Source organism: Silurus meridionalis, chromosome 13 (genome assembly GCF_014805685.1).
Source record: "Silurus meridionalis isolate SWU-2019-XX chromosome 13, ASM1480568v1, whole genome shotgun sequence".
Classification (NCBI taxonomy): Eukaryota; Metazoa; Chordata; class Actinopteri; order Siluriformes; family Siluridae; genus Silurus; species Silurus meridionalis.
The window spans coordinates 6,915,421-6,971,925 of NC_060896.1; the positions used below are offsets into that span (position 1 = coordinate 6,915,421).

At 37.0% G+C, this 56,505-nt stretch overlaps 4 protein-coding genes across 5 annotated transcripts; 3 read left to right on the forward strand and 1 right to left on the reverse strand.

Annotated features, from left to right (window-relative positions):
• Positions 1-3,694: 3,694 nt before the first annotated feature.
• Positions 3,695-9,485, forward strand: arsa (arylsulfatase A). Its single transcript, XM_046863837.1, has 8 exons — positions 3,695-4,092; positions 5,070-5,310; positions 5,424-5,642; positions 7,186-7,355; positions 7,473-7,597; positions 8,106-8,233; positions 8,321-8,423; positions 8,528-9,485. The coding sequence occupies exons 1-8, from the start codon at positions 3,875-3,877 to the stop codon at positions 8,833-8,835; spliced, it is 1,512 nt and encodes a 503-aa protein (XP_046719793.1). The 5' UTR covers positions 3,695-3,874; the 3' UTR covers positions 8,836-9,485.
• A 420-nt stretch (positions 9,486-9,905) lies between these two features.
• On the reverse strand, positions 9,906-52,839 carry mapk8ip2 (mitogen-activated protein kinase 8 interacting protein 2). Of its 2 annotated transcripts, none has more exons than XM_046863835.1 (13): positions 52,147-52,839; positions 29,657-29,762; positions 19,711-19,944; positions 19,512-19,590; positions 18,075-18,269; positions 15,389-17,722; positions 15,036-15,111; positions 14,733-14,905; positions 14,515-14,624; positions 14,298-14,420; positions 14,090-14,160; positions 13,878-13,976; positions 9,906-13,055 (listed from the first exon to the last, which is right to left on the reverse strand). In XM_046863835.1, the coding sequence occupies exons 1-13, from the start codon at positions 52,215-52,217 to the stop codon at positions 12,983-12,985; spliced, it is 3,744 nt and encodes a 1,247-aa protein (XP_046719791.1). In that variant the 5' UTR covers positions 52,218-52,839; the 3' UTR covers positions 9,906-12,982. The 2 variants fall into 2 exon arrangements, with proteins under 2 accessions (XP_046719791.1, XP_046719792.1); XM_046863836.1 differs by having other exon boundaries at positions 18,177-18,269; positions 52,147-52,813.
• LOC124395392 (gastricsin-like) lies at positions 33,272-36,088 on the forward strand. The gene is made up of 9 exons (XM_046863841.1): positions 33,272-33,339; positions 33,488-33,632; positions 33,707-33,824; positions 33,955-34,073; positions 34,214-34,413; positions 34,568-34,684; positions 34,864-35,017; positions 35,603-35,698; positions 35,806-36,088. The coding sequence occupies exons 1-9, from the start codon at positions 33,284-33,286 to the stop codon at positions 35,962-35,964; spliced, it is 1,164 nt and encodes a 387-aa protein (XP_046719797.1). The 5' UTR covers positions 33,272-33,283; the 3' UTR covers positions 35,965-36,088.
• On the forward strand, positions 41,450-44,376 carry LOC124395393 (gastricsin-like). Its single transcript, XM_046863842.1, has 9 exons — positions 41,450-41,530; positions 41,657-41,795; positions 41,870-41,987; positions 42,113-42,231; positions 42,645-42,844; positions 42,939-43,055; positions 43,203-43,356; positions 43,751-43,846; positions 43,969-44,376. Exons 1-9 carry the CDS (start codon positions 41,475-41,477, stop codon positions 44,122-44,124), a joined length of 1,155 nt encoding a protein of 384 aa, XP_046719798.1. The 5' UTR covers positions 41,450-41,474; the 3' UTR covers positions 44,125-44,376.
• Positions 52,840-56,505: the final 3,666 nt, after the last annotated feature.

The following is a 56,505-nucleotide window of genomic DNA, read 5'->3' on the forward strand; positions in this document are numbered from 1 at the left end:
ATTAGAAATGGAAAGCATATGTCTATTTTTTTAAGGTGACAAAAAAGAAGAATTTAATAAGACAGTGTTTTAAATACATTAAATATATCTCCTAATAAATCTTGAATTTCATTTTGTAATAATAGTACATTGAAGAGAAATGATATACAAATTATTTCCAATGGTTCCTTCTCATATAAATGGGTAAGAAATAATCTCTATTAAGCACTGATTTAAAGCTTTGGAGAATATAATCAATCCTTTTGTCTGTCAATAGACTGGAAATGCTGACATTTTATTTTTTTTTTAAAAACATGTTTGTATGTAGGTATGTATGTTTTAAAAGTACTTGAACATCATAACTGCTATATAGTTTTATATAGTTCTTAATTATAAGTTGAAATGTTAACCTTTTTGCCCAAAATCGCATATTAAAACTGTATTCTCATAGGTTGTGCATTCAAGAGACTATAACGAGTTTTTAAATGTAGTTACAGTGCAAGAAATATGGCGTATATATTTATATGATTATGTGTTGTAGCTGTGAGACTTACTAGTCTGTTTGACTGAAATTAAATAGGTTTAATTCACCGTGTTATTGCCCTCAGTCATTTAAAAACATCAACACCGGCTTATTGTGTTTGGGGGTTGGAAGGTTAAAAAATTTAAGAAAGTCTTTCTGTTTAACAAAAATGGACAAACAATGTTACAAAACGATGTGCATGAAATAAATCTATAATGAGGGGGTTTATAAATCTATGAATCTGTAAAGGGTTACCTCAATGGTTAAAATGTTGGACCTTTGATCAGGAGTTTGTTTGATAAATTTTACATTTCAGCATTTATGCATGAAGTAGCAATAGTTTAAATGACCTAGTTTATATTTCAATACCACATTAGCAGAGCTCTAAGCATAAAACCCAGAGCGAACCCAGAGTGTTTCCCTGCTATCCCTTTATTTCTGTCTAAAGACACAGTCAGTTCCTTATGCATTTATGGCCAATTTAGACTCATGCTGTCCGATACACTCTTCAATTAATTAATTGCAGTAGCAGGAAGTAAGTGGCTTCTTGTGCTTTATTGCAATAATTACATTACAGACGGCATTGAACTTTTACTTAAGATTTAATAAACTCGTGAACTCTATTTCCTACTTTGCAGATGCACTTATTGAGTGGCGGGGTTAGTGAAGTCACAACAGTTTCTCCTCATATTTCAGAAATCAATTAATTATTTGGAATTGAGGAAATTCTGGACAAACCTGTGGTGTACTGTACCAAGAAACAAAATAATGATGAAGACCAGCCAGTCCATATTTTTTGATATCGTCTCATTTCAAGCACAGGCAGATATACGCAGCTAAAAAATGACTGGTTCACAGAACATTATAAAATAGCTTCCTAAAAGAATCAAAGGTATATTAAATGCAAATGTAGAAAAACAGTTTGTGTATGCAAAAGTAGGTAATCAGTATCGCTGAGACCCTTATTTCCTTGCTAACCCTTTCTGACTGAAGTAGAACAGAACATATAGTTCTTGAAGAATTGGTTTATTTCACGGATTATCATGTTGGATTACTAACACAGCAGTAAGATAGCATATACGAACTCCAGTCATAATTATACCATGATGCTTGTGGTGGCCCAGTGATTAAAGCTCTGGGTTATTAATCAGAAGGTCAGGGGTTGAAGCTAGCACTTTTGAGCTCTTAACCCTAATTGTTCCAGATTGCTGTAACTGTTGTATTGCATTTAGACCCTTAAAAAAGACCCAACATTTTATTGTACTTTAATTATACAGATTATTTAAAGTATATATATTTAAGGATATTTTTTGGTTTAATGATTAATGATTGATCCATTTCCTATTCCATGGGTCCAAGCACTGGTCTGACATTTTAATGTATTCTCCACACACACACACACACACACACACACACACACACACACACACACACACACACATTCATAACCCATTAGTTTAAAAGTGTGTGCAAGAGCAGGGAAAACACTGATAACGTGCAGGGCAGCTGGATTTTCAGGAGGGTTGTGAATCTGTTTTATAGGCTAATTTACAGTAGGAATCCTCAAAAATAATTTCTGCGTTCAGCTTTGTGTACTTATACTGCGCCACCATCAGGGAAACAGTGACCCACAGTGGCAGAGAAAATCTCTCTGTCCAAAACAATCAACCTTTTCTAATTTCTCTTTTGTATATTTTGTATATTGTATGTTCAATAGCTGTGAGCTGAAATATATGTTCAGCAGTGGTTTTGCAATCTAAGGGCCCATGAAACATAACCAGGGGTCCCTTTTTATTCTAGTTACAGAGGCAGACATCTAGCTTAAATGGTGATGTGTTGTAACTGGGAGACTTACTGGTCTGTTTGACTGAAATTGAATAGGTTTAATTAATTGTGTTATAAATCTCAGTAATTTAAACGGACTTCAGGATTAAAGGTCGCTCTGTTTCTAATAAGAAATTGACAAATGTTAAAACAATGTGCACAAAATAAATCTATACTGAAGGTGTCTAAGTTTATTAGTCTGTAAAAGGTTAGCTTAGTGGTTAAGATGTTGGACGTCTGATCAGAAGGTTGTAAGTTCAAATCCCATCACCACAAATCTGCCTTTGCTGGGTCCCTGAGCAAAACTCTTAACCCTCAAGTGCTTAGTTGTATAAATGAGATAATTGTTGATCTGGATAAGAAAATCTGCCAAATGCCATAAATGGAAATTATAGATAACAAACAAACAAATAAAACCCTTGACTTGTCTTTGTGGTATAGAACATATTCCAGCAAGTGTTTTCTTTCTTTCTTTCTTTTTCTTTCTTTCTTTCTTTCTTTCTTTCTTTCTTTCTTTCTTTCTTTACTGTATGCTAAATTAAAGACAAATTACAGAAACTTTAAATCCAGTAAACAAAATTTTTTAATATGTTTCATTTTTGTTTTATTTATAACCTTTGTTTGTTTGTTTACTTGCTTCTCTCTTTCATTCATTCTTTTATTCATTCATTCATTCTTTCTTTCTTTCTTTCTTTACTGTATGCTTAATTAAAGACAAATTACAGAAACTTTAAATCCAGTAAACAATTTTTTTGTAAATATATTTCATTTATAACCTTTGTTTGTTTATTTGCTTGCTTCTTTCTTTCTTTCTTTCTTTCTTTCTTTCTTTCTCTCTCTCTCTCTCTCTCTTATTCTTTCTATCTTTCTTTCTTTCTTTCTTTCTTTCTTTCTTTCTTTCTTTCTTTCTTTCTTTACTGTATGCTAAATTAAAGACAAATTACAGAAACTTGAAATCCAGTAAACAAAAAAATTGTAATATGTTTCATTTCTGTTTTATTTATACCCTTTGTTTGTTTGTTTACTTGCTTCTCTCTTTCATTCATTCATTCTTTCTTTCTTTCTTTCTTTCTTTCTTTCTTTCTTTCTTTACTGTATGCTAAAGACAAATTACAGAAACTTTAAATCAAACAAAAGTAAACAAAAAAAAATTGTAATATGTTTCATTTATAACCTTTGTTTGTTTATTTGCTTCTTTCTTTCTTCTCTCTCTCTCTCTCTCTCTCTCTCTCTCTCTCTCTCTTATTCTTTCTTTCTTTCTTTCTTACTTTCTTTCTTTCTTTCTTTCGCTAAATGTAAGTACAATTTCACCACTTCAAATCCCATAAGCGCTCTGTATGACGTAATGGTTAAGGTTGATCACGTGACTTTCACATGACTTCCACATGACTGCAGAGTGAAACACGGCGCTCTACACTGTTACTGAAGCGTGATTTTCGGACTGAATGAACACATGCTTTAGGATCTCAGTTGTGTGAAGTGTGATGGCGGCGCTGGAGGTGCTGCTGAAGGGTTCCCCTGTGGAATAATGTGAGCGGTGTGGAGGTCATGGAGAAGTTTACGGTTGTTGGATTAGTGCTGGTGTCCCTGTGCCAGGCTTCACCTCTGCCCAACTTCGTGCTGCTGTTTGCGGATGATTTGGGTTATGGAGATTTGGGTTTCTCGGGTCATCCTACATCACTCACGCCGAACCTGGACCGACTGGCGGCTGATGGGCTCCGGTTTACCGACTTCTACTCCACCAGCCCTGTGTGCAGCCCGTCCAGGTGTGCAGTGTCTTTATTTTCTGCTTACTATAATTACTCTGATCATTTACTTTGTCTGTTTTTGTATTGTACGGAAAACCTGAAAAACATGTAAAACATGATGAAAAATTATTGTTTAAGGCTTCAGCTCAAGTGTATGTATATGATTGGATGGTTTTCCTGTCAGTCATTGTATAGGTCCTGGGGGGCGGAGCTTCCTGTACACTTGAACATGGGCAAGAAAAAAAAGAAAGAAAAAAAGTGAGCTTCATACTTGTCACATGTACCTTACAGCAGAGTACAATTCTATCTTTGCATATACCAGCAATGTTAGAAAAGCTGGGATCAGAGCGCAGCCTTGTTACAGCACCCCTGAAGGGTCAAGGGCCTTGTTCAAGGGCCCCAAGTGTATCAGCCTGGACCCCCAACCTTTCAATCAGTAACCCACAGCCATCCAGTAGTGTGAAACATATAAAAATAAATATATAACTTAAATGTCAAACCCCATAATTAATTAAAGACATAGTCTTGGGGCTAAAATCCTACCTACAGTGTAGATTCAAACAATTTCTCTGCAAATACACACTGAAGAAGAAGAAGAAGAAGAAGAAGAAGAAAATATACAGAAGAACTAAGGGTTCGATTTCAGTTTTTAATATAACAACAGTCCAGTTTGTATTTCCAAATTCACCCTCTGTGTTCTCAGGATGAGCTTCAGATCCAAAACAACCCAGATCATGATAAAGCATTTTCAGAAGATAAATATATGAGATAAGATATGTCATATTTATTTAATGATACCAGATGAGTATTAGGATTGTCAGTATGCTGTTATTGCAAGGCAGTACAGTATTTGGATAATGTAAAGTTTGGGATGCTTGATGTTCTTTTTAATTATCAGTTAAACAACAATAAGCGAAAGTAAAACTTAGTCAGCGTTATTAGTTCAAAAAATGTACATACCATCATCTCAGTACTGTTTTCTTCTTCTTCGACAGAGCATCTTTGTTGACAGGACGCTACCAGACACGTTCTGGGATCTACCCCGGTGTGCTGTACCCGGGCTCAATAGGTGGGCTCCCTCTTAACGAGACCACTATTGCAGAAGTACTGAAGCCTCTAGGCTATGCCACAGCCATGATGGGGAAATGGCACCTGGGCTACGGAGCTAATGGTACTTACCTGCCTACACGACAAGGCTTTGACCACTACCTCGGCATCCCATACTCTCATGACATGGTAACATATTTGTCCCTGCCATCTGGTAAAGAATTTTTGGAATCGTTTTACCGATGTGGTAAATGTAGATTTCGATGTATAAAATACTCCATTCTTAATTATTTTCTGTACAGGGTCCTTGTCACAATCTGACCTGCTTCCCTCCGAATGTGAAGTGTTATGGCTTCTGTGATGTCGGTACGGTAACTGTGCCTCTGATGAAGGGGGAAACCATCACGCAGCAGCCTGTAGATTTTGTTAATCTGGAAGACGCCTACAGTGATTTTGCCACAGAATTCATCCGCAGTTCTGCTCAGAAACGCCAACCTTTCTTCCTCTATTATCCTTCTCATGTGAGTCAGCAGTCAAACATATCACTAATGTAATAGCAAGTCTTGGTGTCTTGGTGGGGAGGTGGTTATGTGAGTGATAATGGCTCTAGGTTACTGAGCAGAAGGTCGGGGGGTCAAGTCCCGGGATCAACAAGCTGCCACTCTTGGGGCCCTTGATCAAGGCTCAAAACCCTGTTTGCTTCAAGTGAAGCTTTTAGAGTCATATAGAGTTAATTTTCAGTGAAATAAGATGACGACATCACACAACATAGAGCGACAATCGACAAAATAGAGCGACATCACATCACACAACATAGAGCGACATAACACATCACACAACATAGAGCGACATAACACATCACACAACATAGAGCGACATAACACAACAGAGCGACAATCCACAACAGAGCGACATATCACATCACACAACATAGAGCGACATCACAACATAGAGCGACAATCCACAACAGAGCGACATCACATCACACAACACAGAGCGACATCACACAACACAGAGCGACATCACACAACACAGAGCAAAATCACATCACACAACACAGAGCGACATCACACAACACAGAGCGACATCACACAACACAGAGCGACATCACACAACACAGAGCGACATCACACAACACAGAGCGACATCACACAACACAGAGCGACATCACACAACACAGAGCGACATCACACAACATAGAGCTCACCACATAAAGTTGCATCGTGTGCAAACGAGTGCAAACATGTATTTAACATGGCTGTGCTCTGACCCCAGCTTCCTACATCGCTGCCAAGAAATTACAATTTCCCTGTGGGAACATACTGGCTACATTAAAGTTTTTTTTTTCCAATCACCAGTGCACATCTTTCAAATGTAACTCGTTCCAGATATGTATACTCAAAACAAATCATAAGAAATATAAAAAAAAAATTCGGATAACGCATTCCAGGACCCAGAAAATATTCATATAAAATGACATATATTAGTAATACAGTATACTACATTCATAAGTGATATTTGCTGTATTACTGTATATTGTTACAATAGTAATCTTAAATTAAAATAAAAACTGTTTAGACGAGGCGGAGTGGAGGATAAGGGTAACTGCTGTGGAGAAGCGGAATTATGTGGGAAGGCTTTTAATGTCTTCACTTATTTTTTATTTTTTAATCACTTTTAGTTCACTTTTACTAAAAACCGATCTAATGAAACTGTTGTCGCCGAGTTTGGAAGCGTGCGCAAAGACCCACCGTACCAGCGCGAGGTTCGTATAACAAAGCTTCGTACGTATAACCAGACAAAATTTCACGGATATTGTTGTTCGTATAACAAAACATACGTACACCAGGCCGTCCGTAAACCGAGGTTCCACTGTATTTCATAAAGTTTCATTTAAAGGATTAACTTGCTTTATTAATAGTAGCTACACAAATAATGACACTAGATACACAGTAAAAGGACTTCTGCTTAAATTGTATAAAATAGATTGGTATGGAAAAAATGGATACATATTTTTTTACTGTGCATGTTTTTTCTCTTTCATCTGGCCGTGTGTCCGTGTAGCACACTCACTACCCACAGTTTGCAGGGTGGAAATCTGTGGGCCGATCGCTCAGGGGGCCGTTTGGAGATGCACTGCTGGAGTTTGACTCCACCATAGGAAACATCCTGCAGACGCTGAAGGACACAGGGGTGCTAAACAACACACTCGTCTTCTTCACATCTGACAATGGGTAAGAGTGTTTGTGTGTGGTTCAAAATGAAAAACAACAACTTCCTGCAGTTCTTTGTTTATACTGTATTTTTATTGCTCTATTATAGGTTTTCTTTTTTTTTTTTTTCTTCTTTAGGCCAGAACTTATGCGAATGTCTCGTGGGGGAAATTCTGGGTTGTTAAAGTGCGGTAAAGGAACTACTTATGAAGGAGGAATGAGAGAACCTGCTATTGCCTACTGGTCTGGAGTCATCAAACCAGGTACAGTAGTCGTACATAAACATGTACATGTATAATGCAAATGTATATGACAGCTGTTGAATTTTTTACTCTGACACTAGTGCGGTCTACGTATTAATATAAATGAACATTATTGTTTCTATAGTAACAGCTCATTTCATATATTAAACATAGAGAGAATTAGTTTTCAGTGTTCGGGATTTGTAACATTCACAGAGCAATACAAACATTACAAGTGATATATTTTGTCTTATTAACTTTATGAGAAAGCAGCAGAGAGACTGGTTTGGGAAGAACTGTTTATAGCTGATACTGAATAACAGATAACATTCCACAGCATTAAATGTAACTCTAAATGGATAAACAAAAAATATATCCTTAAAAATGTATTCGTCAGAAATTGTAATGGCATGATGCTGACTTGTTCATTCACACCCCCAAGTATATTATTACTTACTTGAATTACACTCATTCGCTGTTGGATGAATTAGTTTTGTTTGTAATTTAATGATTTACTTACAATTCCCAGGTCTCACCCATAGTCTGTCTAGTACTCTGGACATCCTGCCAACCATTGCCAGATTGGCTGGAGCTCCATTTCCCAAGGTTCAGCTGGATGGCGTGGACATGATCGATATATTGTTCAACCATGGAGAAGTAAGAATCATGAGTCTAAATAAAGCTGTTTCCTTTGAGTGCTTTCATTACATGGGTTCATATAACTTGCTATGCCTCGGCTTTCAGGGTCAAAGAAAGGCTATCTTTTACTACCCAATCGACCCCACTGAGAAGTATGGTGTGTTTGCAGTGAGAATGGGACAATATAAAGCTCATTATTACACTAGGGGTGAGATCTGGCTTCACTCTTCTCATAACTAGTTCTATTCATGTATTCTTTAACATGCAATATATTCTTTACATCCCTTTGTCTGCTTTTTTTTTTTGTCTTAGGAGCGTCACACAGTGAAACAACTCCAGATCAGGACTGTCGGTTAATCTCCGTCCTGAAGTATCACGACCCTCCTCTGCTGTTTGACCTGGAGTCCGATCCATCTGAAAACTATAACCTGAGTGTGAAGGACCATCCCGAGCTGGTCAGTGTGCTGCAGGAGATCAAGGAACTCAAGGAGAATTTCGAGGCCTCGATGCAGTTTGGAGAAAGTGAGATTGGAAAAGGAACTGATCCGAACCTGGCACCCTGCTGTAACCCACAGTGTTCTCCTAAACCAGAATGCTGCCGCTGTGAGATTACATACTGACCAGTTCATTTCTACAGGTAGTCCCCGAGTTACGATGGTTCGACTTTTCCGATCTTATGATGACTAAGATGGAAACACGTAACACCACTCGTCCACACACCTGCTCCCAAATACATGTATACCGTAAAGTTTATACATTACGGTACTTTAAATTGCTCCGTTTTGCTAAATTATGTACTGTATTTTGTTAAATTATTACCAATTACAGTATACTACCTCATACTGATCATTCTTTAAGACTGCGGGGTAGGCTTGGCCATGTCTCGATATTTACAAGTTACGCTGATGTCATTATAACGCATCTCCATCGTAAGTCTGGGACTACCTGTATATACATAATTTTCCTTTTTCTTTAAAATCGTACACTGGCCAAAAACCAGTTTTATAATGCATTAATGTGTTAATTTTATAATGCATTAAAATCAGCCACTGCCACTCACACATCTGCTGTGTTCAAGAGAATAATTCCTATAAAACAGTGTGAAATGTGTGAAAGATCCTTTTGCTCTGCTGTTCTGTTATATTCTCATCTCATAAAACAGTCATGCAGCAGTAATCTGATTTCTATTGATTTGTGGGGTTTTTTCTGTTTTGATTCAAAAACAATAAAAACAAAAAGAATTGTGTCTAGAAGGCATTTTTGCTCGAGCTCTGACTATTAATTCATTAACAATGCTCATGAGAAAATGGTTTCCGTAAAAATGCACTAAAAAAAGGTCGCCTATTTCACCTCTGATTGCATTCGTGTGTTTTGTTTAATAGTATACATTTCTTTTGAAATGTTTCAAATATTCTTTTTTGTATTTATTTGCATTGAAGTGATTTAAAATCCTAATAAAATGTGCGTGTTCAAAAGAGCTAAATGTTTTTAATGTTATCGAGCTGTCCTTAAAAAAAAATTATTCTGAAAATGAAAAAATGGAATAAAAAATAATTTACTCTTTAAACTCTTGGCCTAAACTGGGTATAATTATGTTCCCTGGTTATTGAGATACATTGACTGATTAACATTAGCATAGCTGAACTTCACACTGTCCACACAGGCTTACAGAATGACAACCACACAGTGATGACATCAAGCATATGTTTTATTTTTAAGACCAAATCCATGACAAGGCAGGGAATTTTTTTTTCCATTTTGGTTTTTACAAGTTTGATTTTTAAAGATACAAGATAGCTAGTATGTCATACTGTTGCTGTTCATCTTGATATACAGTAAAGGCCTGCATTATGTAATTACAGTCCAGAGATTTGCAGTTATTGTAGTCATTCAGCTATCCAAGCTCACATGGTCCAGTTGCTCTGCTCCAATACATAAAGGGGTTTAATGACCAATCAATGATTGTAAAATGTTAATATGTAGACAAAACGTTCGGAGGAATCCATTTATTTTCTGGACAAACATTAACGAAGTAACATTTAGATGGGAAAACAGTCAAGACGTTTCGAATTCGGAGTCCAGAGCCATCTCTGCTAACCTCTGGGAGAAGTCAAACCAAATGATTGTACTGATAATGCTAATGCTAGCATGAAAACGTGGATGTTTGTATGAAAGACACACAGCCGATCGACAGACGTTCTGTTATTTAGCACAATGTAACAACATTCGACCTCAGGTACAGCAGTGTGTAGCAGCTGAAACAAAAAAAATCAGACACTAGCTGAAATCAATTTACAGTTTTGAACCCCATTTTAGCTGTGATAGTTTATCAATGTCTGCGTTATTGTTTATTTAAAATTGACATGTTTCGTTATTTTTATTCAGTAACACTCAATAGAAAAGACACAGCATGGTCATCTCAACTAGACTATTTACAGCAATCTAACTGACACCAAATCACATTTATAGTCTTAAGACTGCAGCTCCTTCCTACATGTGGCATCAGCACAAATGGACGATTAACAAAGGATTCAAACTGCAGGCTGCTGGTGTGTGTGTGTGTGTGTGTGTGTGTGTGTGTGTGTGTGTGTGTGTTTGATTCAGTGAGCAGAAAGTGAGTAGCCTACAACTGCAATTCCAGTCTAAATGTTGCACTGCTATGATCTACTGACACCGGGATGATGAAACCAGCCTGCAGGAGCCAAGAATCAGGTCCTAATTTACAATAATATGAGCTTTTAAGCATCAGCACACCGAGAAGCAAATTATTCATTTAACTGTAGGCCTCTTAGTACTTTTACTATTTAATTACCATTTAATCTATAGGTTATTTAGTTCCAAGCTGTCCATACAATGCTGGGAGAATTTCATTGTGGCAGATTATAACAGAACATTCCTGAAACTATACATGGCCAGGAGGGGGCTCTCTACTGTGAATACAGTCTAGCAACAAAGCAGTGAAGGTTAGGAAGAGGGATAGACATTTATATGATGGAAAAATTTTTTTAGTGTCTGTTACTTACAACTCAGGAGACCAAAGAAGAAAAATCTAACTGCATTAGCAGTCAGTAATATAAGATTTAGTTACATGGTTAAAGATAATATATATTATCTAATTGCCTATACACTGGCAGTCAAATGATTTTGAACACTTGAGCTAAATGTATGCAAGCGTTTATTAAATGATCAGCCTCTGACCCTGATAGGGCTCTTAATGAGTGCCATATTAGAGTCAAAGTGAAAGAAATTGAGTCTAAAATCAAAACGTGCTCGAGTGTATCAACTGTAACTGTAGAAATATATATGCTGGCAGGGACAAACGCCAAATCTCTGGCTTTTCCAATTCTATCGAATGTTTTTCCATTGAAATACAAAAATGCATTTCTAATCGACTCGAAAATAACTCAAATGTGGAGTGCTCAAAAACATTTGACTGACATCGTACAAGAATTCGACTTCAACGCTGGTCACATGTTCTATATGGCCAAGCCGGAAAAAAATGTATAAGGATATGAAAATATTATTTTAATGATTATTTATACAACGAGACTAGGTAATGTTATTATTACTCTGCTAAAAATGTAAAAATAAATAAAAACCACTATGCGAAATAATTTATCAGTTAACAATTTTACTTGTTTAACACTATCTTTTATAACTTCTTTTAGAATGGCTGTAACTTTTATTAAGGCCTTTTCCTAAGTAATCTAGGAGCTTTGACAATTTGCAAAGTGATCTGGCTGATGACTGCAGTACGCCAGCGGTTGGCTGTACATTTACCTGTTAGCCTTCAATGAACAAAGAGAGTGACTAAATAGACACTAAAGCACTAAAGCACAGTCTGAAAATTACACAAGATGGCCAACAAAGAGTCGCACGAAAGAGTCATTGGGAATAGGATGCGATAGCAGAGCTTGATTTAAGTAAGTGGTTAGTAATTTACAGGACCGTGCATGGCCAATGCTACCTGACTCTCCATTCTCAGGCTAACGAACATGCCTTCCTGGCCACCCGCAATCCTCTTCATTCTTCCATTTTGCGAATGGAGGTGCTACTTACATACCGTGATGTAACGAACGTCTGTAGTAGTCACCTACTGTTTTCTAAATATACAGTATTTACATGATGGTAATAATAAGAACGCACAAGGAACCTTCTACTACAGCGAGCAGATAGTCATATATTCCTAATCCAACACCTGTCCAGATGTTCATTTCAGTACAAACCACGTTCAGCATGTTTTGGAATAATCAAACGAGTACATATTTACAAACGAAACCCATCCTTCGAAATGAATTTCAAATATAGGTATTTCCTGTGTGTGTATACCTGCCTGTGAGCATAACCCTTGAAGCCATGCATTAGAGTGTGTGAAGTCATCGTTTTGTTGTTTCTGAACCAGGAGAAAGTGAAAGTATCTGTGCCACAATCCTAGGTACTTAATCATACAAAAGTTAAACAGGCAATCTGTTTTGAGGATGAGAATAAATAAAAGAGGAAACAAACAAATAGTGAAACAAATTGATGCATCGCTAAGATTGAACCTACATATTGAGCTCAGGTCATGTGAAACACAGAGAGACAGAGAGAGAGAGAGAGAGAGAGAGAGAGAGAGAGAGAGAGAGAGAGAGAGAGAGAGAGAGAGGGAGAAAGTTAGAAAAACTCAAGGCCTACATTAAACCCTTAAAGGCCACCTAGAGCCCCCAAGTGGCCAAAACCAGGAACAGACATTTCTTTTTGTTGACCATGGAAACCTTCTTTTTCCCTTTACTCCAGGTAGATATCCTCAGTAGGACAGGCGTACTCAAGATGCTCCTGATAATACTCCTGAAATGCACGTCTGCGCACACACACACACACACACACACACACACACACACACACACACACACACACACGCACACACCCACAAACAAATAAACAGTACTGATTAAGACAAGTTCTACGTACATTATCAAAAATACAGCTCTTACTTTTTTTTTTCTTTATATTAATGAATATTTCTTATCCAACATTGTTAATGTTTATTAATAAGCTGATTCACAGACTTCGGTAATAATATATAACTGTCAAAACATTTCAATAGTAGTAAAAATGAAGTCTGCAGCCTAACTGCAAATGAATATATTTATATGCCTGTGTGTGTGTGTGTGTGTGTGTGTGTGTGTGTGTGTGTGTGTGTGTGTGTGTGTGTGTGTGTGTCTTATCATTTTAAATGATGTCTTTCTACTCATTTTGGACTCAACTTTGTGTAGTCTACATAACAGATCCTCTCTTCTTCTCCTCCCTCTCTCTATGAGTAATTGATGACTCTTTTAATGAGGTCAGATTAATGTGATGAGGCCGGGTCTCTCACTGATGAGGGATCATAACTCTTCTTCTGTGTCTGTTCCTTATGCTCAGGATGATGCTGTAATGTTAAATTATGCACACAGTGAATAATTATTCAGTGGACTAGATGGGTTCTGTGATGGAAACACCATCATCCATTGCATCATCTCATCCAGGCCTACTGCCCTCACTCCTTTATCCCTCTAACTCCCTAAGCATTCTCTGTCATGTCCTTCATGTGTGTGTGTGTGTGTGTGTGTGTGTGTGTGTGAGTGTGTTTTTAAAAAGAGTCAGGACTGTTTAAATACTACATTCGAAGTGTCCAGCTTACCCCACACACTCAGCCACAGGACGCATGGACTCCTGAGAGACAAAGACATGGCACGCAAACCTGTTCAGGACTGGGTGCTTGGTAATAAAGCCAAAGTAACTGCAAAACAGAGACAAAAAAACAAAGAAGAGCACAGATGAGCTCAACCATTGAGCAAAATGTAATTTTTAATGTAGAATATTTGGACCATGCAGTGCTGAATGAGTTTCTACCAGTTGTTCTTTGGGTGGCATCCACAGAAAGAAATGTTCTTCATCTGGAAGAAGTGACTACATCTGTCAAACTGGAAGAAAAGCGGAGCAACTGTTAGTATTTTCAGTAATACACTGTTCATATTTCTATGTATATTTCTAAATATTATAAATAGTTCTCTCTCTCTCTCTCTCTTTTTCTCTCTCTCTCCCTCTCTCTCGCTCTCACCTCCTCCGAGAGGTCATACTCATCCTCCAGGCTCATGATCAACTTCACACCCTGTAGGCTGATCTCCAGCTCACACAAAGAAGGAGGATGGAGATGCACTGTCCTCTTCCTCGCCATGGCAATCTACAATGCGAGAACATAACAGCAGAGGCTTCAGCACTGATCTTACAGTATATTAATGATTCCTGATATTCATTGTGTCCAATTTTATCTTTACCTTCTGCATTGCAGCACAGAGAATGCCATTGCCTTGGTGGTAAGGCACTTCAACCGAACCCAAAAACTGCACAGTGAAACTTTCCATCCATGCTGGGTTTCTTTTCATTGCTAGAAAAATAATTATGCAGGTACTCCTTAATGCATGATATCATAACCCACAAATAATATAAAAACTAAAAAGGTTGTTTACTAACACAGACTCGTCTTTGTTCTTACCCATCAGGTCTTTGGTTTGGCCGATGACCTCATGGGCATAATAAGCAGGGAAGATCCCCCGAGCCCCTGTGCGCATATTGTAGCCACGGTACCAGTAGTCATCCTCCTCTTCCTCAACAAAAAGTGGGTCATCGACATCCAGCTCTAGTTCATCTGCATGACGTGGGATAAACCTGTAAAAATACCAGTCAGAGAGCTGATAGTTTGTATTGTGTTGATTTTACTGCTGGCCTGCATTTCTCCATTTATGAAAACAAATAATCACACCAAGTTTATGATTGTTACATAATATCATTCATTTACCTGAACACTGCTCTGTGAGTCTGGTCTCTCTCCTCTCCATTTATTGTGCAGGAGAACAACCCGAACGATTCTGTGCCTGAAGTACAAAACACATATGTATGAGAAGGTGCAGGAGTGTGTTCTGAAAATCCAAAGCAGTTTTTATTAAAAACCTTATAAATATTGAACCTCAAGTCAATGTATATGTATATATATGCATTCAGAATCAGAATCAGAATACATATACATAAAGTTATATTCAACATATAAAATATTAAGTTATATATCATTATATATGAGGTCATATTACTCTAGTTATATTCATCTTAATCTCTATCTATTTTTTTTAGAGGTTGAGAAGTTAGATCACTCACTGGAGGATCGCGACGTGGCATTGACAAACACGTTGAGGAATTTTTTGGAGAAAGGAAGGTCAGCCTCTGGTGAAGAATCTTCTGAGGAGGAGCTCAACAGTAGATCAGAGCGAATACCCCCCACGTTCTCTCTCTGCCCATAGATATCATCATCCTCATCAGCAACCTCTTCGTCGCAAACGGTGGAGAGTCCGTCGCTGTCGTCACTGAGAACAGAAGTGCATCGCTTCAAACTCACCAGCTCCAGAGTAGTATTCTCATCCACAACTAGAGTGTACTTTACTGAGTCATATGCCAGGGAGTCATCCACAGGTCTGACCCCCGCTGGATCAAAGGTATTTCGAAATTCCCGGACACTTTCATCGATAGGTGGGGAACTGTCTAGGTAAGTATCGTCACCGTAGGGTGAGGGTGGGTTGTGAATAGCCTCCAGGAAGGGTGATGCATCTTGCTCGTCTTCATCATTATCTGTGGAGTATGTGAGGCTGAAGCAGCGATTAGTCTGTGCTGTTGGGAGGTCAAGGGTCAGACTGTTTTTGACTTCTGTCATTTTTTCCAGAGAAAGTGGATCCACTCTTGTCTCTCGACCCTCATCCTTGTCACTGATGATGCTCTCGCTTAAGCTAGGGGAGTCCAGATCCTTCATCCTGTCCATCATCAAGTCATTATTTGGCTCCTCCTCAACGTCATTTTGTTGATTTTTGAGTGATCTCTCAGAGGTACAGTCCTGATTTGTGTTATTGGATTGGTATCTCTCCAAGCACACAGGAACAACTGTGTCATTTGAAGGATTGCTCATGTGTAGACAAGAGCTGACAGCCTTGCTTTCCTGCTCTTCTCCTGATCCAAAACTGTCTCTTCTGCCCTCTTTTTCTCCATCTGTCCGCATATCTGAGCCCATAGATGGCTGTTCCTGGAAGTCTTCTTTGCATTTCAGCATCTGTGTTCTGTATCCTTCGCTTTCATTAAAGGTTTCTGTCTCCAGGTCAGATGAAGGTGAGATTGTGTCAGAGATGGAGGCAGAGCGCCTGAGGCAATCTTCTGGACAGCTGATTGGAAAGGACCCTTCTGAAATCATCTTGTTCACTAAGTTGCTAAGAAGCCATGGTGAGTCTGAGTTCTCACTTAGTTCATCCTCTGATTCTGACTCTGAGTCTCCTTCAGTGGTTCCATCATAATCGTCCCCTGAGGGCATAAGTCTAGGTTCCACAGGAAGGTAAAAGGACCGTTTAAAGCTTTCCAGGCTGTGATCTGGTTCAATTTTCAGGAGCAGTTGCTGAGTTGCACTGTCATCACACGGCATAGCAGGAGGCAAAGTCTCATCTGGATCAGCTTGATGCTCGAAACTTTGCTCGTCATCCACATTTTGTAGCCCCATTAGGGCCTGACCATCATCAAAAGGATGAATATCTGGACTGGGCTTCAGATATAGTGAAATGTCTTTTTTAATAGGCTCAGGTTGACCTAAAAGAAGAGATGCCTTCAGACCCACAATACCACTGTCTTGCTCAACATCAAGCTCATGATCCAGTTCAGGGTCAGATGTTGGGGAGCTGGCTTCCTCAATGGAGTTTGTGAGATGCGAGGACCTTCCACTGCTGGACTCACTAGTCAGGTCTAACTCTGTCTCCGAGATTGATGAAATCATGTTACTAACCAGTGGACCACCACAGGCAAACTCTGCCTCCAACTCACCCTCAAGATCAGAGTCAGACCCAGGAGAGCTAAGGTCATCACTGTGGTGGTCAGACTCTGCATAGCGCTTGGCATTCATGTCAGCAATGCCAGGGTCAGAGGAAGGAGATGTTGTGTCATTTGATGCAGAAGCAGCAGCTAGATTCGAGTCATAAGACTCATCTCTGGGTTCAGATTGACTGGACAACGCATGGACAGACAGACAAGATGGTTCTGTCGGTTCAATGCAGGGAAACTCTACATAGGATGAGCCTTCTTCTTCCTTACAAGTTAGATTAAAGGTCTCGTGACTCATGAAGTCAATCTCAAATTCCTTATCTAACTCTTCGTCTGACAGAGGGGTCTCTGCATCATTCCCGAGTGGTGCTGTAGAAGATAGGCATTTACTGGTGCCATCCATTGTAAGGTCGGTCTCCAGCTCTGGGTCATCAGCAGTCTCTGTAGTAATGGTATACGTGTCATCAGGTCGAGGATGGCACTGTCTGCGTTTGGCATGGCTATTGAGGTCATGGTCAACTTCAGTATCAGAGCACTGGGAAGTGCAGTCATCACTTGAGGAGACACGTTCCTCGAGGGTTCCTTCAGCAGTAGGTTCAGTAACTTCTGGACCGCCTGATGAGTTGTGCTGTCCAAAGGAACCTGATTAGAAAAAGAACAGGTAGACAGTAGAAAAATAGAAGTGTAAACATTATAAAACAGAGAGGTATACAAAGAAGACAAACAGAAGAACTTATATATATATATATATATATATATATATATATATATATATATATATATATATATATATATATATATATATATAAATTTTTTTGTTTTTAAATGTAGGGTCTGGAAATTCTACTGTTACACATTTGAAATACTTTGCTGATGGACAAAGTGGATGTGATGGTGAGAAAACTAGGGAAAGCGTGTCGATAACTTCAGGCTCAGGGTTGTAAATGTTTGTTCATGTTGATGGGCTCCTAGCAAAGTCTGTTTTATTTTGTACCGTATTCAAGACGCTCGCGTTTGTTGCCCTCAAAGTCGTACAGCAGTGGCCTGCCAGGTGACTGATTGAGACCACAGTGGCCAGTTGGGTTTGGGGGAGTACCTTTGGCAGAGACGGTGGTGCCAGGAGCCCCTGTGCATGTATCAGTATCGTGGGAACCATCCTCAATGCAAGTGTGGCTTGGAGACATACGACCTGTCGTCATAGATATGAAGAACATAAATTATAAACATAAAGAGTAGTTAACAACAAAGCAAATGCCTGTTGTTAGTGTTAGACAATTTTTTTTTTTATTATTACAAGTCAACAACATAGTTGAAACCAGCAACAAAATCCAGGTCCTATGATCTTTTCTTCAGGTAATCAGCCAGTGGTTGACAAAGTCCCTAAAACATGTACGTGAGTTAAAGTGGAGATACAGTAGGTAAAATATGACTCAAATAAAAGTAAAAGTATCCCTTTAAACTTTCACTTGAGTAAAATTACAAAAGTATTTGCCTTCAAATGTACTTAAGTATCCAAAGTATTATGATTTATTATGGATATAATGTCCCTATTATAATTTTTGTCACAAGACTCTTTGCTTAATCAACTTAGTTTATGTGAACAGACTCTATTATTACTCTTAGCACAACATCTATTAATATAATGATATTAATGAGTCAAACACTGATTGATATCTATTATAATTATCATTAACTTAAAACCTTCTTTTTAACTACTTAAAGAAATCATGCAAATGAGGTCACAGGTGTTGTGGTGAGTTCGAGTCAGGAGTTTCTTCCATCATTCATTCCTCTCTAAATGTTCTGCTTGTTGTTGAACTGACACTGAACTGTAGGTTGGTGATAAGTAGATACCACTAAGCGGCAATTAAAAACAAGTTAAAAAAACAAGTGTGAGCTCTACCCTGATTGGTGGATTGCTGCCTGTTTAAACAGTATGTTTTTATCCACTCATAAATAAAAAGAAACGACTGATTTTCGCAAAATGTAGTTGAGTAAAAGATAGCATATTTGACTTTGAAATGTAGTGAAGTAAAAGAAAAAGTCTATCAAAAAAGAAATACTTTAGTACCGCGGATGAAAACTAGCCATTGGCTAAATTCAGTACAATGCATCAAATGGAAACATTTGTGTTAAAATTGTACATGGTCCCTTTTCAAATACATTTTAATAAAAAAAAAAAAAGTACAGACCCCCAAAAAATCTACTTAAGTACAGTAACGAATTACATTTGCTTTGTTACTGATCACTAATGAAATTATCTTTACTGCTAGGCAAATTGCATTTTAAAGTGTCTCCTGTATCTTTAAAACCGGAAAAAAGCCCAAAAACATAACAGCTAAAATATAAATGTTTACACCCCTGCAACTGTCTATATTCAGCTTCTGATTCAGTCTATCTAATCCATCTAAAAAGTGCTAGAGATAATTACCCTTTGAAGTGGAGTTGCGAAGAGATTCCTGCCAGCTTGACTTTCGTGGAGATACACTACTGTTGTTGTTCAAGGAATCCTATGATGACAAACAATGATTTATGTCTTACAGTTGTACAGTTACATATCCAAACATATACATATGTATACATATTTTAAGTTGTATCAGTGCATTGTAAAACAGTGTTCATGTGCATACCTGCGAAACTGTAGTGGTCAGGTTTAAGGATGTGGGTCGGCTCTTAAGTGACCCCAAAGTAGGGGAAGGAGGAGGAGAGGCAGAAGGAGAGGGTGGAGCATCAGGATCTCCCTCTGCATCCTCATCTTCCTCTTCATCCTCATCTTCATCATCAATCATCTCAAACTCCTGGAAGTCATCTTGAAATGAGCATACAGTATGGTGGACATCACTCTTCTCCAGTATAAGGCAGTCCTGTGAAACAAGACACAATCGGATTCTGTGCTCTTTGAAAAGCATTCTTAAATTTATCTGAAAATGTATTTTGTCTCAAGAGCTTGCACGACACCCAGAAAAAAAACAAAAAAACAAAAAAAAGATTCCTACAGTGTGTTGCCTATTCAGGAATACAACTAAGCACATGCTAAAATGAGTTAGAATGGATAGCAGATTTTTTTAAATGATGTGGTGTGTATTAGGGAACACAAATGTGGATTAAAGACAAAATTGCACTAGTAAGTGATGGATACTGACAAAACACATTTTCTGAATCATTTTACCATTTTAAACAAACAGAACAGTTATACTGTTTTTATTGTATGTTATGAACCTGTAATCCATCACATATATAAATCCTAAAATAAACATTTTAAATAAGCTAGTACATAAGTGAATTAGGTAAAATTTTTAATGGTAAAGACAACAAAAAGTAAATTCATATACAACAAAAACCAATGTAAAATATATAGACATGCAAATAAACAGATACACACATCCCCCACATGCTAATTTAAGATGCTAATCTTAACTGTGGTAGCTTAGTGGTTATGCCATTGTACTTTAGATTCAAAGGTCATGAGTTCAAATCTCAGCTATACCAAATGGCCACTCCTGGGCCCTTGAACAATGCCCTTAACCCCATAACTGCTCAATTAGATAAATGTAAGTGGCACCTGATAAGGGTGTCTGCCAAATGCTGTAAATGTCAACGGTTCTAGTAAGAACACAAGAAATCTCTTTTTCTTAAATCTGATTTGTTCTGGAACAAAATGATAAAGTTCAAGGCTCGAGTTAGAGAGACTTAAAAATGAGAAATCAATAAATAATCCACTCAGGTTTCTACAGAGATGATTTCCGGTACGGTAAAAGAACTATGATAGCCCTTATGTACGCCTGATGCTGAAACAGCACTTTGTTGTGTTTTGTTATTCTAAAGCCCCATTTAAAGGCTTGTGTGTGTAAAAGCATTGAAGCTGATATAATAGGAATATAATAAGAAGACACAGAATACTGTGTCTTAAAAATAGCTAAATGGCATGATTTTTGGGACTGAAGATTGCATGTGCAAATATTTGGCATTTTTGCCAATTTTTGAACCAGTTCTTAATAGAATTAAACAATTCATTAAACAAAAACCTCTTTTATATAGCATTAATATTGTTGCGTTAAAGATTTAATGACAAACTGACTTCTGGGAGTCTCCTAGAGATCTGAAACAGCCATTACTATTAAGGACAAATATGTAAAAACCTAATTCACATTAACTCCTAGGATGTTAGAAAAGCTGAGCCACCACTTAAATTCGTTCCAATTCATGAATGCGTAAAAATGTTTGTGGAGGTTGGGAATTTATTGACAGCATGTAATGTCAGATACTATAGTACCACGTAGGAATCGGTAGTGATTTTTTGGTTTGTTTTTCATGTCCAGTATTTAATTCATCACTGATATCATAGATGATAGATATAATAGATATTGCAAAGCCTATTCATTTTAAGTGGCATGTAGTTTCTCAAAAAAAGTAAAAAAAAAAAAAAAATGCTAATTTCCCCTCTGCAGTATCATAATGCAGCTATGTCCATGTGTATAAACAAGGTGCACACACCTCTTCCACAGACAGCACTGCAAGGACGCCAGTCAATAATCAATGGAGTTCTATGGGCTGATCAATAATGCTAACAACCAGCACTCCAGCAGTCCAATCACAGACCAAAGTTTATATTCATCTGCAACCAAGATGCCACAAATTGCCATTGTTCTCATATTCTAATAGATGCGTTCTCATCCTGACCGACTCGGGGAAGCCTTACATCAGCAAAAACTATTCTGCTGACACAATCAAACCTGCAGAGAACTTGTGAATGAACGATCTGTCTGTTCATGGACTGCATGTAAAACACGAAAGGGAAGGGGGTAAAAAACATGGCAGACCAACTCATATTCAATGCTTAAAAGAATAGAGAATTAAGGAATAAGGTGGAAAATAAGAGACGATAGAGAATATACTCTATGCACAATAAAAAAAATCACATATACAACTAGAGGTTCGGTCTGTAATATTGCCTGACCTGAAGCGGAGAGAAGGCGCAGGAGGTAAATCTGAGCTTTATCACATATATACACACACACACACACACACACACACACACACACACACACACACACACACACACACACACAAAGCTAAGGCAGTATCAGATGACAGCAGGATGCTGCAGTGGGGGCAGAGAGGACATACGGTAACTTTAGGACACAGCCCTGGAAGCAAGATGAACCAGCGTTCCTCACAAATCTGCCACATCCTGTCAGTGCTGCTGAATATTTCACTAAAAGACATGCTCAGATCCTTCTAACACCTTGATTATTTTCACAGGGAAGGAAATGTCTATTTTTTAAAAAGCAGTAAGAATTATTTTGGCCATTTGACAATGAACTCTTATATAATCAAAACTATTGAACAATAAAAAAAAAAACGTTTTGTTTGACTGAGTATTTCCAGCTAAATCTCATATTTTAGCCATGTTAACTTTCTGAATAATAGTAAGATAATTATAAGTCGTTCTGGATAAGGGCATATGCTAAATACTGTAAATGTTACTTATTATTAAATTACTTATATGAATGGAATGTAGGTGGGTTTTTTGTAGGTAGGTAGGACTAGATCTACCACACTGCTGCTGGTGAGGTAGTTTAAAGGCTACTCTGTTAAGCATGTTCAAACTTTAGAGATGCTAAGAGCCATGCTGCTACAAAAGGTAAAGTAAGATTAACCCCTATAGCAGATCTAGAGAGGGGTTGCCATTATGTTGTATGGTTTAGAGACAGTGGCATTGAGTAAAAGACAGGAGGTGGAGCTGGAGGTAGCAAAGCTGAAGATGTTGAGGTTTTCGTTGGGAGTGTCGACGATGGACAGGATTAGAAACGTGTTTATTAGAGGGACAGCGCATGTAGGACGTTTTGAAGACAAGGTGAGGGAGGCGCGATTGAGATGATTTGTAAATGTGCAGAGGAGGAACGTGGGGTATATCAGTAGGAGAATGCTGAGGATGAAGTCACCAGGAAGGAGGAAAAAAGGAAGACCAAGGAGGAGGTTTATGAATGTGGTGAGGGGAAGACATGCAGGTAGTGGGGTTGAAAGAGGCAGATGTAGAGGACAGAGGGGTATGGAGACGGATGATCCGCTGTGTCGACCCCTAATGGGGGAAGCCGAAAGGTGAAGGTGAAGGTGAAGAGTGGAACAGAAATAGATCTAGGATAGAGTTTCATGGCTTGACTTAACATATCTAGATCCTCAAATACAATGTTTTACATTTCCTCTCTAATTCGAAAATTTTTTGTCAAATCACGAGTCAACAAGTGTTAGTAACACTTTTATTCCTGAACCCATTTTAATTTCGGCCTGTTTTGAACACTGCATAACTTTATATAATATATAATCCCATTTTCCTGTTGTTACATCCAAGTCCACAGTCACACTTCACATTCCATTAACTCCTCCTAGTCCATACCTTTCATCATTCCCACTTACCTACCTACTAATCACACCTTCCTTTCATTTATGTTCATGGTGTTTAAATATACACAGTATATATCACTTACTTTTTGGTGACTATTTCATCGCACAATTACTCTGTGGTTTAACTGAATTTTTTCTTTGACTTTGAACTGATCAGATTCTGTTTTTTTTCCTCATTTCATAATTTTTCACTATAGATTGTATATTAAGGATTCAAATTTAAATGTGCTTTGTGACAAATTCTATTTTTAATCATGTCATGCATATACAATTGATTTGAAGAAAAGGAGACGCTAAGTAAGATGAAAGGCAAGCATTTAGTTTCTCTGATTGGGATGAAGCAGGAAACTGACATATAACCACATCCCTCATTTTGTTTATACTGTACATGCTATGTACATTTAAATAGGATAAAATTTACTTCCAATAAAATTATTTTTCAGCTTAAACCAACCAAAAGCAAACAACAGGAAAAATAGACGTATCACACACTAATTTTTTAATACCCCATAATTGAAATATGAATAATTTATTTGTTGACCAATAATTACATATTTATTTTCTATTACTACTATTACGACTAGCTGTCACACTGTCACTGTAAAATGGCACACCAAATTCAGTGCCAATACTGCAGTATACATGCTACAGTGCTTAAAATATATGTATGATGTTCTCTCTCTTTCTATTTCAGCATGGAGAGTTATGTGATAAGCAGCTTAGCATCAGATCTCTGATTAAGACTACAGCTTTGCTGGACTAATATCCTTGATTATACACTGCACATCTTAATACACACTTACTCACCAAAATGCACAGCTCTAAAGAAGATTAATTTGCTAGCATACATCACTCTGGCTGTAAAGCTGTTTGAAAATGACTGTCCAAATCTGTGCCTCATGCATTTTTAACAACTAACAACCAAATCAAACCTGAAGCTCCCTCTGAGTCCATAACCTCAGAACGCAGTCGCAGCAGGTCAGCATGGGTTTTAAACAACAATCTCGATGAATAATTAATGAATGCAGAGAATAACTTAAGTGTAAGAAAAAACCTAGAAACCTTTATTTTTCACTTAACGTTTACTACACATACAGTATATACAGTAGATACACAAGGAATCCTATGCTAAAAGAATGTTGGTATTTTTGACCATTAAAGGTTTTGACCTTTAAAAAATATAAATGAAAAAAACCCACACTCACATATGAGCAACTGCACTCAAAAAGAGTTCAAAAACATACAAACTGTCCAAGACATTCTTGCCTAAATATATTCATTGTGTTATAAGTCACCCAGAAATCCAGAAATGACAGAGATACATTGTGCACATTTGTCCTCAAAACTCTTATTGGTTTTATGTAGAACACAGGCTGATTAATGAGCCATCATACCTGCACTCATGAATGTTTAATGCCTAATAGCTCATTTCTTTTTTTTCTGCCTGCTACCTATAATGTAGTTATGCAGTATATCTTCTCTACTATTACTGTGTATATGCACATGTACTGTATGTTGCCATGTAGAATCTGACAAACCTACACTGCAATCAGATGATTTTGGAACGAAAGCTAGCTTTGGATTTTGGTATTAAAACACAGTTATGTAATACTGCCACTGAAATCAAGCTAAGATGTGATAAAGGCGGAGGTAAGCTGTGATTTGCGAAGATTAATAATCTACACAGCAGAGATGTGTGTGTGGGTGTGTATCTGGTGGGGCATTACTGTCTCTATCTTTAGTTACCTTTAATGTGATTTGATGCATTGCATAAAGCAAGCAAGAGACCTGCTAAGTGGTCAATCATCAGCCAGAGTCAAATGAACAATCACTGGGATTATGCAATTACAGAGAGGCTGCATGAACATGCACAAACGTATTACACTTAATCAGACATTTGGCAACATTAAGGGATGCGAAAAATGTGGAAGAGCAGAATCCTAAGGCGGTCAATGTCTCTTGAGGACAGAAGGAGAGAAGAAGAGCAGAGGAGAGGAGATTTCACTGGATTTCTCTTCCACTGCGGCAGCCATGGCACACAGCCACTGCAGTGAAATATTTAAACACCCCCTTGATTCAGTCAGCATACACATACACATCGTTATGTCGGCAATGAAACACTGTCGCAGGTACCTACAATATACAAATGAAAAACTAGGCAGGTTCATTGTTTCTTATATATAGAAAAGCAAAAAAGAGAGGAGAGGTGAGAAGAGGAGAGGAAAAAGGAGATCATCTACCACTTACCAATGAGGAGTGGGAACAAGCTGAAGGATCTGTTAAGGCTACTTAAGATTTGATGTTAACTGTTTTTATTTTTGTATAAAAACCTTTTTTTTGTGTGTGTGTAAAAATAAAAAGTACCAAGACAACACACATACAAAAACTCCAGACTGTGTTTGCTTATTGTGACAGCCAGCTTTATATCAAACCTCAGCTAATAAGTACGGTGTTGGTGTAACTAGCATAAACTTGCTAATTTCCTGCTTGCAACCAAGTTGGTCATTGGGACAATCTCATGCTAGCATTAGCAATGAAATAAACAAATTGATCATTCATATAAATAACTGAAAAACCTTTTTAGTTGGAGTTAACATTTAATGAAAAAATTGTAAGTGTAGCTACAACTGGGGTCCTCAGAGTTCTCTGTGTATTTCACATTATTTATTTATTTGTTTGTTTGTTGTGGTCATGAGTGTGGAAGTTATGACTGAAAGTTTTAGGTCATATTATTATTGGTTACACAGTAAATAAAAGAAGTGCTTTTCAATCATTTTTCCATGTATATCTAAAGCTCACAGATTTGTGCAAGGCTCAATTTGTAGTTGAGTCCCTAAAAATCTATTCAATTTTAATTCCATTCACTTTAATTCAATTTTATTTTTATTGCATTTTTAACAATGGACATTATCTCAAAGCAGCTATACAGAATGTAAGAATTATAAAAACAAAATTCACTTTATATATATATATATATATATATATATATATATATATATATATATATATATATATATATATATATATATATATATATTTATGTGTATTTAGGTTCCCTGGTGGTCTAGTGGTTGGGATGCGGCGCTCTCACTGCTGCAGCCCGGGTTCGATCCCCCGTCAGGGAACCAACCCTAGCCACTCTTAGTGCTGGTCCCAAGCCCGGATAAATGGGGAGGGTTGCGTTAGGAAGGGCATCTAGCCTAAAAACATGTGCCAAATCAAACATGCGGGGGATCCACTGTGGCGACCCCTAATGGGAGAAGCCGAAAGAAAGTTTATATATTTATGTGTATTTATCCCTTATAAGCAACTCTGGGTTGACTAACGCAAGGGAAAAAAATGCTTAGATGGCATGAATAAGGAACCTTGAGAGGGAGCCCATCCTCATTTGGGTAAAACCAAGATAAGATTATAAATCATTAAAACATTACAAGTAAGAAATTTCGTGAACATCGGAGTTTATGATTATGAGTAATGTCTTTCTACAGTACATACATTCCTTTATACATTCAAGCTCAGGTCTGTTTCTACTCAGGCTGACATACAGTATGTGCACATTTCAAACCCTCATGTAAAAAAGGTTTTACAGTTACATGCACCAAAAGAGATGCCCTCCTGTGGTGTACTTTGACAAACACACCTGGAAACAGTAAAGCATATAGACAGCAGACCTGCACAACTCATTCAGTACTCTGTAGTACAGCAGAGACTGTTGCTACTTATCTAAAGGTGACAAAGTAAATCAATTGGAGTATAAGAGATGGGTGTGAGTGCTTAGGTACCTCATTGTTTTTATCACTAAAATTCAAGGCACATAGCGAATAAATAAAATAACTTTTTAGATGAGATGTAAGTAGTTGCTGATCAGTTTTCAATAACAGCAGCTCTGACAGTAGCATAGCCTGTAATATTAAATCACCATTAAAATGTATGGTAACAGTTTAATGAGAATGCTGCACAAAAACTAAGCCTAATGGATTAAAAAGTATGCTGCTTCGAAACTAAGAAAAAAATCAGATTGTTGGTGTAGGAGCTTTGCCAGCAAGCCCTCAAAAGTTTTTTTTTCTGTATAACCTTTAATGCTTGGCCAGCAGACTCAAACACTATCCCAAAAATCAGCATTGAATGAAGCTTACTTAAAAATTATTAGCCAGATACCAGATCACAAGCCATCTGCAACCTTATGAATCTGCTTACACTGCATGGTTACTTGTTTCAAGGTGGTCAGCATTTTTTGTACCATTGCAAACCCTTCAGGCTACTCTGCCCTTTGTAAAGCCGTGCCAGGGCATAGCAAAGGGAGTTTATGAAACCTTGCACAATCAAGGAAATCAAACTAAATATTAATTTAATATCAGCAAAGCAATTTTTCATTTAAAAATGTGAATGTAGGAAATTGCTCAAATCATTTTCATGTTCTTTTTTTATAAGTACTGTGTTGTTTATATGAAAATTGCATGCTTAATTAAAAAAAGGGAACTCTATATATGCAATGTACACCGATTAGGCATAACATTATAACCACCTGCCTATTATTGACTTTGTCTGTGGCAACGCAGCCCCATATGAAACAAACTGCAATGCAGTGTATTCTGACACCTTTCTATCAGAACCAACATTTACTTCTTCACTAATTTAAGCTACAAAAGCTCATCTGTTGTATCGGAACACACAGGCCAGCCTTTGCTCCCCACATGCATTAGTCAGCCTTGGCTCCCCATGACGTTGGTTCACAACTGTTCCTTCCATGTACCACCGGTAACACCCCAGAAGAACAGTTTTGGAGATGCTCTGACCCAGTCATCTAGCCATTACAATTTGGTCCTTGTTGAACTCACTCAAATCCTTACGCTTGCCCATTTTTTCTTGCTTCTAACACGTCAACTTTGAGGTCAAAATGTTCACTAGCTGCCTAACATATCCCACAGACTACCATTACTGCCATTATGAAGAGATAATCAGTGTTATTCACTTCATCTGTCTAAATGTTATAATGCCATAATGTTATGCTTGGTCAGTGTCATGCTTGGTCTTAATGCATTATAAAAATGATGCGGAGTATTTTATGGTTCTGTGAATGGACAGAAAATTCAGTTTCCTGCTCTGCTCTGTCCTTGAAGCGGTGTGAGTGGTTGACCAATCAGCAGCAAATTACCAAATAAAAAGACTCACAAAAACACCTCACCATTTAAAAAATGTACAAATCCAAAAAGCTCATAATCATCTGTGTCTTTTGTGAGTGAGGAATTGGATTTCCATCCACCTGGATCTCTGACTATTATTTCTTTAGAGTTTTTGATTCCACCCACATTGATCTAACCAGTGCAAAACATATCTACTTATCACGACTAAGCGAATGTGCGCACTGAGTCATAAGATATAAGATAACGTTGAGACAACTGGACTTTTGGATTTATTCTGTCCACACAACTTTTTCAGCCATATCTAAACTAACAGACTCACTAACACAGCAAGCTGATTATTTGTCATGTCTGCCTAATAGTATCTTTAACATTGAGAAAAACACTGCAGTTTACCTACTTCATATAATATTGTCCGAACAGTCCCTACAGTCTCGCTGTATATCTACCATTTAGCTTCTTTCAACAAGTTATCCATTTGTCACTTTTTTTTTATTACTCCTTTGCTATAGTTTTTCCATAACTCTATATATTTATTATGTACATACAATTTGTATTCAACTGCTGTTTACCTTTCTCTTTATTATTAATTTATGATTTAATTAACATTTTATCTATGGGTTTCTCTTAAATGAGTTCCGGCAACAGTAAAAATGAATACTTTGGCGAGTTTCAATCTGATTAACCTGAAGAGAAAGTTAGAGAACATCTGTTTACAGTTGCAATAAGTAATAAGCAAATTGTTTAGTGAATATTCCACAAAATTGAATGTAATTATAAATAGATTGGTGAGTTTTAAATAAAAATGGTGTTAGCAAAATGTTTGGGTGTACAAGAAATATATAAGAAAATGATAAACTTCAGTGTCCAATGCTACAGGGTTAATTATTTTCCTACATCAGCAAACCCCTTAATGTTTAATTGTTTATAATAATAATAATGTTAAAATATAGAATAGAATAGAATAGAATAGAATAGAATAGAATAGAATAGAATAGAATAGAATAGAATAGAATAGAATGCAATTTACCTTTTCATAGGGATCAGAGTCATAGTTGAGGCCGATACCACAGTCGTCTGTGATCTCAGACAGATCTTCATCATCAAACTCCTCTAGACTGATGTCATGTGCTGCCCTGCAGACAAAAAAACAAATAATCCAAATTATAAGGTCCTTTAGCATGTCCTTTGTTTTTTACACAACACAAAAAATACTATCTACAACACATACACAGCCTAAACTAGGGTCCATATATTCAGGGTTGCATAACATGTAGCAAGCCCTATATAACACTATCTAGACAAAACTTTTCTCTCCGCAAATGCGGACCTCGCGTTATTGCCAAAGCCACTTAACCAGACTTAACCAGCACAAATACACATATACTCAGGTAAAAAACTATTTAACTATTTAAACTATCTATCTGACCTGAACATAAAAAGGACATAACAGAATTGCCCACAAATATCTATTACTAGGATTTTAGGAATTTTCATCAGTACCACTCATTTAGGGTTGCTGTTAGGTGATGTTATATGGGTTAGCATGCTGCTAAACGAGGACAGCATCTGTGTGATCGCTCGGGGCAATAACAGAAAGCAACGGGCTACAGCAACTGCTCTTATACAGATCACATCAGTTCTACTCCATTCCATTGAGTGGAATGCTGCAATGCAGCTTTTCACACCCCGACCGTCTCAGGCATAAAACCTACAGAGAGAGGCATATACACTGCATATATACATACATATATGTGTATATAGAGAGAAATCTGTGCCAATTTACTTCCTGGAAACATCTTACTTGAAAATGATCTGTAAAATAAACTATGAATATGCACAATTATTTTATCTAATATGTGAATCATCACAATGCAAACACATCATGGTGGTTTAATAAACACATCATTATTCTATATTATATACTGATTGCATTGAAAAGCCGAATTCAGACAGCCCTCATTCTTTTCCCGAGTTAAAAATGCATTTGACAATATTTCTATTAGCAAGGATTTTTTTTAATAATCAAAATTGTTAGATTATTTATTGAAATATCTATTTATTAAAAGAATTTCCTAAAATAACAAAATGGACAATAACATATAATGCATCAAGAATAAAACTGAGGTTTATAACTTAACAGATAACATTAAGATATATTTCAATTTTAAAAGTAGTATATTTTAAATAATTTACCTTACTAATTAATAATAAATAATAATTCTTAGATATATGCATTTACTAAATACAATTGTGTCTCAATGTCATTAGAAAAGGTTTTGTTTAATAATGTAAAAATAGATTTTTGACAATGGAACAGGCCAAACTTAATCTTTTTATCGTAACTTTATATAAATAAAATTGTTTGGCAATCATGTAGCGGCAATGCAATGCTTAAAATTATGCACACAGTTCAAGAGATTTAGTCAATACCCATGATAGTTATCATGATGGGAAAAAAATAATCTCAGTGACCTTGACTGGGACATGATTGTTGCTGCCAGATGGACTGCTTTGAGTATTTCAGGAACTTCTGGTCTCCTGGGATTTATATGCACAACAGTTTTTAGAGTTTCTACAAACTGGTGTAAAAAAATAATAATAAATAAATAAATAAATAAATAAATAAATAAATAAATAAATAAATAAACCATCCATTGAGTTCAGTGGCCAAAAATAAAAATTTTAAGTGAAATCCTTGGATACTTCAAGTGGATGTGCTACATCAGAATAAGATTGCATTGGACAATAACAAGAATCGGACAATGAATCTAAGACTACATGTTCATTAAAACTGGATAGTTGTGATCAGAAAAACATCAGCCTGTTTGATGGATTTAGATTTTTGCATCAACATGCAGATTCTATGGTATTAAAAGCAATGACAAATGACAAAAGGAAAGAGCCCACTATTTCAGTTTATGTCTATAATGGCCATCAACTAGAATATGACAATTAGTTCAATGACCATTCACAAATCTCCTCTAACTTGTCAGAATCGCTGTGCCATGTTTTTTCTCATGTCTTAATTTTGAATACGGCTGACAATCTAAATCTAGCTCATGTTCTGGATTGGAGAACACCATGCTGCCTCGAGCTTTTAGTATAATGGCTGCACATGAACATAAGTGCCCCCAGCATCACTGGCACCAGCTACTGTCTTATCTCATGCATCATTTGGCCCAGAGCAGATTGATTGGTGTTACATCCGTATTGAAAACACTTGATGGCAGTTATTAAGCTTAAATTGCAAGATCTTAGTCTTAAAAAACTTCTTTTCAATTGAAGGTCATTACAGCTGCTGGATGACTACAGCTAAGGGATGATTATCTTCACAGAATCTGCTCACAACTCAGGAACTCGTGTTTCTGCCTGAACATCTTGAACACTGTATTCTGCAGCAATTCTTTGGAGTGTAGCCAAGTCTGCAACCTCCCTACTCTCCAACAACAGTAGAGTAACTTTCCCTGTAGGTCTCTCTGACAGATAAGTTCCTTTAGCTTTTAATAAAACAAGTTTATATATATATATATATATATATATATATATATATATATATATATATATATATATATATATATATATATATATATATATATAGTGTTAATGAAAGTTGTCATCTCTTTAGCATCATTAATACCTGTATTAATTACATGGACATTCCACAGTTCTTTGGAAGTGTCTTGGCGCATGTGTGAGAGCTAACATGGTGGTAACTGGTAAAACGAAATGTAAATAAACAGAAATAACCTTGGGGTTTTGGTATTGTGTTGGCACAATTTTCACTTATGTTGTAGATAAAAAAAACAGTTTTGGTAATTTGGAAATGATTCCTTGATTGCAGTGATCAAGATAAAGTTCTTACATACTAATCGGAAAGATTAAAATAATTATTTTCCACTGAGATATGAAACTTTTTCTTTTTTCTTTTTCAAATGACCTCCTCATGAGAAGTACTGTTTTTACAGCTACCTTGGTCTTGTGATACTAATGTAATACTAATATAAGTAAACTAATTAAACATTTTATATTATGGATGTTAATTATAAATTTCATATATTTGGAAATGACTGACTAATTTCAATGTAACTATAAACAGTTAAAAAAGCAAGCTGTGTGATTAATTAAGAAAAATACGGCAAAAAATATGGCACTGGTATATAGGAAAATTAACACTTTAGAAAATAATATTATTGGAAAATGATCAACAGAGTACCGAATATGCTTATACTCCAAATTGGGCTACATCAGAGCATCTGGTATTTGATTATTTGTCTGTAACTACATGAACTCAAACGCTTTGTTCTACTCTAATAAAAAAAAATTTATTATACCACACTCTACTGCTTAAAATGAAGTTCAGACTCTAGTAAGGATTCATTTATCTAAGGTTTTACTTCTAATATGATAATTAAATAGTTATAATATAATTTTTTTTATCATTATTTATTTATTTATTTTGAATGCATGCTCACATTATTTTATCACATTACTGGTGCGTATCTTACTTGTTCGTCTTATCGCCGTTATCATGAATAAAGGTTCTTTGGTGGAAAGTGTTTGGGTGTGAGGGATATGCACCTGGTGCATGTACATATAAAAGGGTAATGCCATGTGAATGGTTCGTGTGTTTGGTAAACGGAGAAGAGGAATCACCATGAAGTGCTTGATCGTCTTAATGGCTTGTCTCATCCTCTCAGAGGCAGCCATCAAGTAAGCTCTAAGTTTCAGATATTTGGTTAATGACACTCAGCATTCTCTAACTTCTTGTTTTTTTCCCCAGTAATTATATAAATTATGTAAACAGAGTTGATTTCATGTGATGTTTAGACAATAGATAAATTTTTCTTCCTCTGTGCAGGGTTCCGCTGATTAAGGGCAAGTCCATCAGAGAACGTTTGAGGGAGAAGGGAATTAATTTGCCCTACACTGATCCAGCCCTTAAGTACCAGTCTCCAGAGGTCCTGGCTACTTCCACCATAACCCCTATGACAAACTATGCTGATGTAAGTCACATCCAGGCCTTATTTCTGATTTTAGCCAGAGTATAAAATCAGTTTAACACTTGTGTTTGTTTTAGACATACTACTACGGCGTTATCAGTGTTGGCACACCACCCCAGTCCTTCCAAGTGCTCTTTGACACAGGCTCTTCCAATTTTTGGGTTGACTCTGTCTACTGCAGCACACAGGCATGCAGTAAGTTTGTCTTTTTATACGGTGGTGCATTACTGCATTAGAAACACTATTACCATGGCTCAACGCTATGAGCATTGCAGACAGTGCAAAATAGATCTTTACAACAAAGCTGTGACTTTTCTCTCCACAGCTTCACACCCCCAGTTCAATCCTCAGCATTCCTCCACCTACCAGAACACCTCCCAAACCTTCTACCTGGGCTATGGATTTGGATCTATAAGTGGGATTTTTGGTTATGACACGGTCACTGTGAGTGTTGTAGTAAAACATAATAATAATAATATTAATAATAATAATAATAATAATATATACAGTGGTCTATATATAGCTGACAGCTGATCTACTGAAAAGATAAAGGGATAGTTAACATCATTTTTATCATTCGTTAGCTGTCTGGCATCCAAATCCCCAACCAGGTGATTGGTCTAAGCACCAATGAGCCAAGCCAAACCTTTTTGATGGCCCCTTTTGATGGAATACTTGGTCTGGCCTACCGATCTATTTCTATCGTCAATGCCATGCCCCTCATGGACAACATGATGCAGCAGGGTCTTCTTCAACAAAACCTCTTCGGATTCTATCTAAGCCCGTAAGCAGGAGATTTTATACATAATAAAATAAAAAAGCATTACAGTCTTAATAATGTGACTGATATATTATAAAAATGCATACACTATAAAGTGTTTTTCTTTATTGTTGTGATTGGAATTGATAGCTTAACCTGACATTCAGTGATTTTTCAGCTATGGACAGTCCGGCAGTGAGGTTTCTTTCGGTGCTGTGGACACCAACATGTATCAGGGTCAGATAAACTGGACACCTGTGACTGCTGAGACCTATTGGCAGATCGGCATTCAGGAGTAAGTGGTACTCGGCATGGCTACTATTTCATGCATAACTAATTATATAATCAGTGACCATCCTTTTATTTTATTTTTTTTATTTGCACTCAATGTACTAATCATTCCTGCCATGTCTCAAGTTCATAGGTCAACAGAATGAATTTGTTTTTCTAATCATGAATGCTAATCTGGCTCAGGTTCCAGATTTCAGGACAGCAGACTGGCTGGTGCTCTCAGTATGGTGGCTGCCAGGCCATTGTGGACACCGGCACCCCCAGCCTTACTGCTCCTAGCTCTGTCATGTCCTCACTGATGCAGTATATTGGGGCACAGCAGAATAGTTATGGCGAGGTACACACAGACACACACACACACACACACACACACACACACACACACACACACACACACACACAATGACAGACTATAGCATTTTTCACCTTTAATCTTTTTACGATTAAAACTTGAAAATAGCTTTTTTGGCATTATATGAAATGAATCTATATAATATTAAAAGGCAGGCTGTTACAATTATTTATACATATAACACAACAATAATGATAAATATATTCAGTATTTACCATCTATAAACCTTTAAACTGGTTTTGCAATCGAAAACCACTGATGAATTCCACCTGTGTGCAAGTGTCACATCATCTCAATATAAACACATATGTTGCTGAAAGAGTTTGTTAGAGAACAAATAAAAATAAATAACAATGACAACCAATGTGATATCAAAACAAAGTATGAATTTAGTCATTTAAAATATTCCAAATATCGATTATTCAATGGAGCAACAAGAGGTCTTTTCTGCTTTATATTCAACTGTATAGTCACATGCCTTGCTACCGCCAGGTGACCTGAATATCTCCATGGACTGTCCCTCCAACAAATCTATTTTTGCCTAAACATCTGCTTTACTGTGTTTTACAGTATGCTGTGGACTGTAGCCAGGTTGGCAAGCTCCCTACTCTGACCTTCACCATCAGTGGATCAACTTTCCCACTGGCTCCTTCTGCCTATATCCAAGTATGTTCCTCTGCCCTACTGTTTGTACACCACTTAAACAAAATTATGCTTTTCTAAGAAACAGTTGGGAACTCAAAAGCCTTTTTACCTTGTGCATATGTTCATAGGAGCGTCAAAGTGGCTACTGCATCGTTGACATTTACCCCACCTATCTACCTGCTCAAAACAACCAGCCGCTCTGGATCTTTGGTGATGTCTTCCTTAGGGTCTACTATTCTGTGTATGATCGTGAAAACAACCAGGTGGGTTTTGCCCAGGCTGTCTGAACAACATCATCATGACTCTACAGAAGAAAAAGAATCCACAGTTTCCTTAGCATCAGTACATGCATTTATCATATTAAATTTTATTACAATGATTTTAAACTATTCAGCTATCAATTAAAGTCAAATAAAATCATGCAAACCTTGTCTCTAGTTCGTTTTTTTTGAAAATCACATCATCACTACCAACCAGAGAGCATAAAAAGTTCCTCCAATTTGAATGAAGCACACACCATTTCAAAATGCTATATATTTTAACACACATTTGGAGGAAAGATCTATTTGCCCAGTTCCACATACATGAGTTCACACATGCAGTTGGCTGGTGTTACTCTTATTTACAGGCCAATTTTGCTCTTCAGACCCCAGGCTATGGATGGCTCGAACAGTGAGATGAACTTGTAATCTCCTAAGAATAATTGGGAATGCTCCATACAGGAACCTCTTTAATAGTTCTGATTCTACAGTGTGTATTTGTATAACATAAAGGGTTTTTATGTAGTACAAAGTAGACTGGACACAAATTGAACAATGTACTGGGTTTTCTTGAGCATATATTAATAAAATCCATCCAAATTTTGCTAAGGTTTGATGTAAAGGCTGTGCATACTGATCCAAAGTTGTTTTCCTGGTTCATCAAAAAAATTATTTCAGATGCTTTTCAGAATTAATTTGATATAAAAATCTAAATTGAATGAAAACGTTCTTATAATGAAAGCCTATTGCAAATCTCTTGTAAAGTATGATCATGATCCAAAAAACATCAAATGCATCCATAATTCAACATTATTAAATAATATACAGTAGTGTTCTTTCTTATAAGGTTTTACAGCAATTCGGAATACATAGAGCTAACAACCTTGTCCATATCATGTTGCAGTTTAGTATCTCTAAAAATACAAAAAATATATCAAATATGGTTTCAAGAAACATCAGAGTTTAAGAACATAAGGTCATTTAAGAACGCTCTTGCAGGCAACAGTAAAAAAGCAATGGGGAATCACTGGACATCACTGGACAAAAAGATTTCGAAATAATGTTCAACCAAAGTATAAATAAAGTGCCAAAACGTAGTAAGTAAAAAAAATAAATATATATATATATATATATATATATATATATATATATATATATATATATATATATATATATATATATATATAAAAATATAAATATGTATGTGTGTGTAATTATTATTACTTATGTAAAACTGTTGATTGATTGATTTTAATTTAAATATATGTTTATATTAAAAATATGTTTTAATATATAAATGCACTTCACTTCTATTGTTAGGAAAGAAAAAAAGCATTTCTAAAGTGTTTCTAGAGTGTGAGGGTGTCACCCTTGTTTTTTTCAAGTCTAAAACATGCTCATAATTATGTCTTCATGATAATGTCAAACTTATGTCACACTATTGCCTAGAAACAAAAGTGTAAAGTTGGAGATGATCAATTAAATTCACTGGGTTTCTCCCCTCCGTATGCTGTTTTTTTTGTCAGATGGATGGTACCGCAGTCAAGCTACACTGACAGAGAAGATCTGCTCTGTAACTACTTTCCTTACAGTCATACCACCATAGATTGTGAAACGTAGAACATTCTACAGATTGAACCTAGTGGTACACAGTGAGATCAAAGTCCCTCATCAGGTTTTTTTTACGAAACTTTAAGTAGAATGTCTGAGTTTACTCACACGTTACCCCAGAACCATCTGGTCCATCAGGGTATGTGGGGTGAGCTTAATGCTTTATTGCTCCTAGAGGTGATCATCATCCAAAAAAGGGGGCTAAGGGCCTTGCTCAAGGGCATAAGAGTGGCTGCTGGCTAATGTTGGGGTTATACCTTCTATTTAGTAAGCTAAAGATTTACCCAGTGAACCACAACCTCCCAATTCTGCAGCACCACCTCAGAGAACAATTGCCTCTCTGCTGGGCTTGTGCACTTCTTTAGCATCAAGACCACTAGACCAATGCACTGACCCAGAATGTTCTGTAACCTCTGCCATCCTGAGTCCAGAGGGGAATATTATGGCCGTCTACGAATAGTAGAGGCAGCATGGCCGTCTACATTCAGATAGATTAATATACACAGGGAGTGGTCGCTTAGTAACGAGGAGTGTATATGGGAAAAAGTTTTGGGCCACATGATTTCCAGCAATATGAGGTTCTTCCACAAAATGTTTCTGCTCATTTTCGAGGCATGCAATGTCATAGGATTTCTTTGGATGCAGTAGCACTACATTTTCCCTTCATTTGAGCTAGGAGATCCAAACATGTTCACACCTGACAATGCCCATGTGAACAAAGCAACTCCATTAAGATAAGGTTTATATGATTTGGGATGATTTGGGATGATTTTTAACACTGATTACACACTAGGCCTCTTCATCCTACATCAGTATCTGACTTTAAAAATGTACATATCTTTTGTTCAAATAGTGTAGATTTGTAAGTGAGGTTACGTTAGGTGCTTTGGCACCACTCTGAGGTTTTTGGTAATAGTTTGGAACACATTTATTAAATTAGGGTGTATCTTTTGCTTTGTAGTGTAATTCTTTCCCATTATTGCCATATACGGTGTTTGTTTGTTTAATTAGTATTACCTTGAGTACAGTCCGGGGCTTTTGCTGGATGTTTATTGGATGCCTACTGCCATCAGAGAATAAAGCAGTAGCACATGCAAATGATATGCAAGCATAAAGATATGTGGTTTATGCATTAAAAAGTCACACTGTGAGAATAATCTGTGTGTACATACAGCTAAATGGATCACAAGAATTACCCTGAAGAGCCTAATTGTCCTTTTGGCATGCCTCATCCTGTCAGAGGAAACTACTGTATCAAATAATGTGAAATGTCTTAACATGCAGCAGTCCTGACAAAGAATAAGTCTGTTAGAGTGTGAGGGACAGAGAGGCGGTGCATTCATCTACAATACACATATGATGATTCAAGTCAAATACCTTACCTCTTAAACCAGACAAAGTTGTTCATTCTACAATGGCGTGATCAGTATCAGCACTCCACACTAAGTGCCCTTTAATGCAGCCATTTCCAATATGTGGACTAACAATACATTTCTCTGAAACTCTACCACACTGATCCATTACTGCTTTAGAAACACTGACATCAGGAGGTTTTACAAACATACTATGATTGCAAAAGTGATACAGTTATCTGCTGTGGACTGTAGGCATGTCAAACAGCATGTCTCTCAAATGCTGTTGGATGCAACATCCAAATATTGCACAGTGCACCCACAGGTTTTAATCAATATTGAGATAAACAGTGAAAACATTAAAATTGTAATCAGTATACTGGAGAACCTGTGTGACTACTGCACTATAAACATCTACCACACCAACCTGTATTCTCTGAACAACTATCCTCTAATGATTTTTGGTAAAAATCTACCTCGTTTCTGTGTATGACCACAATAACAATGAGGTAGGCTTTGTCCTGACTATGTAAACACCAACAGCCATACCGAATTTTTTAATTCTTAGGGCAACTAGAAGATACCTACATTTGAGCTACTAACGATCACCATGATATTTAGTAATTTGACAAAAATCAACAATAAAAAAAAAATTACTGTGAATATGAGAGGGTTTACTGTCATTTTCATGCAGGCTTGGGTGACCCAGAACATGCACACTTCCTTTTATCAGTCTGATTTCTGATATTTGGCAGTAAAATCCCAAAACTAGTAATATTAAAATAAGTCTATGGTGTCACATAGTCCTTTATCCGTGGCCCTCATTTTTAATATAACCAGTGTTGTTACTTAAAAATACGCATTAGGATTTTTGGAGTAACCCCGTGTTAAGCAATTCATATTGCTTAAAGTCATCCAGCACACATTCTGGCAGCTCATTTTGTGTATTTTTTTAGAGCTACCTATCTTAAGCAAGATTAATAGGTTTTAGCCCTACTACATCTACAGAACAAGATAAAAAAGATGTTTTGGCAATGCTGTATGGCTGTTTATATCTCCAACATATCTTGTAATATATAAGGTTCTATATGTCCTAAACACATTCTACATTTACAGTTAACCTTTACATGTAACACATTCTAGTTACAATGTATTCAGATTTTGTGTGATAAAAAAAATAGAAATTCCTGTCAATTAACTGTCTAATCACCTGCCTATTCTCGAAGTGATGGGCAGTGTAACTGGACATACATGCATGACCATTTAGAAGAGGTACTTAATATTTCAATTGCATTTAAAATATATGGAGTTGTGAGTGAAGAGTTTATGAAGGCTATTTTGTTGAATGGCTGATATTTACACAGGGAATACCTGCAACTAGGGATGGTGATTATTGTTCTATTTAAAATAAAACTTTGCAGTTACAATAACATTAATTCCTGTTAAAACTAGGAAAGTCTATAAACAATAACCTTGGGTTTTCTATTTTGTGTTGTTCCTGATAACGGCTACGATTTTCCCTTTATGATAAAGATAAGAGAATGGATATGATTCTTTTTGGCAAGGCATTTAAGAAAGTATACAGCGATAGCAGTGACCTTGCTTAAGCTCTTATGCAATCATAGACAAGATTAACATATAATTATTTTCCACTGAGATACAGAAGATAAAATACGCTTTCAAAATGCCTTGTATTGTGGAAGCACTGGGTCCATGTCACAAAATCAAAAGGTCATTAAATAAAAATCAAAAAAGATCTGTTAAAATAAATAAAATATGATGTATTAAAAGTTTATTCTTTCACTTTTATTATTGACTGTTAGCGTGGCACATTCTTGTACTGGTCTTTTCTCTAAACTCATGTACAGTGTTATGAACTATCCAATCTCACAAATGGTAATACAACAATATTAATTACAACAATAAACAGTTTAAAAGAAAAATCATAGAAAATTGTATACAAAGATTTTAAATAATGATAAACTGGTGTGATATAAGTGAAATACTTGAGAAACATCTGGCATAAACAGGGCATAAATGCTTTGGTTGTAAGAGGAACATTGATTCGTGTCAGCATGCATTTCACCAACAGATTAATGTCATATAGCAGTACACTGTTAAATGGTTTACTCTTTACGGAATAATACAGTACATATATAGTTGTATTTGTCATCAGATCAGACTTATTAACCATACCTATATAATACTTATATAAAATGTTTCATTTTGGGGACATTTTTAAAGAGACTACATTAGAAAAACAATAATAATAATAATGATGATAATAATAATAATAATAATAATAATAATAATAATAATAATACATATAGCTTATTAGGAGGCATTTGATTTTATTTCTTTTTTTGGCTCCATCCCGTTACTGGTACAAATCTTATTTGTGTGTCTTATCAGTCTCGTCTGGCATTGTGTGTGTTTCCATCAAAGAAAAAAGTGCTGGCACAGGTAAAGCCTAATTTGCATGTATAATGATATGTGGCTGGTGTGTGTATAAAAAGTGTGCGTTGTGCGAATAATCGGTGTGTTCATTCGGGCAAACTGAGAACAAGAATCACCATGAAGTGCTTGATCGTCCTAATGGCTTGCCTCATCCTCTCAGAGGCAGCCATCAAGTAAGTTCTATCTCTTTACCATTGGTTGATGACTCTTTTTAAATTTTACATACTGTCATACTGGTCTTCGGTTGTGCATGTGTTGTAAATATGTTGTGCCAATCAAGGCTTTGTCCGTCTGTGCAGGGTTCCCCTCATAAGGGGTAAGTCCATTAAAGAGCGCATGAGGGAGAAGGGCATCCATCTGCCCTACACTGATCCAGTCCTTAAATACCATCCTGAGATCCTGGCCACTACCACTATTGATTCATTGACCTTTGCTGGTGTAAGTCAAGTCCCAATCTTACTTCATTAACCAGCTGAAGTATTCATCTGATCACTGTAACTACTGTGTTTCAGGCATACTACTTTGGCGTGATCAGTGTTGGCACACCACCCCAGTCCTTCCAGGTGCTCTTTGACACAGGCTCTTCCAATCTGTGGGTTAACTCTGTCTACTGCAGCACTCAGGCATGCAGTAAGCTCACACCTCTACCACAACTCAGCATTAGAAACTTTTAAAAACTCACTGTGTGTGCAATTAGGCAAAGGATAGATTCAATAAAATATTTATAACCTAGTTCTATGCATTTCTCATCACAGCGTCAAAAACACAGTTCAACCCTCAGCAGTCCTCCACCTTCCAGAGCACCTCCCAAACCTTCTACTTACCCTATGGAGCTGGAGCTCTTAATGGTGTCTTTGGTTATGATACTATTACTGTGAGTGTTCTAACTTATATTTTAACACAAATCAGCTTAGAATTGATACACTAAGCTTCTGCCGGTTTTCCATGCAGCAATACAATGATTACACATGATCCCAATTAAATGGCACCATATTGCTGTGATGGTAAAAGAAATAGTCTGGCTTAAAATGAATACAATATCTAGAGGGGTGAAATCCAATCAGGTTTTTTCCCCCTTTATTCCCGTAAGGATTGTGTGATTCACCAGAGTGACGTTATTGCATTTACATGTTTCTTGTTGATATTTAGGTGGTAGAATTTAGCTGAGTGATTTATATCCTGACAAATATAATATCTGTGTTCAAATGCACTTTTGCTGGTGTAAATCATGTATGAGCCTCTAGACCTCAGCATTTAATAGAGGTCTTTATTTTTTACTTTTGGTAGCTGGCTGGCATCCAAATCCCTAATCAGGAGATCGGTCTGAGCACTAACGAGCCAAGCCAGCCCTTCCTGCAGGCTCCATTTGATGGAATTCTTGGTCTGGCCTACCCATCTATTGCTGTTGGCAATGTCATGCCCCTTGTGGATACCATGATGCAACAGGGTCTCCTTCAACAAAACCTGTTTGGAATCTATCTGTGCCCGTAAGCAATTTTAATGTTTTTATTTACCCACATAGTGAGTGATGGTGCATTACTATGGATTGACATCTAAAACCTGGTTGTTCTGATTGTTTAGAGAGGGAGGCTCTGGCAGTGAGGTGGCTTTCGGTGCTGTGGACACCAACATGTATCAGGGTCAGATCTACTGGACCCCCGTGACAGCTGAGACCTACTGGCAGATCGGCATTCAGGAGTAAGTGCTTTTTTTCATGGAATTCGTGTCAAATTATTATTATTAAGAATTCTGCAAACTATTCATACATCTCAGACTACATCTCTCCACTGTCATGCTTTAAACTGCCTGGAATGCTTTCTAACCAAAAACAAATATATTTCTCAGAGTTTCGATTTCAGGTCAGCAGACTGGCTGGTGCTCTCAGTACGGCGGCTGCCAGGCCATTGTGGACACTGGTACCCCCAGCCTTACTGTTCCTAGCAACTTCCTGTCCTCACTGATGCAGTCTATTGGAGCACAGCAGAATAGTTATGGCGAGGTACTTACACACTTGTTTTTGGTTAAAAAATATAAGTGAGTAAACCGTTATTATTTAAATATGTATAGTTTCAATCTCATTGTGCTGAAGTTTTTCTAAATCAAACTTTCCTATTCGTTTCTCCTAATTGAGCTCTTTCAGAGTTTTCCTTAGACTCTTGTTAGCTTCTTTGACTTATCTATACTTTACCCAGTCAGTAATTTTATTTTAAACTAATCAAATTATTGGTGTTTTTTGAAACACCTACCAAACCTTTATTGATATTTTACCATAAGTATAGGTATTGCTGTTGGAATCTCTCAATATTACTGACGTCTAATTACTGGCAGGTGACCTTAATATCTTCAAATAATGTATAACAAATGTTCTGAACATCTTCAATGCTATTTTACAGTACGTTGTGGACTGTAGCCAGGTGAACAATCTCCCCACTCTGACCTTCACCATCAGTGGAACGAATCTCCCTCTGCCTCCTTCTGCCTACGTCCAAGTAAGTTCCTTTCTCCAACTGTTGGTACAACAATGGGTTCTGATAAATACTCTGATAAACAGAGAGAAACTCCAAACGCCTAAATATCTCGCCTAATTATCTTGTGTGTATGTTCCCATTAGAACCAGGGTGGTTACTGCATCATTGACATCACTCCCACCTACCTGCCTTCTCAGAACAACCAGCCCATCTGGATCTTTGGCGACGTCTTCCTCAGGGTTTATTACTCTGTGTATGACCGTGCCAATAACCAGGTGGGCTTTGCCCAAGCTGTCTGAACACCACCATCAACATTCCATGGAAATTTCTAATAAAAGCTTTGGTCTCCATAGCATAATTAATACCTGCATTAATTCCATGGAAATTAAAAAATCTCTGTGGCATACTACTTCTTACAGAAATTTCTTTTTTTTCACTCCCTATAATGCCAGTTATAAGTAAATTCAAGATAGTGTTTTAGTGGTAAATTGTCTTTAAACAAAGAATATCTATTTATCCCTTTCACTATATGTTAAAATACAATCCTTTAATTAAAAATTAAAATCATGCAAAAATCATCTCGAGTATTGATTCTATTCAAAAGCACAGAACATTAAGAGTTTATCAAATAATGCTGTACTGGATATAAAGCACACACTCAGGTTATTCATCTCTTCATTTCCTGGTATCAGCTAAACCACTGAACCTGGGATTAACCTTACAGAAGTCCAAATCTGTTTGGCAGGTTGAAATGTTTCAAACTCATGCTGATAATGAAGATAAAATAAAGAGTTCTACTATCACTTTCTCTATATACTCATGCAGAGAATCCATGGATAATATTTCTACTCATCAACTAAATCATAACAGCCTTCACCAAAACCTTTAAATATATTCAAGTCAAGTCAAGTCAAGTTTATTTCTATAGCGCTTTTCACAACAGATATTGTCTCAAAGCAGCTTTACAGAAATCAACAGTCAAGGTGAACGGTGTGCATTTGTCCCTGATGAGAAGCCTTGGCGACTGTGGCAAGGAAAAACTCCCTTAGATGTTATGAGGAAGAAACCTTGAGAGGAACCAGACTCAAAAAGGGAACCCATCCTCATTTGGGTGACATCAAGTGTTTGATCATAAATCTTTAAACAATAAAGAACACTGGAGAGTGAGAACTAACATGAGCACTGGAGTGTGTGATTATAGATAATGTTCTTTCTACAGTCTTATATATATTCATACATCAATATTATTAAATGCTGTCTTACTGCAAATCTACAATATATACAGAGCTGCAGACAGTACACATTTCATAAAATGTTTACTGACACTAGTTGCAGTACCAGTGCTGTTTACTACAATAGCTGTGCACAGGTTTCCACCAAGAGAGTATCAAGTATACAGTTGAAGTATGACAAACATTCATCAGTGAGAAATGATCACATCCACGACACCCTAAGTTTTAATCCATTCTGTTTCCGTAAAGATTTTATCCTGGTACTAATGTGATTAAAACAGTCCTACCTTAAGTAATATTAGAATACACTTCAATGCAAAACATTTTCACAAAAAAAATTCAAAGGTATTCAACATCCGTAAGAGAACCAGCTCAAGGAAATATACGATAGTAGAAGAACATCCGTAAGAGAACCCACAGCTCTAGGAAATATACAATAGTAGAAGAAAATACAAATGTCTAGCTCTCAGGAACCATTTAGACGATCAATGAATCAGTCAATGGATCAATAAGGTCCATCCAGGTCCATTATATTAGTTTAATGATCATATGGCAGCACAGCTAGCTTTTATTTATGGTTTAATTTACCTGACCGTCACAAACTAAACTCAGACAATAAAAAGTGGTGGCTCAGTGGTTAAGGCTCTGGTTGACTCTGAGTCTCTGATTAGAAGATTTGGGGTTCAAGCCCTAGTATTGCCAAATTGCCACTCTTGGGTCCCTGAGCAAGATTGTAAACTCTGTGTGCTCCAGGGGTGCTGTATCAAAGCTGAACCTGTGCTCTGACCCCAGCTTCCAAAAATTGTTGGGATAAGCACCTTTCCTAAAAGCTAGACTTGAATACTTACAATACTTAATGCCTAATGTGTGTGTGTGTGTGTGTGTGTGTGTGTGTGTGTGTGTGTGTGTGTGTCTTGTGACATAATATTTAGTAGAATCTCACATCTCAACCCCTCCCTGAAATCAGTGCCTCAAGTGGCCCACATTGAAATCTCTAATCACTCCTTCCCTAATACAGTAGGCAGGGCCTTATCAGCATTCTGCAGTGTAACATCAGCTGCCCGTCATCCGCTGTTGCTATGACCACCAGTGCTGGCTAAGGGCTGATGTCACACCATTAGCAGGAAAACCTCCCGGAGGGTTTGAACTCGTTAAGTAGGGTGAGGTCACCTTTAACAGCTGTCACTATGACAACTACATCCTACCAGTACAAGCTCAATCGCTGACTCATCTTCGGTTTCAAGTCAGCAATCTGAGAGAAACCATATAGTACGTGTATGCTATCTTTTCAAGAAATTATGCTACATCTTGCCATATTAACCTGCATGCAATAACAATACGTAATATAATCAATAAATAATAATAGTAATAGTACATGATAAGTTGCGTGTAGCACGTTATTTGGTACAGTGGTACTACAGACTCATAGAAATGAAAAGTAATCGAGTGAGATTTGAGAGTACTTGACCCACCTTTTTTGTATAAACTGCGCTAGAGAGATGCTTACCAGAGTGGTTGCCAGTTAAAATGATATGAGGGAATGCTACGGTAAATTTAAACCCTCACGATAATTCAACAGCATATAACGTGTATGGGCTTTCTCGCTTCTCCTTTTCCTCCTCTTTTCTATTTCAAACAATGAAGAGGATTCTTTAAGCCTCAATAATGAAGAAGCTCATTAAAAACTGCCAGTATGTGTCCATACACACACACACACACACACACACACACACACACACACACACACACAGCCTGCAGCACTGCATGGCATGTGCCTGAATAAATTATGTAATAGTAAGAAATGAGACACGATAGTTAGATGATGGAAGCAACAGAAGGATTACAGAAAAGGGCACAAAAAATAAAAAAGGGGATTATTCAACAATATGGCAGTAGTTTGGCTGCACTACAGTTAGAAAATGACTGAATCATTTCCATATATAACATATATAACAATAAAAAAATAGCTGATTAAATTATTTTGCTCTGTTCTGATTTCTATATAAAACCCAGTTCCCATCTCCAATAACATAAGTGTGGTGGTAAATTGTTCATATCAATGTTACCAATAAACGATCTATAGATTCTTTCTACTATATGTAGCTGTATTTTGCATTATTCTCATTTGAAACTGCTGGAGCATTTTACTAGAAATAATTTTTTCCCACAGAATCAGAGCCTCAGCGCATAGGAAGAAACTCAAAAACAAAATTACATGGCAGCTATAAGAGACTGTGAGCATAAAGCTGAAAATAAAGCTTTGCAAGTTTGAGCCCTGCATTAATCATATGCATAATGCATAATGATGAAGCCGAGAACAGGATCAGACATTTGTTTCCAGACAATGGGTATAATATTAAAGTTTTATTGTATTATCCTGATGAAACCTCACAGTCCATCTGCAGCAAACATTATTTTCTATAGACTTTTTTTAAACTAAATGATGAGATTGTTACATTAACAAACACAGTTCAATAAACAAGTCCTGTGATTTGTCACATGACACTTGGCCAGACACCATGTATGTTGTGAGCTACAAAGACTCCAAAATACATGATTTATCTCAGGATCTGCTTTGCATTTTTTACTGTTATTTTAATGTTGTAATCAAGCTGATCAAATAATTGCATTACAAGTAATGAGAGTATTGGAATCTCTGCATTTTTGTGTCTGCATTTCCATGTGAATGGTTTCATTAAATCAGGCACTAAGCTTTCACTGTGTCTCGGTTCATTAAGTCATTATTTAAATGGTATCAGCAAGTGAAGTGAATAAAAATGACACACAGTATTAGTTGCTGGAAACATGATCCATTCTGATTGATTGCATGACTGACTGTCTCATGGGTGAATGCATACGCACATGTTTTCTGTGTGTCACTGCGAAGGACATGTGCTGCAATAAGGTTGATACACCGAAATGCCATTGTCACGTGTCCAATACAGAACTCACGCCTCTTACACATTATAGATAAAAGCCTGCAATGTATTTTCACATAGCAACGTAGCAATGAGGTGTCATCTGTAGCTTTATTTCCTTTTTCACACATACACTCCCACATTCAGAATGACTTACTATGCCAAGTGATTGAGTAAACTCACAGTTTGTAAAGCTGAACCCTTCATGATCATTGACACTCATCAGGTCAGTTACATTAAAGATGAGATTGTTTTTATTCAAATATAGTTTCAGGTCTAAGCCTGAGCTTGGATTTCCGTCTCTGTGGAGTTTCACATGTTCTCTCCCTGTCCTTCTATGTTTCCTGCGGTTTTCTGGTCTATTTCCACCTCCAGAAATGTGTTGGATATGGATATGGTGGTATGGATATGCTCAATATGAATCAGTGTTTAAATGGATGTGTATATGCATCCAGTATGTATTGTGTATAAATATGTGTGCATTAATTGCTCGTACCAATGGTTTGATTTCATTGTTTCATTCCTTTTTACATTCTATATTTTACTAAATGCACCATCCTGAGATTTACACACAGAATCACTGACCCACAGATAAAACTAAGCTGCATTAGTTAACTTCCTGTGGTGCCAAAAACAGAAACATATGGGATTTCTGTCCATTATTGTCTATACAGCAAAAAAGAGCATACCAGTAATGTAGTAATAATAGTTTCTCAAATTGGCCTGAATCTGGATGTAATCAGACCCAACCGACCCAAAAACACACCCAAGAAGCCTAACGAGGTGTCTTGCTCTTTTGCCTTGATTTTGCCCCAAATTACATTCTTTTTTTATTTACAGCTTGTACATGGACACATCGTTTGCACTTTCTACAGGTTGTTCATTATGTCTGAAATCTATATGTGCCACTTTTGTCAGCAGAGACTTTAACAAAGAGAAAAGGAAGTAAGAGTCCTTACAGTCATTTGTGATATATGCTGATGATTTTAGTGTGGGTTTAAATCCCATAGCATATATTATAGAAGTGTTAATTGGATCAGGTTGAGAAAAAAAACCTTTATGAAGAAATTAAAGAGTTCCTATTGTAGTTGTTATTTAGTTATTGTTTCTGGGCATCAGTGGATTGCGCTGCTACTTTATAGTTTCAGCTTCGCCAGTTTCACATGTTTTTTATGTTTTTTTCTCTAGGATCAAAAAATGTTTCTAAATTGACCCATCTAGTGTGCATTCCCACCTGACAGTCAGAGTTCCTGGGATAGACTAAGCATTGACTGTGACCCTCTCCAGGACAAAGCACTTACTAAAGTGCAATGAATGAATATTGTTTTCTTTAAAATAAATCTAAATAATCTTAAAATCTACATCAATATAGACAAATACAATCCTCATTGGTCAAAAGAATAAACGTTTAAAGGGCAGTGTGTTTTAAAATGACCTTTTCTAGATTACTGTTTAACAAAGCTGCCATCTTTTCAGATTATATACACTTACATTTATGACTTTTAGCAGATACCCTTATCCAGAGTGACTTAAAACTCTGTCGTTGTTATACAACAGAGCAGTTAAGGGTTAAGGGTCTTGCTCAAGAGCCCAACAGTGGCGGCTTGGTGGTGTGATTTACTGCTTTCCCACTGAGCTGGAACTTCCACATATACAATATCAGGTATTTTCCTGAGTGTATTCAAGTGTACACTCAGACTAATCCACAGTAGGTTTAATTTAAAAAGGAAACTGACTTGCTCGATTTTCAATCAGCGGTTAAGCGAGCATGCACAAATACACACACACACACACACACACACACACACACACACACACACACACACACACACATACACACACATGCAGATCGAAGACTTTACTGTGCTTTATTGAATTGTGAAGAGAATAAAGGGTCATTCAGCTGTAAAGGTTCTGCCCTAGTGATGAGAAGGTCACGAGTTCAAATCCCAGGAGCCTTTGAGAAATGCTTTTAACCTTCAGCTGCTCAGCTCAGTGCTGGTAGTGGATTACTGCATCATTTGTACATTGTTATGGATAAATGTAAAATGAAGGGGGAGCTGAAGAGGCATGTGAGGAGAGGAAATCAGGAATAAAACTGGATGTTCCTTCCCCCTACCGTGAAGGTTCAATTTAATCAATTGGCCACAACAGCACTGACATAGTCATGAGCTTAGAAAAACATCCTTTTAAGGACAGATACAATAACAAACCCAGAATTAGTAAAGCATCATGAATCGAGGAGCTGGAGAAAATATCGTGTTACACAACTGTATCATATTGATTTAATGACTAAACACCTGATACAATACTTTCATTATACTAAATATGATATATTTTATAAATTATTATTAGCTTAGAGTTATATCTTAGATTATATCTTCTTGGTAATTGTTGCGACATCATTTAGAAATGATTCTCTCTGCATTTGCCCTCTGACAATTTCTATTTCTATTGTTTATATTGTAATAGAGTCTATCTGTACAGTTGTAATTATTATCTACATTGCATGCAACCTTAAAAGCTATTCTTGGTGTATCAATAAGCATGTTATTATGGATTTAGCCATTTTCTCTTTTCATAGGTTTAAATAGGTCAAGAAAAAAATAATGATATTTACTATTGCTTTCAAACATAACGTATTAGAGACTGGATAGAGTCCTTCCATTTTACCTATATTTCATTCTTGGCTTTTTTCTTTTTCTTTTCAGGCAACCCTCTCTCTCTCTCTCTCTCTCACTCTCTCTCTCTCTCTCTCTCTCTCTCTCTCCATTATAAGACCCATATCCTAAAGCATTAGAGACAACACAGAAAGGCCTATTATTGCAGCTGTTTCAGCAATGAGCTAAAGGAAAAGGAGGACGAGAAGACAGAATAAGAAATCATGTTTGAGGTAATATATAGCATTAGGAATAACAGAGAGAGAAAGATAGAGAGGAAGAGAGAGAGAGTACAACACTCAGGGCTGGATAAGGATAAAAGAGATTCATTTACAGAAAAAGAGACAGTAGAGACCGAACGAATGAGTCAGAAAGACATCAAGGTGATCTGTTTCACCTGCCATTTTTAATAACCCTCCATTTCTGTTTAAGGGTGGTCTCCCCATCTATTACTCGCTTACTCAAGCTGCTTTAATCAGTTTGTGAAGCTCTGATTGGCCACGTGTCTGTTATAACCTTTTATCAGAATGATTTTCCCACTAGAAGGTCGTGAAAAATGCGATTTTGTGCCAGAGTATATATATTTTTAAGTATGAGTACCCTTGTTTTAATTTATATATATATATATATATATATATATATATATATATATATATATATATATATATAATTTCCTCTTTCCTTTCCAGGAAACTTCCTTTACTCAGAACAAAACAGAGACTTGAGCACAGTGCTGCATTATTATGGACCTGTGTTTGTGTGTCTGTGTGTGTTTGTGTATGCTTATATGTGTTAGATTTTAGGTTATTGTTTCCTTATTTACTATTTATATTGCAACACTGGCCGCTCCCAGGAAAAAAAAAAGGGATCTCGTACATCACTTGCTTTCAGTCACACACAGTCCAAAAAACTTAGACAAAAGATTAAGGGAACCACAGCACTGTTTATAACAGCAATCACACACAATGTGGTAAAACCATCCTATTCATTTATTCATAAAGCAGACAAATCAATACTTATGTATAAGGCTGTCTATCTAAATCTACGTTTGCATGATGCTTATCAGATATGCCTTTAAACACAGAGAAGGTGAAGCAGTTTAAGACCTAGAGCCATTTACAGAATAACAACTTGGCTATTGTTCTCAAACACTCCTGGATATGAAGGAAGTTACCCTGTTTACAGTTTGCATATTAGCCCAATAGGGCGTGGGCCTCCTTTCTCCTTATGGAAACGGATCCTGCGCCATGGAAACCAATAATAACCTTCAATAGATCTCGTCTTCATGACTATTTACTAATTTTTTTTTTTTTGGATGAGAGTTGATTATTTTAACACAATTACAAAAACCAGCAGACGCATCATCAAGGACGCTATAATAATCATCCATCACCATCCAGCACCATATTTTCTCATAAAAGAGGTGCAGGTATAAATGGATTTTGTTTTAATCTTATAATAAATCTGAGGAAAAAAAAAGCTAAAGGGTTTGAAGGATTAACGTTGCTTACCTGCAGCCCGGAGGAGAGAGGGAGTGAAAGGTGGAGAGGGAGAACATCTCGGCTCTGTCCGCCATCTTCATCCACTAAACGCGTCGGAGAGGCGACTGCGGAGGCGCGCAGCCCATCCACAGACAGCGGGGACGGATGCAAACGCGCACCAAGCGCCGCTCTGTGTGTGTCTGCGTGTGTGTGTGTGTGTGTGTGTGTGCGTGCGTGCGTGCGCCTCTCCTGTCTCCGGCCACACTGCGGATGCAATTACCGGGCCCGACTTCTCTGATTCATCCGCTGTGCAGCATCACACCCGATGCCAGAAGCTGTAAGAATATTGGGAGGAGGATAAAACGGTCCTGATGATGCGTGATGAATAAATGAATAACCTCAGTGCCCTGGTTGGATCCGGCCATGCACCAGTCTGCGGGATGCGGGAGCCGGAGCGCGCTTTCGGAGGTTGATGATGGAGCGATCTCGCTGAACAACACGGATGCGTGAAGATCTGCACCGTGATGATGCTGTTGCCGTGCGTGGGCTTGGGAGCGCGTGACGCCTTACAGAGAAACGCGCTGCAGATCAGGCGAGGACCACGGCGGCGTGCGCGCCCCCTAACTATGCGCGCTCCCGCGCCCAGCAGCAATCTCTGATGAGCACAGCAATTATAGGCCTAGAGGTCTTTAACAACCATCCACAATGTTTTTTAGACTAGTGAAACAAAAACGAAGCATTCAAACATCAGTAAATGATTATACCAAGCTGAATTCATCACTGGATTTGAGTTATGGGAAGGTGCAGAGCTAAGAACAAGGTGTTCCTCTCAAATGAATTGAAGGTCATCAGGGCTGTGATGTTTATAAAGCAGGTTAGGTGAGGGCCATGAAAATACAGGTGGACTAATTTACAGTTTCTAGATTTCTACAAAAAGGCCTTAGTTGTCCGCACATCTGGTGCAGTACAAAGAAAAAAAGAAAAATAACGTTCCTCCATATGGTGCTGCGTAAAACAATGCAAAATGATATGACGCTATACAGAACTATACAAGAACCTTTGTTTTGGATCATCTAGGGTTGGGAAATACCGCTTCCAAGGGCTCGGGTCTAAGCTTTCCGGTTATTGATTTAAAAAAATCCTCCTAAGTATGCATTTCTCAAATTTTGGGGCAGAACATAGTAAAAGAAAAACAACTTTCCTCTAACAACATGGTGCTACGTAGAACTACACAGAAGTAGCTGCTGCATTCTGATCAAATCTTTAACCACCTTGGTTTGGGGTCATCTATGGATGGGCAATACAACTTCCATATGCTCAGTAAGTATGCATTTCTCAAATCCCCCTCTATATATATATATATATATATATATATATATATATATATATATATATATATATATATATATATATACACAGAAAAAATATTAAACTTTTGTCATGGTGTGTGAAAACCATTTCATGTCATTTCAATGTCTTATTTGCTCGTTCGGGAATGGATATTTTTATTAGCTTGGATCTTTCATATAAAAGTAACCACATATTAAAATGTTAGGCATGGACGCAGTAACATTTCATTTCTTCAGCAGGATTCAAAAATCTTCATTGTTTTTGAGGAATTCTGAATAAACAAACACTCATTTTAGTAGCATTATAATTCAGAATATTGTCTCATATCAGCTTTACACAGATAATGTGGTGATTAAAAGTGAATATGTTCTTTATAAGTAAGTTTGTCCCTGATGAACAAATGGCGACTGTGGCGAGAAAAAACTCCCTGAGATGGCATAAGGAAGAAACCGTGAGAGGAACCAGACTCAAGAGGAAACCCATCCTCATCTGGGTTGCACCGAATGTCCATTTATAGCAGATATAGAATGTTGCGGGGTACAGTGATGATGATCAGCAGCGAAAAGTAGTCCTGAATCATCATCATTGCTGTAAAATAATACACAGTAAATTACGATTGAAATCTTGGTTTAGATGAGCAGGAGTGGATTAATGTTAGTGTGGTTTACTTTAACAAATGCCTGATTTAACTGAGACGTGCAGTCAGCAGAAGCCTCATCACTGCCTCACCTGTTTTATTCCAAAAAGTAAATGGAATGAAATGTGAAATTATATATTTTTTAGACTGTTTCTCTTGACTCTGTTATGATGCCATTTCTCCATAATTTCCCTAAATTTTGCATAGTTTGGATGAATTCTCAGCAATGCAAAACTGAACTGAGCACAGGGAATAAGCACATCCTGGGACTATTTGTGTGAATTTCACCAAAACACTGACCTCTAATTTGCATGTCATCGCTTTCTATAGTCTAGAGAACCTATTTACATATCCCTGTAAAAGATATAGGCTTGTTGCTATCGATAAAACTGCAATAAAAAAGTACAATGAGAGGCAGCCATTACCCCTACCGCAATGATGAGGGGCCTAAAGAGCTCAAGTACTGATGACTTTAACATTGTTCTGCCGCTAGCTAGAGTTAAAATGTTTTTTTACAGCTATCAAAAAGGAAATAGCCTACATATATTTGCACTACAGTTAGGACTCCTACTTCTACAACAAATTAACGGACACCTTTGTCCAGAAGGATAGGCATGTTGGATTTAATTTATAACTAAAGGTAAGACTATGCAATTTAATATTTTAATTTTTTTGTTGAAAGAGTGAATATCTGAACTGTATTTCCACCAAGTGATGGAAATTGGGCCCAGATCCAAAAACACTTTGAAAACCGGGGAATAAAACATGTTATCTGTGCATAAATAATGTGATATTAAAAAGGAAACATAGTATTGCATAATCAAACCAAGTTATTGAGAATTTGAACATTTTATATATATATGTGGAAATCTGTCTCTGTCTGTTCAGTGTCTCACCTGCCCTTGACCTCACTGAACTACAGAGGTGGCAAAAGTACACACATCCTTTACTTAAGTAGAAGTACAGATACTCATGTTTTAAAATACTCGGGTAAAAGTTGAAGTACTGATTAAACTTTTTTACTTAAGTGAAAGTAAAGAAGTCTTGGCTCTGACATGTACTTAAGTAAAAAGTAGTTATTTCTTCTACCTGTTTTAGCTGTTAACTTGACCTCACATCATATTAGATAGATAGATAGATAGATAGATAGATAGATAGATAGATAGATAGATAGATAGATAGATAGATAGATAGATAGATAGATAGATAGATCGATCTTTATTGTCATTGTATTGTACAGGTACACAGCAACGAAATGCAGTTTGGCATCTACCAGAAGTGCAAAAAGTAGCAATCGTGCAAATAGTGCAGATAAATATGTATCATATTTACAGCATGTGATATTTATGTAAGCATATGTACAGTGATTAAATATAAAGGCTATAACAGTGCAGAGACGTGTGGACATCATTAAGAGCCTTTGCTATGTTTCCACACGAACAGTTAATGAGGTGATACCGGGGAAAGTGCACCTCTTCAAGTCATGTCAAGAAGCTTTTATATATAATCATAGAGATTTTACAGATTTGAATGATGTATTGTTTTTATCTGTAGGATCAATAAAGACAGTAATTTAAGTTCGTGTCGCCATTATGAGGGAAAAACCCACAAAACGCCACCTAGAGGGTTAATTGTGTAAAACATGGCGGATTTGGTGTTTGATTTGAGACTTGGCGCAGAAACGAAATAAAAGTTTACTGATTAAAAATATTTTTATCTGGAGTTTATTTTTTTATTTTATATTTAAGTAAAGAAAGGACGTAGTTTTTTTTTTTTTACACATTGGCCGATTGGGGTTCCTTAACATGCTCGAAAACTTGAAATTTGGCACACACGTCAGAGTCGTGCGGCACTAGGCCCGGGCAAAGGCTGGAACATAGGCGTGGCAGTAAGGCTCTGTAGCGCCCCCTGTAATGCAAAAACAAACATTGGTGCACAGATCGGGCAATTATGTACGCACATGTACGAGAGTTGGTACGCATATAGATCTCATCGACCCGAACAACTTTCATTCTCAAAAATTTGACCTCCGCCCAACCGGAAGTCGGCCATTTTGGTTTGTTTTGTAAGTGCATGCGGTCAACTTTTAAATACTCCTCCTAGGGAATTCATCCGATTGACATCAAACGTGGTGAACATGATGCCGAGACATTGCACTTGCTAAATTGCGAAGGGATTTTTGATATCTCGAACATGGCTGCTAATTTATGGCGAATTCAGAGAAACAGAAAATGTCTAATATCTAAAGTAAAAGTCTTATTGGGATGACACGCGGTGTGTATGTTCGGCCAAGGATTCCGATCGCATTGATATGCCTATTGTGAATCTAGGACATAGCGCCACCAACAGGCGCCATGGAGGTGTGTCAGTCACAAAAGGTGTATTTTTTGACAGTTGCATGT

Bases quoted from the DNA above. Each gene is read 5' to 3' on its own strand.
- arsa (XM_046863837.1), top strand. From the start codon at position 3,875: ATGGAGAAGTTTACGGTTGTTGGATTAGTGCTGGTGTCCCTGTGCCAG. The intron at 7,598-8,105 runs GTACAGTAGTCG...TACAATTCCCAG, and splicing joins GTCTGGAGTCATCAAACCAG to GTCTCACCCATAGTCTGTCT. The intron at 8,234-8,320 runs GTAAGAATCATG...CTCGGCTTTCAG, and splicing joins TATTGTTCAACCATGGAGAA to GGTCAAAGAAAGGCTATCTT.
- LOC124395393 (XM_046863842.1), top strand. From the start codon at position 41,475: ATGAAGTGCTTGATCGTCCTAATGGCTTGCCTCATCCTCTCAGAGGCA. The intron at 42,845-42,938 runs GTAAGCAATTTT...CTGATTGTTTAG, and splicing joins TTTGGAATCTATCTGTGCCC to AGAGGGAGGCTCTGGCAGTG. The intron at 43,056-43,202 runs GTAAGTGCTTTT...TATATTTCTCAG, and splicing joins TGGCAGATCGGCATTCAGGA to AGTTTCGATTTCAGGTCAGC.
- mapk8ip2 (XM_046863835.1), bottom strand. From the start codon at position 52,217: ATGAAGATGGCGGACAGAGCCGAGATGTTCTCCCTCTCCACCTTTCAC. The intron at 18,270-19,511 runs GTAATTATCTCT...CTATGACGACAG, and splicing joins TCGCAACTCCACTTCAAAGG to GTCGTATGTCTCCAAGCCAC. The intron at 17,723-18,074 runs GTACAAAATAAA...TTTTCTAATCAG, and splicing joins ACGCGAGCGTCTTGAATACG to GTTCCTTTGGACAGCACAAC.
- LOC124395392 (XM_046863841.1), top strand. From the start codon at position 33,284: ATGAAGTGCTTGATCGTCTTAATGGCTTGTCTCATCCTCTCAGAGGCA. The intron at 34,685-34,863 runs GTAAGTGGTACT...AATCTGGCTCAG, and splicing joins TGGCAGATCGGCATTCAGGA to GTTCCAGATTTCAGGACAGC. The intron at 35,018-35,602 runs GTACACACAGAC...TGTGTTTTACAG, and splicing joins AGCAGAATAGTTATGGCGAG to TATGCTGTGGACTGTAGCCA.